This window comes from Psammomys obesus, unplaced genomic scaffold (assembly GCF_907164565.1).
Source record: "Psammomys obesus unplaced genomic scaffold, mPsaObe1.curated_primary_1811, whole genome shotgun sequence".
In the NCBI taxonomy this organism is placed as follows: Eukaryota; Metazoa; Chordata; class Mammalia; order Rodentia; family Muridae; genus Psammomys; species Psammomys obesus.
Genome location: NW_026586589.1, coordinates 9,022,085 through 9,092,293, shown reverse-complemented (window position 1 = coordinate 9,092,293; position 70,209 = coordinate 9,022,085). Strand labels below are relative to the sequence as shown.

Here is a 70,209-nt window from a genome sequence, read left to right as displayed (position 1 = left end):
ACAGTGGGCTGGGTCTCCATCTGTCACAGATATGTGCCAAGTCAAGATAAATGCAAAAAATAGAAGGGATTCCTGCCAGCCAGCTTTTGCCATTTTGTTTTGGGAGGATGATGGTTCCAAAGACCATTGCTGGATATCATTACCAAGAAAGGAGCCATGTGGCTGGCAGTAGATGCAAGGGTGTCAGGAGGATCAAGGGTTTCTGTCCAGTCTGTTGCACCCCCCACAAATTGGAGTTGACTTTGTTAAGAATAAAGAGGGTTTGACATTGTGTAGGCACCTGAGGAATGTTGAAGACTACTAGAATTTTTTAAATATTAAAAGCATATTTTATATAGACTTGAGATCAAACATATGTCAGAATGTCACACAGTTCATGAAAGAAAGGGTGGAAATGACAATATAGTTCACAAGTGTATGTGACACCTATCTCCTGCATTTGACCGCCCCGAATCAGACTGCTAAGGTAGATGCACATTTCATTAATGTCTCATCCAGAGCCTCTGGAGTTCTGTCTTCTATCTGACAGGAGTCTCTCCCATTAGGACTAGGGGCATGTGCAAGACCTGGAGTTACATCATAGCATCACACACATACACACAGGAATCATTTATATTGGATTATAATTTTTTGACAAATTAACATTGAACATTCTGGGTCCTAAGTCAGTAATAAATAGTTAGGACTAGCCATGTCCCCAAGGAGCAAGAGGACTCTAGGGAAGTGTGTTGGGTAGTGGTTCTAAAAGTGGTCCCCAGACCCCTGGGAATCCTCTGAGATTCCCTAAGAGTTCCAGCCACCTGCCAAGTCAGAGCTCCTAGTGATGGGGCCTCTCAGGCTTTTCTCTTTCTTTCTTTCTTTCTTTCTTTCTTTCTTTCTTTCTTTCTTTCTTTCTTTCTTTCTTTCTCGCTTTCTCTCTTTTTCTTTCTTTTTTTCCATTTCTTTCCTTCTTTTTTTTTTTTTTTTGATATGAGTCTCAGGCTAGCTGCAAACTCACCATGTAGCTGAAGATGATCTGTTTTTTTTTTTTTAACTTGTAAAGATTTATTTACTGTTTTATGTGTGTGAGTGTTTCGCCTGTGTGTATGTATGTGCACTGTGTATCTGCCTGGTACCCTGGAGGTCAGAAAAAGGCAGGCATTGGATCCTCTGCAATTGGAGTTGTGGGTGGTTGTGGACTACCATGTGGGTGCTGGGACTTGAACCTCAGTCCTCTGCAAGAAAAACAAGTGCTCCCCATAATCCTAATGGCTGAGATACTGCTCCAGCCTCCATCGACTGAGATCTTGCGCTCCTGACCTTCCCACCTGGGACTGCAGGTGTGCACCAGTGCCCTTGGCTAATGACGTTTGAGAGTCAGGACATGACTCCTGTGTGACGTTAAAAGGGTAAAGAGTCATACCTTCACTGTATTTCCTGGTCTTGGGTAATTTTTATGGATACGTTCAGGCTCCATAAAGTCCAAGGGAGGGCTAATGGCCAAGAGAAGAGATCCCTGTAATCACAGTGAAGCCAGCAACTGAGCCTGTGATCCTGAGGAGGCTCAGACAGGAGGATCTCAATTCAAGGCCCAAATGAGCTATGGAGTGAGTTCAAAGCCAGCCTGGGCAAACTTAGCATCTGTATCAAGATAAAAACTAAAGAGAGCTAAGAGATAAAGCTCAATGAGAGGCTGCTTGCCCATCATTTGGGAGGCCCTGGCTTCATCTGTAGAACCGTTGACAGGTTGTCCACATGAGGCAGGTTGTCCTCAAGGCGGGTCACAAGGTTGGACCCCCACCTCTCTCACCTCCCAGTGTCTCCTCCCTAGGTGTACAAGTGCGTGGTCAAAAGCTGTGCCCAGATGTTCCCCAAGCTGGATACCTTTCTGGAGCACATCAGAAGCCACCAGGAGGAGCTGAGCTACCGCTGCCATCTCTGTAGCAAGGACTTCCCCTCGCTGTATGACCTGGGTGTGCACCAGTACTCCCACAGTCTCCTGCCGCAGCACAGCCCCAAGAAGGACAGCACCGTCTACAAGTATGTGCTCCTAACCCCAGTCACGCTGGACTAGTGGGCAGGGGGCCCTGGGCTCAGACTGCTCACAACATCTTAAAGGGAAACTGAAGCTGAAAGCTGGGGTCTGCCCTGGAGTGGCTGAGTGTTGGCACAAGCAGGACAAAAGCATACTGATTCTTCTTAGACAATTCTTCACTTGTCAGTCATTTATCCTAGAAACATCGCCTTGAAAGGGTGAGTAGGGGGCAGAAAGATGGCTCAGTGCGTAAAGGTGCTTGCTCCCAGGCTTCCTGGCTTGGGTGTGATCCCTGAGACCCAACACGACGGAGGGGAAGGACTCACTTCCACAAAGTTGCCCCCTCACCTCCGCTGGCAAGCACACACACAAAAGTAAGTAAATACAAATGAAAAGGAAAAAAAAAAATGTTTAGGCCTAGAGACATGGTTCAGTGGGTATGAGTATTTGCAGAGGACCTTGGTTCAGTTCTCAGCCCCCACATGGTGGTTCCAAACCTGCCTCTGACAGAAGAGGGATCTGGTGCCCTCTTCTGGCCTCTGTGGGTTCCTGCAGGCACAAGGTACATGTAAACTCACGCAGGCTCACACACATAAACAGGAAAGTCTTTAAAACTGGTGTTCTGGGTTCTCTCATCAGAAACGAGATTGCTACATAGTTCTTCAGCTCTTTGTCCCCAAAGCTGTCACTCTTGTCACCACTCTTCTTTTTTTTTTTTTTTTTTTTTTAATTTTCAGTTTCATTTTATTTTGACCACAGCTTGTAAAGTAAGCAATGCAGATCTTGTCGTCACCACTCTTCTATAGAGTGTCTCCCTGTGTTTTCTGGGCCTCCTGTATAGAGGGTGTGTTCTGCAGACAGAGTCATGCTTTTGCCTTTTGGGTTTTTTCCTGCCCATCTGCTGGCTGCTGTTTGGGAGCAGGTGTTTCACATCAGTCCTGAGTCTGTGGAGACAGGTGAGGACAGGTATCTGTCTGGACACCTTCCACTAAATGTTTTCATGTTGACATGGCTTTTGCATCTCAAAGCAAACTAAGACCTGTAGGGACCTGGCTGGTGGCCTCTCTTGCCTCAGAAACTTCTGGGGTGGTGTTTCTGGAATGAAGATAAGTAAACGCAGGTCCCTGAGCAGAAAATTTGTTCCTTGCTGAGGACAGGTGTGTGAGCAAATGCTTCTTGTGCCCTGTAACAAAATGTCGCCAGCCTGGCCTCAAACAGCTCAGGAGGCAGCTGTCTCAGGGCTGCCTGAGGGTAATGATAAAGCCAGGGCTCAGGTCCCAGCTGGCTTGAGCTGATGCATGACTTTGCAGAACGTGTTGAACTGCTGTGAGCTTCAGTTTCCTCACCTGTGATAAGTGTCCTGATAGGACTTAACCTGTCAGACTGGGTCTGTCCCCTTCCTCAAAATCTCCCACTCAGTATCTCCTGGAGACCTGGCTGATTTCACTGCACAGCCAAGGACGACCCTTGATTACCTCATCTCTACTTCTCTCAAGTACTCTTGTGTAGTTCAGGCTGGCCTTGAACTCACCATGTAGCTCAAGCTGGCATTGCATTTGAAGTGACCCTCTTGCCTAGCTTCCTGCTTGCTGGTATTATAGGCCAGTGCCACTCTGCCCAGCTTTTTCCTGGATTCTTTGTAAGGGTCAAGTAGAAGCATTTATCAAGCCTGTAGACGTGGGACCCAGTAGGTACTCAGTAAGAGACTGCCATAGTCCTTTTTGCTGTATTGTTCAACTGTATCCAGAAACCCAAAATGACAAGGGCTTAAAGGAAAGATTTGCCTCTCTCAGTAGGTCAGTGGAGCTTGTGTGGTGCCACATCCTGGATTTAGAGCCCACACTCGGGCATTTGGCTGCCGTGTGTCCTTAGAGTTGAATAGATTTGGCCTATGGAAGGTCCCCAGACCGCTGAAGTGACCCTCAGGCCTGCCTGAGATTTTTCCTCTTTCCTCTCTGTTTGTTTGAGTCAGGGTGTTGCTAAATAGCCCCGACTGGCCTGGAGATTGGTATGCAGCCCAGGCTAGCCTCAGTCCACAGCAGTCACCCTGCACGTTTGCCGGGTGCTGGGCTATAGGTATACACTCTCACATCTGGCCCTCCTGCCCTTTTCTTTTCCCTCTTGAAAATAAGATTTGTTGCCTGGTGTCACAGCACATGAAGTCCCCGCACTTGGGAGTTAGAAGAAGGTATTCAAGGCCATCCTCATCCACACAGAAGCTTGAAGCCAGTTTGGGCTCTCTGGGACCCTGTCTCAAAAAAAAATAACAAAGTTTTTTTTTTTTTTTTGAGACAGGGTTTCTTTGTGTAGGGTAGTCCTGGCAGTCCTGGACTCACTTCATAAACTCACAGAGATCCATCATCCCCTGCCTCCTGAGTGCTGGGATTAAAGGCGTGTGCCACCACATGCGGCTAAAAAAAAGAAAAGGTTTTTATTGATGTTATTTTCTCCCTAGTTACAAAAGGCATTCTTGTTAAATGCAGAAAAAGAGATTATTTTATTTTATTTTATTTTTAGAATGTAGTCAAGGATGACCTGAACCCCTGATCTTCCTGCCTCTACCCCTAGCCACTAGGATAATAGGTCCATGTTTGATCCATCCCCTGTGACTTCTTTTCTTTTTTTAAAGTTGCTGTTGTTTGCCCATGGAAGCTCATTAAGTCCCCTGAAACTAGAGATACAGAAAGTTGTGAGCTGCCATGTGCTGGGAATTGAACCCTGGTCTTCTGGAAGAGCATCCAGAAGCCATCTCTCCAGCCCTGATTTTCACTTTTAAAGATGTCATCAGGGCGGTGGGGGGGCGGCGGAATAAGGGACTTCAGGGGTCAGGATGAGGCAGGAAAGCCAGAGAAGCTCCTACACACATCTTGGCAGCTGAGCTAAGGGTGGAGAATGTCAGAGAAGAGTGGGCACATTTGAGAATGAATGAATGTGGGCTTTTGCCTCCCGACATTGTTGAGAAGCAGGAGGAAGGCTCCGTCCTTGCTAGGCTCACCTCTCTCTTCTTTCCCACTTAGGTGTGTCAAATGTGTCAACAAATACTCCACTCCTGAGGCCTTGGAGCACCATGTTCAGACAGCCACTCATAGCTTCCCCTGCCCGCACTGCCAGAAGGTAGGTATTCCAGCAGCTTCCTCAGAGGAGGCCTGAGAGGGACAGTGAGCTGCCTGAAGGTTTTGGAGGACCATTCAAGGAATGTGAGTTGTCTAGTGCGGCACCAGGCAGTAAAGAAGGCTTCAGAGAGGCTCTGATACCAGACTTGGGTCTTGAGGGACAAATAGAAGTCCTCTGTGTAAGAAGAACAACCTGGGTGGTCACTCAGAGGGTTGTGCTTTGGCTGGGCTCACGAGTGCCTGGAGAGCAGAGGGAGCCATCCGGAGGGCTAGGTCTGATGCTCGGCCTCCAACCCCATCGGGAGATATGATGTTTCCAGGGAGCTGGAAGCCAGGGTCCCTGAGCTCCGAGGTGGACGGTGTTGAGGGAAGGGTCCCGGAAACTGACCTGCCACGACCTTCCCCCAGGTCTTCCCTTGTGAACGCTACCTGCGGCGTCACTTACCCACCCACGGCAGCGGCGGCCGGTTCAGGTGCCAGATCTGTAAGAAGTTCTTCCGGAAGGAACACTACCTCAAGCTCCACGCCCACATCCACTCAGGTGGGCGCCCTGCCCGCCGTCCTCTCCTTTGCCTGCGCCTCTGTCCCTTTCTATTCGTCCTGGTTCTTCTCTCCTGCTCGCCCTACTCCAGCTCTCCACATGATCCCCATTCACCAGTCCTCACCTGTGAAGACATGGTTTCTACCGCCTCACCTGTGAAACGGGGTTCCCACCACCCCACCCGTAAAAGTTTTCTGACTGTTAAACTCTTTTAGAAGAAGGAGAGACATAGCCAAGGCTGACCTTGCATTCCTGATTCTCCCACCTCTAACTCAAGGGCTAAGATTATGGGTCTGTGCCACAGGATTTAGTTTTGTTTTGAGAGTGTGTGTGTGTGTGTGTGTGTGTGTGTGTGTGTGTGTGTGTGTGGTGTATGTGTGTGTGAGGCGGGTGCCACACGTGGCATACATGTGTGGTAAAATTGGGTGTGTTAGCACTTACCTTTGACCTTGTTTGAGATAGGGTCTCTGTGTTGTTCGCTGCTGTGTACACTAGGCTAGCTTTGGCCCTTATGTGCCCAGACTCTCCTGCCTCCACCTCTCTTCTCCCATTAGCAGCACAGGCGATTACACCTGAATGAGTCAGATGTGGCCCCTCCACAGCTGAGGTGAGCTCACAGCTGTACTTGAGTTCTGGAGATCTGGACTCTGGCCCTCACACCTGTGTAGCAAGCATTTACCCATGGAGCCAGGCCCCACATCTATAAAATAAATACTGGCTGGGTGTGGTGTACGCCTGTAATCCTGGCTACTCAGGAGGCTGAGATGGGAGGACCCAGAGTAAGATAAGCGTGGACAATAGACTGAGTCTCTCTTTCAACACGATACCAGACAAGAACAAATCCCTGCAAGCTAGGACCTGCAGGTCAGTTCCCGTCCCAGTAACTGTGGTTACTGTCTAGATTGGGTAACTGAGTGTGTCATGTGCACACAGTACCTGCTGAGACCAGAAGAGGGCGTTGCAGGCAGTTGTGAGTTCCCCAACCTGTGGTATGTGCTGTGGTGCTTTCCTGGAAACACCAATCCTTGAGTTCCACGGTGACACATCTGTAATCCTAGCACTTGGGAAGGCTGAGCCATGAGGATCGAGTACTCCAACCCAGCCTGGCCTACACAGTGAAAAGAACCACAAAAGCCCTCCAAATCTCTGGGCCAAGTCAGGAAGACTTAAGAAAAAGCCTGGGGGAGGAGCTGGTCCCCAAATCATGGCTCCTCCTCACGGGCGCCCTGTGGTGTTTCCATGTCCCTACAGGTGAGAAGCCCTACAAATGCTCAGTGTGCGAGTCTGCATTCAACCGCAAGGACAAGCTGAAGAGGCATATGCTGATCCACGAGCCCTTCAAGAAGTACAAATGCCCCTTCTCGTACGTAGGGGCTGCCTGATTTATGGGGCGAGGGGTTAGATTACCTTGGAGGGGGCCGATTTGGAGGGCTGGACTGAGGGCGCCTCTCCATGTGTCCTATTCGGGTGCTGCCTGCCTCACTGCGCACCTTGCTTCCTGTCTGGCCCTGTGACTGGCAAAGGCGGGTGCAGGGGCCAGTGAGAGGATTCATGCTGCTGAGCTCCCGTACCTGACGATGGCTTTGCGTTCCAGGATGCACACGGGCTGCAGTAAGGAGTTCAACCGGCAGGACAAGCTGAAAGCGCACATCCTCTCCCACGCCGGTAAGAGGCTTGGGGGGCCTGCCAGGGATTGGCTGAGATAAGTTCCCTGAAATAGAGCCATCAGGAGGAGAAGCAGACACCTGCATGAAACATACTGTTCTCCCCCAGTCTGCTGCAGCCAGTGGGCTTCTGCTCATCTGCTCATGGGAGCTGGAAGCCAGGCTGTGTTGGGGACCCCGGAGCAGCAGAGGTGACTTAGATATAACCCCAGTCCCAGGGGAAGTAGATGTGAGACGAGGCAGCTGAAGTGGACCATGCGCACTGACATAGAGGGGTGTCTCAGTGCCATCCAAATGTGGCCAAGTGGTTGCCTGGAAAGGCAGGACCGAAGTCTCCTAACCACCTACCCAGAGGAAACAGGAATGTTTATCGGCATTTCATCCTCTGCCCATGCCCACTCCATGTCCTCTGTCCATGCCATCCCATATATTCTGCCCATGCCCGCCTGATATCTATGGTAAGCCAGCGTGGCATTTTCCGCATAGTGTAACAACCAAAAATATCTTCAAAAGTTCCCTTGGAGATAAAGTTGCTCTGGTTAAAAGTTTGAAAATGGGAGAGTAAACTGGGAATGCAGCTCAGTTGGTAGAGCATTTGCCTAGCATCCGTAAAGCCCGTGACCCCAACAACACATAAACTAACCATGGTAGCAAACAACCGTAGTTCTAGCACTTGGGAGGTAGAAGCAAGAGGATCAGGAGTTCGAATTCAAAGCCAACCTGAAGCTGGGCATGCACGCCTTTAATCCCAGCACTGGGGAGGCAGAGGCAGGTGGATCTCTGTGAGCTTGAAGCCAGCCTGGTCTACAGAGTGAGTTCCAGAACAGCCAGAGCTACATAGAGAAACCCTGTCTCAAAAAACAAAGAGCACTGGAGAGATGGCTCAGCAATGAAGAGCAGTGTCTGCTCCTCCAAAGGTCCTGAGTTCAATTCCCAGCAACCACATGGTGGCTCACATCTATAATGTGATGTGATGTCCTCTTCTGGCGAACAGGTGTACATGCAGATAGAGTACTCATATACATAAAATAAATAAATCTTTAAAAACAAACAAACAGTAAAACTCTGAGCTACATAAAACCTCCTCTTTTTAAAATGAGAAATGGGGGAGGAGAGTAGATCAAGATACATTGACATCTTGACTTTGAGCCTTGATGCTACCAGCTTCCTGCTGGGGTGGGGGGCTGTCTCAAAATAGCTGTCCCTTTTTGAACCCCCAACCCCAGGAGGCTGAAGGCATTTACAGAAGGAGCATGGCATAGCAGGGTGAGTATTGGGATCTGGGAAGGACTTTCCAGTCTGCCCTCAAGCTTAGGCCCAAGGAGAGAGGAGCCAGGACAAGTTTTCCTGGGAGAGAGAACAGCAAGTACAGGCACCTTGGATAAGGAAAGACCAAAGGGGGGGGGGGGGGGGGGGGGCCGGGGCGAGGGGGGGGGGGGCCGGGGTGCGAGGGGGGGGGGGGGGGGGGGGCTGAGCACAGGGCACAGCGTGGAAGGCCTGGTCACCCAGGTGAGAGGGGTGTGACCTACAGAGGAACAGTAGGGGCAGGGGCAGGAAGCCACAGTGTGGTGGAGTGAGTGGCAGGAAAGAAGTGAGAGATGACAATGGAGCCAGCTGAGGCCCAACCACACAGAGGCTTTAAGACCAGAGCCTGCAGTTATTCCCCGGGGCGGGGGACATGCGCGGGGTGAGGGGCTGTGCTCCTCTGTAATGGCTCCTCACTTCCCAGGCCTGAAGCTCCACAAGTGTGGGCTGTGCAGCAAGTCCTTCAGCCGCCGCGCCCACCTGGCTGAGCACCAACGCGCACACACGGGCAACTACAAGTTCCGCTGTGCAGGCTGTGCCAAGGGCTTCTCAAGACACAAATACCTCAAGGATCACCGCTGCCGCTTGGGCCCCACGAAGGACAAGGACCTGCAAGCCCGGCGGCCTCCTCGGAGGAGGGCAGCCCCACGTGGTGGTGGCGGCAGCATTGTCAGCGTGCACAAGGAGGAGAGCCCCATGCCCGACCCATTGGGACTGGAGGAGCTGAAGGCCGCAGGGCCCGCGCCCGAGGCTGCCCCTGGCAAGCCTCCTTTTGAGCAGGATGCTGTGCTATCCATCGTGGTGGGTGGAGACCCGGAGCTGGTGGTGCCTGGGCACACGGAGGGTCTGGGCTCCAACCTGGCGCTGGCCGAGCTGCAGGCTGGAACGGAGGGAGCGTGCGCCATGCTTGCCGTTCCTGTCTACATCCAGGCCTCAGAGTGAGCAGGCTGGGCCTTCCAGAGGGGCCCCTGGCACAAGCCCTTTTGGAAGTAACTGTGTCATCCTCGTCCCACGGCCGTCCTCCTATGCCCCGCGATCATCTGGGGAGCCCCGTAGCACTCACAGGGTCTGAGGCAGGCGCCACAGCTCCAGGGCACGGCAGCAGGAAGAGAGATGGCCAGAGCATGAGGTGATGGAGGCTGGTACTTGGGCCTCCTCCAAGAGAAGGCAGAGTGGTCCCCCCACCTAAGGTGGCCTCAGGTCAGGCTGTTCTTCAGGATGCTAGCTGGATGTGGCTGGAGTCCTTGTGTCTTGAACCAGAACACTTCCTGGTGGCGTGACTGTGTGTGAGAGGCACATAGCTTGGGGCTTAGACTGGAGCTACCAGGCAACCTGGCTTCAGGCTCACCAGTGTGACCTGGAGCACTTCACTTCCGTGCTCCATGTCCCTCCCTTGTACCACAGGACTTCCTGTAGCGCTACCTCCTAGAGTGTCCGAGGACATAGTATGTTGAGATGTGCAAAGGGCTGGGCACAGGACCCATGGCCAGGAAAGTGCTCAGTAAACCTCAATAAATGTGTTTACCAACAATCTGCGTCCAAACCGCACAGGCCTGAGCCTGGAGCCTTAGCGGTTCCTTTTGTGGGCCTGAGGTGGCAGCACTCATCTAAAGCCCTCACGCTGGGTGAGGGGAGGTGCCCTGTAGCCCTCATGCTGACCAAGAGGAATCCCAGAGGAGCAGGCTTTCCCAGACCGGTGGTACCCCTGGCAGTCCACAGCACCCAGGAAGGATTTCAAGTTTCAGGTCAGCCTGGGTCACAGGCTGCCAATTCTCTCTGCACAGGTGCAGGCCTGGTGTTCCCCAGATGCTAATACATAGCATAGTCTATGCAAATACCCAGGGAAGAGGTTTATGCTTATGTGTGGAACTTCAGAATCCTGAGCCTTCCCTCCCCTCAGGCTGTGGATGCCTTAGACAGAAGCCTCTCCCAATGTCCCTTCCTCCAGTGGTCCCCTTCCTTCCCAGCTGGTCCAAGCAGGAGGCAAGCCAGGCCCATGGAGAGGCAGGTAGGAGAAAAGGGTCCTTAGCTCATGTTTTTCCATTTCTCTTCACAGCCATCCTCTGGGCCACGTTTCTGTTACAGAAGGGGAAACTGAGGCTCAGAGAAGGACCAGGGCAGGGCACAGTAGAGTTGACTGACCGATGGCTGAGTTTCCTAGACATCTGGCATGATCCTCAGACCTCTGTGTTGAGACGCAAGGCTGGAGTTGGGACCACAGCTGACATCCCACGTGCTCAAGGGGGACGGGTGAGGGTGGAGGGGTGGCAGGAGGGAGAAAGCCAATGGGGAGGATGAGGGCTCCAAGTGTCCCTGTCTACAAAAAGAGCCAGAGGATTGGTGGTGACAGGAATTCTTGAAGGAGATGACATTTGAGCCAGGGCTTTGTTTTCGTTTACTTGGCCGGCTGGCATAGCTCTGGCTAGCCAGGAGCTCACTTTAGAGCCCAGCCTGGCTTCAAACTCCTGAAAGTCATCTTGTTTCAGCCTCCCAGGTGTAGGCCACCACACCTGGTGCCACGGAGTGCTTTGGCAATTCAGGAGGCAAGTGTGAAGTCTGGGGCTGGTGTGTGACTAAAATTGGGAGGAGTATGTTGTGGTGAGAATTTTGTAATTTTGGTTTAAAAAACACAGAAATATCATGGGAATATGTTTTGGTCTTAATCCCAGGGATGGGAATATGGGGCTGCTTCACAGCAGGTGATTATGATTTGCTAGCAGGGGTGTGACTTTGCAGATAGTTTCTGCAAGTGTATGACGTTTGGAATTCTGAGATCTCAGAGGGTATATAAAGGCTAGAGCCCACTAGGTGGGTTATTGTTTGGTTGTTGGTTCCTGTTAAGCAGTCGTGTGTGCAAAGAAACAGGGAGAAATTAAATCTCCTGATGATAAAGATAAAACTTGCCTCAAAGGAACTCAACGACCCTAATCAGCAGGAAGTAGGCTAACGGTAACATCACCCCTTTCCTCTCCTTCTTTCTCTATCTAGTGTTAGGCGGTTGAAAGGGGGTGGGAGAAAAGGGGTGGAGAGGGGTGGAAGACAGAAGAAACTATAAAGTAGTAAGAATCTGGTTACAGTCCATGGAAGGTGACAGTTGCTGGTTCGTCAAGCCTTCAGGAGACAGACGCCGCTAAGCTGCTCAGGTCACATTGTCTCAGTCTATCAGGTGAGCACATCTGCCTTCCTGAGCGTAGAGTTGAGGAAGCACAGGCAGAGAGAGGCAGAGCTCTTCGCCCAACCTCACACAGCCAGGAAGTTCCAGAAATGGGAGTCAAGCCAGCATGGCCTGCCTCCACAGGCTCCTGGCCTCTCTGCTCTGTTGAAGTGTGAGTTGGCGGGGAATGAGAGAGAGCCTTGGCTGTTAAGGAATTGGCTTTTTCTTCTCTACATATCGAGGAGTCATGGGAGGCAGAAAACCTGTTAACACATGTACCCAGGCAGCACCAGGGCTTTGTTCCTGCCAGATGTGCCCTCGAGCATGCACATACTTGCTGGGCATCATGGAAAGTCACGTACTTGCCACAAGTTTGGTATTCTAAGCAGTCAAGTTAGGAACTGCTTTTAATCCAGTTCTGCAGCTGAGATAGGGCAATGAGGGCATTGGGTTATCAGGCCAAAGCCATGTAGCAGGACAGTGGCAGCAGCAGGTCACAGAATGAGGCAGCGTTGGAGTAGGACTTAGGGGAGGAAGTTGGACAGTGTTAGAGACGGACAGGCACACATATTCCTAGGTTAGCAGATGGAAAACTGAGCCCCAGAGAAAGGAAAGCCTTTCATCAAGGGTCACAGAGAATTGGTGGCAGAGGAGCCAAAGCACCTTGAAGAGCTACATTGCTGGACAATGGAGTCTTAAGAGAATGAGCATCCAGGTCCCGCCCTGATCTGGAAAGAGCACAGACTGGCATCAGGCAGGGCTGTGTTTGCATCCTGGCTCTGCCCTTTCTGGGCTATGGAGGATGCTTCTGAATCTCAGCCTCCCCAGTTACTGGAAAGAACAGTATTCTACCTGATGAGGTTGATGTGGTGATTCAGGAGAATGCATTAGGTAAACTGGAGAGCGCAAATTGGCAACCACTGGGTTGAATCCAGTTAATAGACAGGTATTCACCAGGTCAGAAAAAGGGAAAAAAGGCCATCGTTCTGAAACAATGATACTTAGACTGGAGGTATAGATAGCTCAGCGGTACAGCATTTGTCTCACAGGCATAGGGTTCCAGGTTCAATCCTCACCACTGCCAAAGAGAGGTAAATGAGTAAATACTTCACCCCAGGGGTTGGTGCTCAACTCTAAAAACTCTGGAGGCTGAGGCAGGAGGATCAGAGTTTGAGGTCAGCCTTGGCTACTGAGTAAGTTTAACTCCAGCTGCAAAGCAAGACCGTGATTCAAACAGGCTGTACATGAATGCTTTTTGTTTGTTTGTTTTTGTTTTTTCAGACATGGTTTCTTTGTGTAGCCCTTACTGTCCTGGAACTGGCTCTGTAGACCAGGCTCTCCTGAAACTCGGAGATCTGCCTGCTTCTGCCCGAGTGCTGGAATTAAAAGACTGTGCCACCAACACACAGCAATAGTGAATGCTTTAATACCAGCATGCAGGAGGCAGAGGAGGGTGTATCTCTAAATTCAAGGACAGTCAGGGCTAGATATCAAGGCCCTGTTTTTAAAAGTATTATTAATAGCCTGATGTGGTAGCGCACACTTTTAATTTTAGGACTTTAGAGGCAGAGGCAAGTGAGTTTGAAGCCAGTTTTGTCTACATAGTGGTCTCCAGCAGTATTTTGTGAGACCCTATCTCAAAGAAAAAGAAAAGAGGAGGATGAGGAAGGAAGGAGAAAGAAAGAAAAAAAGAAAGAAAAAAAGAAAAGAAAGAAAGAAAAAGAAAGAAAATAAGAAAGAAAGGGAAAATTAAAGGCTGAGAGTGTGGCTGGAGAGATGGCTCAGAGGTTAAGAGCACTGGCTGCTCTTCAGAAGTCCTGAGTTCAATTCCCAGCCACTTAGCTCACAACCATCCATAATGAGGTCTGGTGCCCTCTTCTGGCCTGCAAGCAGAGCACTGTTTACATAAAAAATAAATACATCTTAAAACACAACAACAAAACCCAAACAACAACAAAAAAGAAAAGGCTGAGAGTGCTTTCACAGCATATGTGAAGCTTGGGGTTCAAGTCCCAGTACCTCATTAAACCACGTGGTAGCACATACGTGTAATCCCAACGAATGGGAAGTGAAAGCAGGACCCTGACTTCTGTTCAGGGTCCTTACTGGGTATATAGCCAGTTGGAGGCCAGCCTGGGATATGTGAGACCCCATCTCATAATAATAAAGCAATAAATAAGTCAAAATAGGAAATTAGAGTGAACTACGAATAAAACACAAAAAATTATGGTAAAAAATGTACTGCAATTGGAAAACATATGATAGATTCCCAGGGATGAGGCAAGGGTTCATTTTAGCATGACTCCCACTCGGCATTCGAGGTCTGGCTCGAGCAATGAAACAAGAGAAAGAAATGCCATAAAGGGCTGGTGAGCTGGCTTGGGGGATAAAGGCGCCTCCCAGAGGGAGGAAGAAACGCTACCAGTCTTATTAGAAAGGGTGATATAATGGTACTGAAATAATTAGATGGCTAGATATGCAAAATTTCTGTTCTTCAGTAACGATTAAAAATGCACTTTTTGGCTGTAGAGATGGCTCCATGGTGAACAGCACTGGCTGCTCTTGGAGAGGACCCAGGTTCAATTCCCAGCACCCACATGGCAGCTCACAACTGTCTCTAAGTCAACACCTTCACACAGGTGTACGTTCAATAAACATGAAATAAGGACAAAAATTTTAAATGCAGTTTTCAGTTTGGACATTTCACTTAAAAATCTGGCTTTCTAGTGTACTGAGAATCGGGTTACCTGACACAGTGGCAGCGGCAGGTGGAGCTGGGCAAGCCAGTCTCTTGAGTTATATACATGACAAATGACCCTTGACCCTGCAGTTCCCTCCTGTGTCCCTGGCACTCCAACTGCACGTCAGCTGTGGTTTATTATAGAGAAGTATTTCTTACTGTAGAGAAGCATTTCGAAGTTTCTATGTCTCAAAAGTGACTGAACAAAAACCAAACCAAGGGAACCAGAAAGAGCCATGGGATTTTTTTTTTCCCCCTGAGACGGAGTCTCAGGTAGGCTTGTCTGGCTTCAAGCTCACCAGCTAAGCTAGCTAAGAATGACTTTGACCTTTTGCTTCTCCTGCCTCCACCTTTGAGTGCTAGGATCACAGTGGGAGCCACTGCGCCCAGCTCCATGAGGCTTCTGATGTGCTGTGCTCAGTTTAGCATTTGTTGAGGGACCCACAGCTTCCCCTGTTCCGTTCCGCCTGCCCTTTTCCAGCTGCCCAACAGCCTCAGCCTCTAAACTGACCTCAGTTACTAACTTCCTTAAAACACAAATCTAGATTAATCTCGGCACCTGTGAGTCTGAGGTCACACGCCCGTCTACATAATAGCTTCTAGGACAGCCAGGGCTACAGAGAAAGACCTGTCTTAACATATTTATTTATATTATTACCGTGCATATGTATATTGTGTCTATGTGTGTGTGCATGTCATGGTGCATGTGTAGAGGTTGGAGGACTACTTTGGGAGTCAGTTATCTCCTCCCACTGGGATCCAGGGATCAAATTTAGGATATCAGACTTAGCAGTAAGCATTTATTTAACATATATATGTGCTCTATCTGTAGGTCACTTGCAGGCCAGAAGAGGGCATCAGGTTCCAGTATAGATGCTTGTGTCCACCATGTGGTTCCTGGGAATTGAACTCAGAACCTCTAGAGGAGCAGCCAGTGCTCTTAACCACTGAGCTATCTCTCCAGCCCATCCACTGAGCAATTTTGATTACTCCCTTTTTTTTTTTTTAATGTTTTATTTCATTTCTTTTTCTCCCTCTCCTTTTACTTTTCCCGTCCCCCTCCTGCCTGGAACTCAGAGTTGCTCCAGTCCCCTGACCTGTCAGCAATCCTGCTGATTGGCTTCCCCAGGAGGAGGATCATAGATAGGAGCCAACACCTGTAGCCTCCACTTCTTTAGCAGCAAACTTAGAGGGTGGGCTGGAGCACGTACTTGGTGCCACGTTTTATGCTTTGTACCTTATTCACATGGCACTGAATGGTTTTTCCTCCAAGATGTTTTATTTTGGGGGCTGGAGGGCTAGCTTGGTGGTTAAGAGCACTTGCTGATTGTCTCAGGCTTGCTATTACTGCAACGAAACACCACGACCAAAAAGCAATTTGGGGAGGAAAGGGTTTATTCTTCCATTTCCACATAGTTGTTCATCATCAAAGGAAGTCAGGACAGAAACTCAAGCAGGGCAGGAACCTGGAGGCAGGAGCTGATGTGGAGGCCATGGAGGGGTGTTGCTCACTGGCTCGCTTCACATAACTAGCTCAGCCTGTTCTCTTATAGAACCCAGGACCAGCAGTCCAGGCATGGCGCCACCCACAGTGGGCTGGGCCCTCCCCCATTCATTACTAATTGAGAAAATGCCTTACAGCTGGATCTCTCTCGTGGAGGCATTTCCTCAACTGAGGCTCCTTCCTCTCCTACAACTCTAGCTTCTGTCAAGTTGACACCCAAAAGCAGCCAGTACGCTGTTCTAGCAGAGAACTTCAGTTTGCTTCTCAGCATCTACCTGCCACAACTATTTCCAATCACAGTTCTAGGGGATCCAAGAACTCTTCTGATGTCTGTGAGCACCAGGCACACACGTGGTATACACACACGTGCAGACAAACATTCATACAGATAAAATCCTGTTAGGTATAAAAGTTGTTGTTTTGATACTCTCTCTCTCTCTCCAGAGTCCTGGCTGTCCTGGATCTCACTATGTAGACCAGGCTAGCCTCAAACTCAGAGATCTGCCTGCCTCTGCCTCTGAGATTAAAGGCATGTGCTGCCATTCCCTGTTAAAATTCTTATGTTTTTATTTATGTGTCTCTGTGTATGCCATGCCTGTGCTGGTGTTCTTGGGGGCCAGAAGAGGGACTCAGAGCCCCTGGAAGTGAAGTTACAGGTGGTTGTGAGCCACCTGACATGGGAGCCGGGATCTGAACTCACATCATCTAGAAGAGCAGAACTCACTCTCAACTGCTGAGCCATCTCTCCATCCCCACACCCAGGTGCTTTATGTGAGTGCTAGGATCTGAACTCGGGTCCTCGTGCTTGCACAGTAAGCATTATAACCACCTGAACCATCTCGCCCCCTTTTGTTTGAGAAAGGGTCACCTGGTTGTAGCCTAGGCTGGCCTTGAACTTGCTTTGTAGGCTCAGATAACTTTGAACCTGATCTTACTGCCTCCACCTTCCAAGTGCTGTGTCACCACTGTTAGCATACAGGAGGTGTTCCCATTAGCCTGCCTTTCGGGGCACCCTGCTGCTGCCATGAGGTGTGCTGCCAGTAAAAAGGATCTCCCCGCTATGAGCTCTCTTACTCTGGGTTAGCTCGGTCTATTTTAGTCTTTCTGTCTCTTTCTCTCTCTGCCCTCATGGCTCACTCAGGCTCTAACTTCTCTCCCCCTCCTGTCTCCCAAATAAACCTCCTTGTACCAGACCTGTTGTGTGGTGTGTATTTCCTCATGTATAACAATCACACCAGGTGTCTCTTTACGATTTGTTGTCCTTGTCAGAAACAAAAGCTCCTTGAAGGCTAAAGGGCTAAGGGACTAGAAGCCTCAGTTGGGCTGGGAAACTCTGGACAGGAAAGTTGACTTGGCTATGGGCTGTACTTGTGCCTGCCCCCGAAGCTTCGAAACAACACACCACCCTTCGTAGTTACCGAATTGAGACCGCAGAGGAGCCCACCTGCAGAGAGACTCTTCCATTTCCAAAGTCTCCCTTTCCACCTAATAAAACCCCAGACCCCCAGTACTGCAGGCCCCCACAGCTGTCTGGCATTTGTTCTGACTAAAGAATGATTCTGTAGAGTGGTTTGTCTCCGATCTCCTTCATTTTCATGTTGCCACCACCAACCTCAATCTAACAAAGGTAAAGACTTTTGCCTGTAGACATCTTCAGTGCCTGGAACTGCCCAGGAATTCTTCAGTCAATATCATAGTGCAATAAACAACACACCTCAGAAGACAACCCAAGTTGCCTGTCCTCTCACCACAGTGCGGTGAAGAGTGACCCCAGGTAGATTCTGCTATGCGGGCTTACGCAGGCTGAGGAAGGACACTTCAGTCGTCTGAAGGTGGAGCAGATACTATCTGGGAAAATGACTGAAGCAATGCTTGCAGGTCTCAGTTGACAGAGCAGGACTCTGTGGCCTAGGAGAACAGGTTGGGCTAGTTTCGCCTCTTCCGTGGGAAGGAGTGGAGGCCTCTGGTGCTGTTGCTTCCAACCCCCACAACTTCAAGCCTGCTGTCCATGTTCTCAGGGTGAGGAGCGTGGAGGTTGGCAGGGTCTGCACTCAGGGTTAAGGGTATGACATTCTCTGGGTATGTTTGGGGTACACTTAAGGGCCCAAGCCCCGAGACAGGCAACCAAAGTCCTTGTCCTTTGTACTGTCACAGGGAGGGGAAAGGGCCTCTTTGAAGGTCTCCCTGGGGCAAAGCTCCCAGATCAGATCATAGCTACCTCTGACCTCTCAGCTTTGAAGATATGTCATAAACATAATGATCTTTATGATCCTTTGTAGAGATTTAAAAAAATGAACACAAGAAATACATCAATTATGTGGCTTGTGGAAAAGAAAAAAAGGGGCGTGTGGAGTGAGGTGCCCACAGTAGGGCAGGGAGGATCATCCACACCATCAAAGGACACTTGAAAGGACTTTGGTGATCTGTGTGTGTGTGTGAGAGAGAGAGAGAACTCTCTTTGTTTTTTGGTTTTTCGAGATAGGGTCTCTCTGTTTTAGCTTTGGCTGCCCTGGAACTCACCTTGTAGACCAGGCTGGCCTCAAACGCACAGAGATCCATCTGACCAAGTGCTGGGATTAAAGGCATGCTCCAACACCACCCAGCTGAGAGCCTGAGTCTCTAGTACAGCCTAGAAACATACCATATATATCGTATATATACATATATGTTGTTTATGTATGTTTATCTGTGTGCCTGCGGAGAACAAAAGAGGGCCTCACATCCCTGGGAACTAGATTACAGATGGTTATGAACCTCTGGCATGGGTGTTAGGAACTGAGCTCTGTTCCTTTTCAAGAACAGCACTTTTTAGGATTTATTGCTCTATTGGGGATTCGATCCAGGACCTTGTTCATGGTAGGCAATCATTCTTCCACTGATCTACACCCCAACCTCAAAAGAGGTTTGGTTTTGAGATGGGGTCTCATGTAGCCCAGCCAGGCCTGGAACTCGTTATATAAACAAGACTCAAGCCTGGGTTTGAACTCCTAATCTTTCTGCCTCGACCTCTTGAGTGCTGGTATTAGAGATATAAATCACTATGCTTAGTTTTTGTTTTGTTTTTCTGTTTAAGCCTCATTTGGTTACCACGTACAGAATGGAAGGGGTAAGGATGAAGAGGGGACAGCCCATGGGAAGGGGTATCAGGTTCTTGTTGCTACCATATCAAATGACAGTGAACATAGTAACTTAGAGCAAAATAAATTTTTGTATAGTTTTGGAGGTCAGAAGTCTGATAATGCTTCTTGCTAAAGTCAAGGGCGTGTTTATACCAGCGAATGTGTGTGTGTGGGGGGAACCTAACCATTGTTTTTTCTATATTAAAAAGAAAAATACAGGGGGCTGGAGAGATGGCTCAGCAGTTAAGAGCACTGGCTGCTCTCCCAGAGGTCCTGAGTTCAATTCCCAGCAACCACAAAGTGGTTCACAACCATCTATAATGTGAACTGCTGCCCTCTTTTGACATCATGCAGGTGTACATGCAGATAGAGCACTCAAAATAAATAAATCTTTTAAAATTTTCTTTAAAAAATACATTTTATTTATGTGCGCGTGTATGAACTCAAGCAACAAGTACCTTTACCTACTGAGCTATCTCACCATCCCTTTTTCGGGATCCTTTTTTTTTTTTTTTTTTTTTCTTTCAAGGCAGGGTAGACCAGGCTGGCCTTCAACTCACAGGGGTGCTTCTGCCTTTGTCTCCCAAGTGCTGCAATTAAAGCTGCGCATCACCACGTCTGGCTTTTTATAGGTTCTTAAAGTCTGCATTTCTTCACCTTCAAAGCCAGGAGAAGCATCTCGCATTCCAGTCCTCTTTTTCGTCATTATACTGTGTTAACCGGATGATCCAGACTGCTCTCTTCCTCTCCAAGCCCTCTGAGGGATGTCCTGGAGATAGGTATCTTTGAAGAGCTACTGTGGGACATGCTAATAGTCCAAGCAAGGGAAGATGGTCACCTGCAGTGGAGGGGCAGCTGTGAAGAGAGTGACAAATGGCGGCCTTCTGGACTGCTTTGAGGGTTGAGCCCACAGAATGTTCTAAGGCTTAGAAAAGGACCTTCCCTTCCATATACCTTGGTGGTGACAGGGTACAGGCCATCTGCTGGAACCTGTGTGCCCCATCCAATGTGTTGTCACTGACTTACAGAGACTCAGCGGAACTCGCCCCTGTCTCAGAAGAGGTCCGCTCCTGCACGCATCTCCCTCTCGGCTCCCTCAGCTTCTGCTGCGTTGAGTTTGTCTTATCCCAAAGCTGAGTCTGCCCAACTCTCCAGGGAGGTCATTTCCACCACCACCTTTTGAGATGATGTCTTACTATGCAGCCCCATGAGACCTAGAACTCTCTCTGTAGACCAGGCTGGCCTCCAACTCACAGAGCTCCACCTGCCTCTGCCTCCCGAGTGCTGGGATTAAAGATGTAAATCAGCACGCCTGGCATACATACATTGTTTTAGATGTGAAAGAAAAAGATTTGCAGGGTCTGGGGATTTGGCTCAGTGTTGGGGGGGAGGGGAATTCTTTTCTAGCATAGGCAGGGCCCTGGGTTCAATCCCTAGCACTGAAAATAATGAAGAAAAAAAGATATTCAACTAGTCATGGTGGTTCACCATGTAATTCCAGCACTTGAGAGGCAAAGGCAGAAAGATTGCCATGAGTTTTTGTGCCTGGCTTCTTTCTTCAGGATAATGTACTCATTGTTTTCACATGGCTTTAAATAAAAAAAAAAAATATTTTATTGTATGAGTGTTTTGCATGCATGTATGTATTTGTACTACATGTGTGTCTAGTGTTTGGGGAGGTCAGAAGAAGGTACTGAATCTCCTAGAACTGGCATTATAGTTGTAAACTAGCACTTGGGTGTTGGGAATTGAGCTTGAGAGAGCAGTCAGTGCACTGGCCCTGTTTTTCACAAAGCTTTTTACGGAGGTGATAGCCATTGATAAAAATTTTCAGAAGGACCTGCACTTTCCCCCAAAGGTCAGAACAATGAAGCCCAGGCTCTCCAGTATTTAACCAATGTACTCTGTGAGTCTTGCCATGGCGGTTCAATCCTCAGGCAAGAGGGCAGCTACTCATGTGTCACTAGGGTGTACTCTGTATCCTAGGCAGGCATCATGACTGATCTCAGCTTTCCTCCTCCTCCTCCTCCTCCTCCTCCTCCTCCTCCTCCTCCTCCTCCTTCTCTTCCTCTTCCTTCTTCTTCTTGAGACGGAGAAAGGATTTTGCTATGATGGCCAGCCTAGCCTGGAAATTATGGTCTCTCGTATCAGCCTTCTGAAGGCCATTATAGACAGACACTGCACCTGGCCTTCAGCATGCAGTTCAAACGTCTTCCCCAGAGACTGATGCCAATTGCATGAGAAGTGTACTCAAGTTAAACTTGAGTATTCTGCTGTAATCCCCCTCAAACTGACTTTCTAAACTCACAGAGTGAGTGTCTTTCTTGGGGTTTCCATTGCTGTGATGAAACACCATGACCAAAAGCAACTTTGGGGGGAAAGAGTTTATTTGGCTTATAATCCCAAATCATTGCTCACCATCGAAGGGACTCAGCAGAACAGGAAACAATGCAGAGGCCACGGAGGGGTGCTGCTTACTGGAGTGCTCCTCATGGCTTGCTCAGCCTGCTTTCTTATAAAACCCAGGACTGCCAGCACAATATCCACAAAGGGCTGGGCCCCTCTACATCATTCACTAATTAAGAAAATGCTCTACAGGCTTTGCCTACAGTGGGATCTTATGGAGACATTTTGTCAGTTGTGGTTGGTCCCCTTCTCTCCAATGACCCCAGTAGCATCAAGATGACACAAACGTGTTAGGCCATAGTTGGGATGTAAGGACTCTGCTGTCAGCCAGTTTAGTTCAGCAGCGGTGTGAGATTGGTGGGGAGGCCTGAAGCATCTGTCCGTTCATACGTTTTGAGGACTGTAGCTCAAAACTGGCAAATGCTTTGCTCAGAGTGCCGGAGAGCAGCAGGACTCAGGTAAGTGGTGAAGGGGCTGACTGCTTAGATCTGAATGGGCTGTGCCATGATGATGCTTGACAGATGGGTTATGTTTTCTTTTTTTCAACTTTGACAAAACTTTACAAATTTTCTATTAGAAAACAGATCCAAATGTGACTTACATTTCACAACTCCTGGTGCTATAAAACACAGCCCCCCGCCCCCAGCCAAAGTTCAAGGTTCAGGTATGCCCACTTAGCTTTGAAGTTATGTAGCAAAGAATGCCCTTGGACTCTGGAGCTCTTGCCTCTGCTTCAAAGTGGTGAGGGTACAGGGATGTGTGCCCCACCCTGGAACTTCTGCTAACCTTGACGGTGCTAGGGCCTCCTGGTTCCATAATAATTGACTATCAGAATGCCTGGAACATGCAGAATAAGAGATTCCAGAGGCAGAAAGGTCATGTTTGAGGCCAGTCAGGGCTACATAAGGAGACCCTGCCTCACAACAGAACCAAAATTGTCACAGGTCACCCTAAAAGTGTTTGTGAATGGTTATTTTCTTTTTCCTCTAGCAGCTAAAGTCTAGGCCAAGCTGATCCGGAACTCACTCTTGATCCCAGGTTGGACCTGATCTCACAGCAGCCCTCTCAGCTCAGCCTTCCAAGAGCTGGGATTACAGGCATGAACTGGCATGCCCTATTTAAAATACACATTTTTGTTTGGCCGCCTGAAGCCTGCTGTGCACCAACCCTTTGTATTTCCTACCTCACTCACAAACACTTGTAGGAGGAGGACCTGTGACAGCCGTGGAAAGTAAGAGGAAGTAACTGTCCGAGTGAGTACTCAAGGTTGACATTGAAGCTTTGCTGTTGAATTCCACTGCCACAGTGGTTAGACTCTTTTAGGTTTTAGAAAGCCTTTTAGGCGAATAAGGAGTAGAAAAACCGCTCACGCAAGTAGCGAGAACCAACTTTGCCGGTAAATTAACCTAGTTAGGCAGTTAGTTTTCCGAGCTTGATTCGCTTACCTATCAAACTGGAAGAGCACAGACCCCAGTACTTCAGAAGCAGAGACAGGATCAAGAGTTGAAGGCCAAGCCTAGGCTACGTGAAAGCCTAGCTCCAAAACAGAAACACAAAATAGGAACAGAGTTATCGGTCATAAACTACTTATGAGAATGAAATGTGATCATGTATGTAAAGCCCTATGTTATTATCATATAATAATATGATAATTTGGGTGCTGAAAATTAGACCCATCACGGAGCAACACAAGGAATCCCTCTCTTTGTAATAGTTATTTCTCTTCCTGTTCTTTTGCGTCTACGGAACACATTCCAAAGAGACTACGTTTTCCAGCATGCCATATCGCCCTTTGACCTCGGCTAGACCAAAAAGGTGCGCCACCGTACGCCACGAGCCGGAAAACTCAGACTCCCAGCATGCATCGCGCGGTCCTCCCATAGACTCGAGGGGCTGCGGGCGCGTGGTGCTCTGGGAGCTGTAGTCAGCGGCGCGTTGCCCTGACGCCGGCCGGGCCCGGGCGTGGGGGCCTGTGGGAGGTGGCGCGGCCGGGCCCAGCTGCGGGGCGGAGGTGGAGGCGAGGCCTGCGGCTGCGGGGAGCGGCGGGGCCGGGAGCAGGCGCCGAAGCCGAGCCGAGCCGAGCCGGAGCGCGCGCCGGAGGCCGGCGCGGCCAGCAGCAACCATGTCGGTGTTTGGGAAGCTGTTCGGGGCTGGAGGGGGTAAGGCGGGCAAGGGCGGCCCGACCCCCCAGGAGGCCATCCAGCGGCTTCGGGACACAGAGGAGATGCTAAGCAAGAAACAGGAGTTCCTGGAGAAGAAGATCGAACAGGAGCTGACGGCTGCCAAGAAGCACGGCACCAAAAACAAGCGCGGTGAGGCGGCCCGGGCCCCATCAGACTCTCAGCTGCCTCTCCTAGGGTTTCCCAGGCCCGGACTCCACTTTGTCTAACTCGTTTCGGGGTCTCTTTCGACCCTGGAACACTCTGGCCAGACTTCTTTCGGTCCTTATCCGAGCCTGGGACCCCTTTCCATCTGACTCTCTTTTGTGTCTCCTTGAGCCTGCTCACTCCAATCTTAAGACTCCCTTCAAACTCTCCCTACCCTGGCAGACCTCTTCTGACCTAGATCTCACAGTACTTTTCACTCCGTGCTCAATCGGTCCCACTCCATTCCACTGTATTCTTTTCCCTTGGCCTCACCCACCTTCCCAGCCACTGCCTCACCTTGATTCATTTCTTTGCCTCACCCTATCATTTATGTGTTTTTTTGGTTCATCTCTGCCCTCTCCTGAGCCCTTGCTAGACTCTGAGCTGCCTTCTGCCTCTGACTCAGGAGTCTTCTTAAGAAGCCTCCTTTATGGAGAGAGAAGAGGATTGGGGAGTGAGGAGACCCACTCTGTTCACTTGTTGAGTGAACTTGAACAAGTTTGAGACCTCAGTTTTTCATATCCACGAGCTAGGATCTGGCCTCTGTGAGACCTTGGGTGTCGATAGCCCTGTGATTCTCCTTTGGTTGCCTCATTGTCAGCCTTCTTTGAGCTTCCGTGTTGTAAGCCTTCCCACCCGCCCGTGACTCACCACTTCCCTGTCCCTCCTGAACCAGAATTGAGGAGTACTCTGTGCCTCCATTGGTCAAGTTCGGATCTGTTGTTGATTGGTACTTGAAGGCATCCTTACTTCCTGTTTTGAGGCTGTCTAGGAAGTGCCTTGTAGTTTTCTTAAGTGAGATGAATGTGAAAGTGATTTAATGACTGTAAGGAATGTCAGAATGCTCTGTTTTTTTTTGTTTTTTGTTTGTTTGTTTGTTTGTTTGTTTGTTTTTGTCACAGAAATTTGAGCAAGAGTCATAGCCCGACTGTTCTTCCCTTGAGAGTAGGTCAAAGGCGAGAGGGGTTTAGGAGTCATACAAACAATTATTTAACCTAGAAGGTTACCAGGGAAATTTGTTTTAAGATTGTGTACTAGTGAATATAACCTGCTGAAAAGATTTATAATATCTAGCACATAGTAGGGACTTAACTAACATTGTAAACATTTGCTTGATATTGCCTCACAATAAGATAGCCTGTCTTGAAGATGTGCCTCTGTTAATAGCAAACATTCTGGAAATTCTGAGTACCCAGTATATCCAGTCATATTCATAGAGGGGAGCCAAGCAGCCCCACTTTAAAGAGAAGATATTAGCTATTCAGGTCCCTGTAAGCCCAGTACCTGGGAGGCAGAGGAGCGGCAAGGTCATCCTTGTTTACAGAGCAATTTGAAGGAGAGACATTGTCTCAAAAAAGAGAGATGTTGGGGGCAAGCAAGACCCTAAATGAAGAAACCATTTTGGAATTGTCAGTGGTGAACACTAAGTAAGAAAAAGTTGGTTCATAGTGAGCAGGAGGGGGTGCTATTTTGGTAGGGTGGTCAGTGTTAACCTCTTTGAAAAGTTAAACTGAGGCCTTTGGAAGGAAGCAGCCTGGGGGTCTTTTTCTTGGCTAGGAGAATAGCATAGGGATGGCTGGAAAGTTGTCAAGATTTAAGGAATTGACAGGTCTCTCTATGTGGAATGCAGTGACTGAGGGGAGAATAGAGTAAAAGAAGAGGTGGGCCTTGGATTACTGGCAGAGTTTGGATTCCAAATGGATGGAAAGCTTTTGAAGGGTGTTATTCTGAAGCAAGTGCTAATCATTGCTAAGAGTTTTAAGCATCTGGCTGTTGTCTGGAGAGTGGGAGGGGCATGCAGGGAAGTTGCAGACGCCCATATGTCGACTGGACACCAGTTGTAAGCTGTGGAGATGGAGAATGGGGCTGTGTCCACTAATCAGCTCTTTTCTCGAATAACTCTCCTTAATCAGAATCCTCTTTTCATTGGTAATTAGAGTCATGGTTCTGCAGATCTGCATGTTGGAAAGCTTGCCTCTTCACAGTGGAATGGCGGAGATGCCACCGTACAGCCTCTCCATCCCACAGGGCTCCAGGCAGAGTGTCTGCCCTGCAGTAAGATAGGCGGAACTCGGGTCTCTGCATCGAGGGCTAGCTTAGCTTCTGCAGCTGTAGAGGTGACTGAACTGGCTTTCCAGACTCTTGTAGAGAGACAGCTGACACACTTGAGAGACTCAGTTGTAACAACTTTGTTCCAAGTGGTCTGGCTTTTTGAGTTTGCCTGTGAGGAGAAGCTGCTACAAGCTTCCCTTCTTTTTATTGTCCTTAGGTCTAGTAGTTGTGCTGTTCTTGTTCTAGGGCCTAACTGGCTTCTTCTGATGGTGTGTGAGGTTTCACCACCACCGTGTGCGCACCATTCGTTTCCTGACCCACTGCTCTGCTGGGACTCTGAGCTTCAGACATGAGAAAACACTCACTGCCTGTCTTTCTGGGAGAAGTCAGGATTGGAAATGTGGGGGTGGGAAGGGCCAGGAGTAATTTTAGGAGTCAGTGGTGAAGTGTGTTTAGATGGTTGAGGTTACAGTGGGGAGGTTCTTGTCTGGAGGGAAGGAAGAGAGGGAGGCTTTGCAGAGGAAGAAGAATGAGGTGGGTCGGGGAGGGTTTAGTGTGTTTAGAGTCTGGCACAGGACAGGCTATAAGTTACCTTGGGGAGTGGCTACTAGCCTTGCCCTGGATATATTGAAGAGTTATTGGTGCTTCTTCATAGTAGAAGATCTTATCTGTTGGGGTTTATAAAGGAACATTCCAGCAGCAGCGTAAACAAAGGTGTGTAAACTGCTCAGGGAGGGGCTGAGGCAGGAATCCAGATAGGTCTAAGGATAGACTCTTACAGACCAGGGTTTGAGCCATAGCTTTCCTAGTGACTAGCTGTGTGCCTGGGCAGGTTACTCTGTGCCTCTGTTTCTCTGTAAATCAGAGTCCTACATTAGCGCTGCAGGATAAGGTGTGGTGTGCATGCGAAGTTCTTAGCACAAAGCTCACCATATGGTGAAAGATCAGTAACTGCCTGACATTATCATTACACAGGTACTAGCAGTTATTCAGGTAGGAATAAAGGGCCTAGCACAGACATGGAAAATGGGCAAAGAAGACCTCTAAAGGAGAATCAGAAGAGACTTGGTGATTTCTTGGAATTATTGGAGTGAGCAGGAGGGAGCCAGGAGGGAGACATTTGAAACCAGCCTTCAGTTGAGGTAGCTGGTGTGTGGTGGTGCACCCGTCAGGTCTGGAAACAGCGGCATGTCATGCTACTATCGTCCTTAGACGGCCTGTGAGTACTGCAGTATCCACGGACTGGCTCCACAAACGTGGGATTTTACAGACATGTTCACTGCTATAGCCCCAGCAGCGTCTGGCTTACGGTTGTGCTCATAGGTACTTAGTTACAGATGAGTATTATGTGACCAAAACCAGTCCTGGGGCTGGAGAGATGGCTCATTTGGGAAAGTGCCTGCCACACAAGCATGAGGGTCTGAGTTCAGGTTCCCAGCACCCATGTAAAGAAAGCTTAGCGGGATGCCCAGCTGTAACCCCAGTGCTGGGGTAAGGCAGAGTCAGTCAGGTTCCTTAGCTCAGCGGCCAGTCAGCTTTTCAGAACTTCGAGCTCCGGGTTCATGAGAGAGCCTATCTCCAAAAATAAGGAAAGTGATAAGACGCTATTCAGCCTTGACCTCTAGCCTTCGTATACTTGTGCACATACTTCCTCAGACAACCACACACAGGTACACAGAACAAGCATCTGTTAGGTGGGTTCTTTTCTTCCCAGCGTAGAGGGAGGGAAACAAGGCTTATAATGTGATGTCTCTCAAGAGACTTGGTCATCAGGTGACCAGAGCCATCATATGTTCTGTTTACTTCCGTGATTGCCAGGGCTGCCATGATGGTTGGCATTGTTCCACCACTCAGTACATACCCCATTTATGCAAGATGTGGAGCTGAGAAGGGGAAAATGGAGTCAGCACCATATTCTGCCCATCAGACTTGGTGTCCAGATTCAGAAGCTATGTGGTACAAAGACAGTACCCTGCCCTTTAAAAGGAAATGTTCCTTTACCTCTCCTTTAAGTCGTATATTCATTCTCATGTTCTCTGGTCGTAGTGCCCCTTCTAAGTGTTTCAGTACTAAGAATATAGACATGACCAGGACCTGGACCTTGGCATCCAGGAGACTTAAGTTTGTCCTTACCTGTGAGATGATATTTCTTCTTGGCTGAGGTAAGGCTTACCAAATACATAGATGTATGACAGACAAGACACATGGCACTTGTCTGATAAGGTTAGTGCCGACTGTATTTGTATTGTTTCGTTGTTAATGGGGTTGTTAATGGGAACCAGCCTCAGGGTCTAGGCCTCCTGATAAGAACCACCCAAACTCTTTTGAGCACCTTTATAGAAAGTACTCTGTTAGTTTTCCCAAGAAAGATGATCACATGTGTAAGGTTGTCTTCTCTTGTTCCGTCCCCCTTTTATTTATTTACTGTTTTTGTGTATGTGTGTGCCTCTGTGTGTTTATGTACACCACATGAGTGCATGTGTTCTGGGAGGCTGTGGGAGGGCACTGGAGATGGAGTTACAGGTGGTTGTGAAGGCCATGTGGGTGTTGGAAACCATACTCAGGTCCCTGTCCCCTGAGCAGCAGGCACCCTCAGAGTTATCTCTCCAGCCTCTTCATTTAAAATTTAAATTGTTGCCAGGTGCGGTGGAGCAAGCCTTAATCTGGAAGTCAGAGACAGGTGGATCTTTGGGAGTTCGAGGCCAGCCTGGTCTACAGAGCAAGTCCAGGACAGCCAGAGCTACACAAAGAAGCCAAAAAACATTATTTAATTGTTATTGTTAATTTTATTATTATTACACTCATGGCACAGCCTAGAGTAAGATGTCAGATGACAACCTTCTGGAGTTGGTTCTCTCCTACTTTTCTGTGGGTTCTGGGGCCTGAACTCATGTCATCCAACTTGTGTAACTAGCACCTTACCTGACCATCTTGCCAGCTCCTTGTTTTATTTTATTTACTTATTTTGAAGATTTATTTATTTACGAGTTGGTTCTCTCCTACTTTTCTGTGGGTTCTGGGGCTTGAACTCAGGTCATCCAACTTGTATAACTAGCACCTTACCTGACCATCTTGCCAGCTCTTTGTTTTATTTACTTATTTTAAAGATTTATTTATTTACTATTTATATAGTGTTCTGCCTGCATGTATGTCTGCATACCAGAAGAGGGTACCAGATATTATTACAGGTGGTTGTGAGCTATCATGTGGTTGCTGGGAATTGAACTTGGGACCTCTGGAAGAGCAGCTAGAGCTCTTAACCACTGAGCCATCTCTCCAGCCCCCTTGTTTTATTTTTCAAAGGATGAATATGAGCAGTGAGGGGGCTGAACTTCTTCTGTGTAGCCTAAGCTATCCTTGAACTTGTGACGTCTTGCCTCAGGCCCTGAGTGCAGGGATTCTGAGTTACAGGTGTACACCACCACATATTTATTTTGTGTGTGTGTGTGTGTGTGTGTGTGTGTGTGTGTACGTATGTATGTACGTGCATACACAGAGATCAAAAGACGGTTTGATAGTGTTTGGTTGTCCCCTTCTACCATGTGAGTGGGCCTGGGAGGTGGGAGATGAACTCAGGCAAGTGCCCTTTACCTGTTGAACTTTCTTACTGGCCCAGTTTCTTTTCATGGCATGGTAGCTAATTAAGGAAGCATCTACCTTAGGCAGTTCAGATTTTCTTTTTTCTTATCTTAATAAAGGGAAAAGAGCTTATGGGAAAGGCCTTATTTTAGTTGCATACAGTTGTGTAAGATCCAGCAATGGAGACTGGTGGTCACACCCTGTGTTGGTAGATTTCTGCAGATTCATGGAAGCAAATCATTCCTGTTAGAATGTCTGACCAGTGCAGAGCAGGAGCTGTGGAGAGTAGAACTTCTTTAAGTTCTGCTCATTGCTGAGACAAGGGTGGCATCCTTGTCAGCAGTGAGTCACTCTAGACCATTAGCATGTGGAAAGGCATCTTACTAAATTAAATGGGCAGTGAATGTGGCCTTTTGATCCTTGATGTCAAGATACAGGTTGAAAACCACAGTATCTTGAGAGTGTGTGTGCCAGCTGGACTCTCCATCCCAGAGGCCCTTGGGTGGAAAACTTGAGACTCACCCAGGGAACTGAGCAGTAGGAATTTACCTTGGTGACACTTTAGCTTCCTGTTTGAAGACATAATTTTATTTATTTCTTAAGACAGATGGAGTGTCAGAGAGGCCCTGTGTGTTGACTGTTCAAACATACTGATGTCTTTGATTCAAATGACAAAGATCTCTTTTTGGTAAGAAGATTCTGTGCATGGGCGTGTGCACATTTGTATAGGCCAGGGGTCAATGTTGAGAGTCCTTCCTCAGGAGGCATTTGCTTTGTTTATGAGACAGGGTCTTTCACTTGGACCTGGCCTTGGCTGGCTTGTAAGCCTAAGGGTACTTCCCCTTCCACCTCTCCAGTGATGGAATCACAAATACACTTCACCACTCGAAGCTTTGCATGTGGGGCGTGCTGTCTCAGGTCTTCATGTGTGATCTCCCCAGCCTGGGGAGGTTGGTGGACTCACAAGATACCCACCTACCTCTGTCTCCCAAGGGCTGGCGCTAAAGGTGTATGCCACCACGTAGTTTTTAAAAAGGGAAAGAGAGCTGAATATAATGGTCTTCACCTGTACTCTCAGCACTTGGAGGGAAAGGCAGAAGTTTCCAGCCACTTCAGTGAGACTGTGCCTTAAAAAACAGAACACACAGAGAGAACAGTAAAACACTTTAATGCTTGTTGTGTAGGTGTATGTGTGTGTGCTGTAAGCCTTCGATCCCAGCACTCAGGAGGCTAAAACAGCAGAATTTCCATGAGTTTGAAGCTAGTCTGGTCTACATAGCCAGTTCCAGCCCAGCCTACACTACATAGTGAAGCCCTGTTCTCAAAAACCAAAACCAACAGCTGCTTTAGGTTAGTCACTGAGGATGGGTGATCATATAGGTTAGTCACTGAGGAAGGCTGATTATATTTAAAGAGAAATGTGAACACAGCAAGATAAAGCAACAGTCTTAGCTGGGTATGGTACTGCCAGCCTAAGGTAGGGAGTGGGCTCAGTCAGCAGGCAGTTACAGTGCTTCTTGTGGGAGGGAGTCAGCGGAGTGGTTTAGGTGGACAGTTCCCTGTTCGCATGCAGCTTTCCCTCTTAACCGGCCGAGTCTCATTTCCCCTCGCACAGGGGATGCTGTGACTCCCTTCCCAGGGTTCTTCAGTAGAAAGAGGTCACCGGGTGTGCAGTTCCTAGCAGAGCTGGCACATGGGAGGGTTATGTTTCCTTCCTTGGTTTTCCACTCATAGTCCAGCCAAGTAAGTGTGTAAAGATAAAGGTTCTGCTTTCGCCCCCTGTGGGGATTCATAACTCACCAAGGACAGCACACTCAGATACAAGTAACCACGATGAAAGGCAAACCATAGTAAGTATACCATTGAAATGTAAGAGGATAGCAGGAAGAGATGAGTCTTCTTTGAGCTTGGCTGGTTCATTTCACCCATCCACCCACCCATCCATCCATCCAGGACCCAGATTCCCTTTGCAGTATTCCTGCCAAGCGGTTAACCTCCTGTTACACTCCCCTCCCCCCCCCCCCCCCCCCCCGACAGGATTTGTATTAGGAGCTCTGGCCTGTAGTATGGATAGGATAACTGTCCTATCTAGTCTGTCTTGGCTAACTGCCCGTGAGATTACGTTTCTTACCTGGGCTGAGAACTGTCCGAGCAAGGACAGCGACTGTTGGATCAGGTTGGACGGTACTCCTGTAGCCTGAGCTGAAGTCAAAGAGCTTGGAGTCTGACACTCTACAGTGTGGACTGGAAAACAGGTGCAGGTTTGGCATCCTGGACCACAGAGGACAGGTCTCATCTCTCTTTACTGTGGCTGGTGGAGAACATTGGACTTTATGTTTCAAGTTTGCACTTCTCCGAGGACAGGTGTTTCTCCGCCTTCCTTGTTACCCTCTGTGGATGTGCACCCATGCATGGTGGGTGCCACTGAACACTGAGAATATTCCAGCAGAGGTCTGAGCTGCATAACCCAGAGCGTGCAGGGTCACACCATTTGTTTAGGAATTTAGTACAAACTCTTGGGCCAGATAAATTTCCCTGTCATCAAGAAAGGAGATCTTTCTCCTCTCAATAAACAGTTGTATTTGGGTGTGAGTGTGAGTGTGTGTGTGTAAGTAAGTAAGTAAGTACATGTACATATGCTCTGGGCCTTGTGTGCTGAGCATATGTTGAGCTAAATCCCTAGCTCCCTCCCAGCCCTTTAAGGGGACTTAGCTGAAGGATTGAATGATTGAAATGAGCGTGAACCCTGTCTGGCTTGATTCTTCCAAAGCTGGTATTTTCAGCTCTACTTCCCCTTCCTTATTGGGCAAAGGAAAGCTCTACATCTCTTTGGTTGTGATGTTTAGATCAAAAGATTAATGATTCAGGTTAGTGGCAAAGGTGCTGGGTTTGGGATCAGAAGACCTGAGTTCACAGTCTGCCTCTGCCTCTGCCTCTTGGTAGTCTGGGATCCTGCACACATTTTCTTGTCTTCTTCAACTGCAAAATTCAGTATTTCTGTATGTATCCTTACCTATTTATATATGTTCTTGGTGTTCAATGTGGTCTGTGGGAACATCTGGGAGATAGTTAGAAATGCAGGCACGTAGGCTACATCTGCAGTTTGTGTGTGTGCGCGCGCGCAACTGCCATGGGATTACAGATGTTTACCAGCACATCGGGCTCTTTTTATATGAGTCCTGGGAATTGGAACTGAAGTTACTGGACTTGCATGACACGTGATTTTTATTCACGAACTATCTTGCTTACTTTTTTTTTTTTTGAGACAGGGTCTTATTTTGTAGTGGAGGCTGACCTCAAATTGGTGATTCTTCTGTTTTAGCCTTCCAAGTCCAAGTGCTGGGATCACTGACTTGAGCCACTGTATCTGGAAAGTTAGAGGGATTTCAAAACCAATTTGGATATCATCTATCTTGGGGGTCTCTGATGTTACCTTATTTGAGGCTGCTTTCTTGTAACTCAGCTGGCCTTGAGCTCCTCACAGATGCTGAGATTACAAGGCATGTACCACCATGGCCTAGTGACATTCCAAATCTTTTCAGTGTGAACGCTTCATAGGTGGACATTTGTGTTTAATTTCAAGGGCTCTGTTTATTTTAAATACTGACACCTGAACCTGATACCTTATGTGTGTTAGCCAAACGCCCCACCAGTGAACTACACCCTCCTGTTTAGTTGTGTTTGAACTCCTGGCCTAGTGCCTCCGGGTGCTGAGATGATATGCACCTGGCCTATGGGTGATGAGGATCAAACTCAGGGCTCTGTGCACTACAATCCTTTTTTCCCTTCAGTGCTAGCATTAAACTCAGTGACTCACTTGCTAGGTAGTCCTCTGAGCCCAGTTTTATCAGCTTGTTGAGATAGGGTTTCACTAAATTGTCTAGGCTGACCTTAAAGTTGTGATCCTCCTGCCTCAGGCTCCCAAAGACCTGGGATCTACATCACCAGATTCTAACTCAGGTATTTATTAAAAAAAGAAGAAAAAGGAGGAAAAAAAAAAAAAAAAAGGCAGCCTGGAACTGGCTCCATTCCTATACCTGATGAATAAGCTGTAGTCGAGAGGTTGCCAGATACTGTCCTAGTCGGGACACAGCACTCTTCTAGAAGCATCTTCAGAAGGACTTGGGATGCAGCAGCAGGAGCCTGAAGGGAGGGAGGAACCTTCTAGTTTATGTTATATTGAACAGTTATTATGGAGACTGATGGAATGTTAGGCAGAAATGAACATTTAAGTTAACATTAATAGAATTAATAGAACATGAAGTGAACATGAATAGAGTTTTATTGTATGTATAAAGGCTTATTCATATTTTATATGGGTGGATGTTTTGCCTGCATGTATATCTGTGTGCATGTGTACAGTGGAGGCGAGAAGAGGGTGTTGATCCTCTAGAACTGGAGTATCAGATGGTTGTGAGCTGTTATATGGGTACTGGGAACTGAACCTAGGTCCTCTGCAACAAGTCCAGTCAATTACTGGGTCATCTCTCCAGCCCCATTAAAACTTTTTTAGAACAAAAAACATGGACATTATGCTTTGCTTTTAAAAAGCTGTGTCTGATTCAGAAGGGATTCAGGGATGGATGTTGTAAGAACAGATTGATGGTTGACTTTCGTTAGTAATGAAATAATTAACATTGGGAACTATTTTAAGGCATTGTTTGTCCTAATGATTAATTTGCTTCATTAATTCAGTTAGCTCAATTAATAACAATTGTTTTGCTTCCTGTAAAAGAAGATAGGAACTAAGAACCCTAGGAAGAGAGTCTTTACTATCTGCATAAGCAAGAACTGGATTCTTTGTAATCTTAATAAAATCCAGTCGTTGTAAACAGAAAAATCAGACTTATCTCTGTATGGTCCTGTTGCTCTTCCCTGTGTAGGACCAGAGAGCAAGGGCTCTTTAGACAAGTCTGCCTGGAAGATATTTGCTTGAGACTTCACCACTAAAGTGAGAAATTTGTTCATCTTGGGTGTCCAGAATTCATAGGACTTGGAGACGACTGACTGACAAGGCTGACATTAGGATAAAAAAATGCTCTGTGTGTATGTGTGTGCGTGTGCACAAGGGCCTACCTGCCTGTCTGCCTGCTGCTTGTTTGTGGGTGCCTCTAGAGGCCAGAAAGGGAGTCGGATACCCTGGTGCAGGAGTTACAGGCAGTTGTGATCTGCCTGATAGGAGTGCTGGGAACTGATCTTGCCTCCTCTGAGAGAGCAGAAAGTGCTCTTAGCCACAGAGCACCTCTCCAGTCCCAAGGCTGACATTTAAAAGCTAAATGGTTGCGAATTTATTTTCTTTCTTTTCTTCTTTTTGTTTTTTCTTTCTTTTAAGACCGTCTCTCTATATAACCCTGGCTGTCCTGGAACTTACTTTGTAAACAAAGCTGGCCTCTGCCTTCCAAGTACTAGGATTCTTAATTCTTAAGTTTTTCCCAGGTGGACCCATTGCCTTTACTTCTCTGGAGCATTTTCTCCATTGGAATTTGCATAAAGATACGCATTGTCACATTGCTTGACAAGTCTGGAGTTAGATGGTCTGGGAATGCTGCTCATAGTCTTCCGTGGTGGTGTCTTGGGGGGGGGGGGGTGTTGATGTCAGTCTGCCTGCTGTTTAGCTTGTTGCTCCTAGGGAAAGCACCATACAATTTATAGATTTGATTGCTGTTTTGGCCTTTTCCACCATCCCCTGCACTGCATAGTGTCTCCCATTTTAGAGATGAGAAAGCTGAAGCTTGGATTTTATGAACTACTGGTGCTGACTCAGGCCTGCCTTGGACATTCTGCGGTGGACTGTATCACTCTGGTATCTTTGATGTTCTCATAAGACTAGAGCTTCATCCCCTTGAATACTCATAAATTATCAGTATAACTGGGAATGAATTTTTTATTCTATTCCCTTCACGGTGTGAGCACCTCCAAGCAACGACAGGGTTTTGTGGCATCCGAAGCACTGTCATAGACATATGGGAAATAAAGCAGAAATTTGCCTAGCATGTGAGCCCAGGGCTTGCACATGCTAGGCAAATGATGTATTATTGCTGGTTGTGATTTTTATTTTATCTGTCTATCTGACTGCCTACCTATATCTATTTATTGAGACAGGATCTCACTGCTGTGACTTATAACTGCCATGGAGGCTAGGCTAGCCTTAGAACTCACAGAGATCTGCTTGCCTCTGCCTTCTGAGTGCTGGGATTAAAGGTGCATACATTATGCTTAGGCTAGGTTGTGATTTTTAGCCTGATTATGCAGAAGACATTGTCTCAGGCAGTGCTCTTAATCACTGAGCCATCTCTCTAGCCCCAGCCAGAACCCTTTTTTAAAGTTGTTTGTTCGTTTCTAAATAAAAAAGTAAAGTTAACAGCCAAGTGATAGTAGTTGTACTTTTAGTACCGATAGATACTAAGTAAATGCAGATATAAAATTTCCCAGCCACTAACTACTAAGCACCCCTTGGGCTGTATCTAACATGACAGTGGGGAGTGGTCAGGCAGAAGAGCTTTGTATTGGTTTGGTTTGGTTCAGTCACCAGTTAGTGTGTAGGCAGTGCTTGCAAGCACACCCAGAGCACTGGAGTGCTAACTGAACCAACCCTGTGGGCTCATGGATTTATAGCAGGAGACAGAGCACAGCAGGCCTGAAACCATGAACTGTCTTCATACTTGAAATGGAAATCCTTATACTCTGGAAGTGCAGAGTCAACAGGCTACCCAAGAGTCCTCAGTGCAGCTCTCTCAGCTGCTACACACTAGGCTGTTTGTGATGAAAGAGGAGGCGTTTGGCTGGAAACAGACTTCAAGTTTCTAGCATTAGTTGGTACATGGTGCATGAGTCTAAAGGGAGTTTGTAATAATGGGCCTTGAACTTGAGAATCTGTTTTTAGACCTGTTCATTTCAAAACAGCTTTTCTGACCAGAATATTATTCTTAGTTCAGAGGTAAGAAGCAGGGAGCCACAGGCCACACAAATCATCCCAGAAAAAGAGCCAGCCATTTCCAAAACTAGGAGCTGGGGCTCCTGGATGGCGTCCCAGGGTGAGCTGTTTGTTTCTGCTGGGTGATGATGGCAAGGAAAAGAGGCTGGTAGTTTAAAGTTCCACCCAATTCCACAAACATTTTTGAACACACTGTGAAACTGTCTGCATGAGGCCATCTGGGACACAGTTGTTACTCTCTAGAAGCGTCCAGCTATCTCTCAAATAAGGCATACTGCCATTGGCACTCAGTATGGCAAGAGAAAGATTTCAAACTGGCAGAGTCAGACACTGCAGGGAGTATGTGTTTGTGGAGTGTTTTTGAGCTGGGTCATGGTAGATGACTGGGATGTAGAAGAAATGAAAAAGTAGGACCATTCCAGGTAGAGATTGTGGAAGCCAGAGTGCAGAGATTAGCAGCATATGCCATATGCTATGTAGAAGATGCCTGCATGGGTGACGAGAGTTAGGGCCTGGAAAGACAGGCTACCTTCTGCCCCATAAAGCCCTAGGTGCTAAGTCAAATAACTTGAATTGTGTTGTGTTGAGGTACATACTGAAGGACTTTGTATACCCAGACAGGGTGTGGGGACCAGCAGTTCTATCTCTGTGGCACTCTGAATGAAGGGCTTTTTATTCATCATTGTCTGTGAGGGTAGGGTTGGTCGTGGAGCTGCTTGCCTTCTTGTGAGGGAAGTCCCAGCCATCACCACTCTTTCTCTTGTTACTTTGTGGGTTTTCCTTGTGCCCAGCATATCCTGGGCAGCTGAACAGAGGCAGAATGGCATTCCCCCTCCCCCCATTCTGAAGCTATTTCAGGCGATATGCCAAAGTAAGCAGTCCAATCCTTGCTGCTTAAACTGCTTTGACCCACCCTCATTTAACCAGCAGTCTCATGGCTTCCTGGTAGTTACTGTGTGGCTCACTTTCAGCTGCCTGGCTAATTCATCCAGTTAGCCGTGATCTCCACAATTATTTAATCCAAGGCTGCAGAAATCAGAGTTTTTGTTTGTTGGTTGTGTGTGTGTTTTTTTTTTTTTTTTGTTTGTTTGTTTTGTTTTTTTTCAGGATAGAGACTCTCTGTGTAGATCTGGCTGTCCTGGAACTCTAGATCAGGCTGTCCTTGAACTTACAGAGATCCACTTATGTGTGCAGAGATTAAAGGCACTGCTCAGTGAAATCACTTAGTTTTTAAGAACACTTGCTGTTCTTCAACATAATCCAAACCCAGTTCCAAATACCCACTTTAGCAGCTCACAACTTCAGCTCCAGGGGACTGTAATATCTCTGGCCCCTGCACCCATGTGCAGGTACACACAAATAAATAAATAAGCAGGATGTGCTCATGCATGCCTTTCAGCACTTGGGAAACAGAGGAGCTGGGAGTTTGCGTCTACATAGCAAGTTCCAGAGCAGCCAGGGTACATGGTGAAAGCCTGTCTCAATGAAGAATGAATAAATGAATGATTGAATGAACCTGGCATGGTGGCTGATGCCTTTAATTTCAGCAGAGTGGCAGAGGCAGGTGTATCTCTGAGTTTGGATTGAGGCTAGCCTGGCCTATAGAGTGAGTTCCAGGACAGCCAGGGCTATATGGAGGAACCTTGTCTCAAAGAAACAAACAAACAGTTATATATCTTATTTTGCTATGTGTTTTTGCCTACGCGTATGTATGTAGCTGTGTGCACAGTGTGTCCTCCTGGTGCTCATGGAAGCTAACAGAGGGTGTTGGATCCCTGGAATTGGTGTTACAGGTGACTGTGGGTGCTAGGAACTGAATCTGGATCCTCTACAGGAACAGCAAGTGCTCTTAACCATTAAGCCATCTTTTTGTAGGTGCTGTTGTTTTTGTTTGAGACAGGGTTTCTCTGTGTAGCACTAGCTGGAACTCTCATTGTAGACCAGACTGACCTCAGACTTAAAGAGATCTGCCTGTCTCTGCCTCCCTGGCTGGCAATTAAGCCATTTTTTCAACCCTTTAAAAATTATTAATTTTTCTTGTATGTTTATTTTTGACCCAAAACAGAGATAGTTGCTTCTCTTGGATGACAATGACCTCTGTTTTTTGAAACCATACATTTCCAATTCAGTCCAGACTTTTATCTCATTCCCAAAAAGTCTGGATTCCAGCCTCCTAGGTTTCTTGCTCCTGAGTACTCCCTGCATTGCCCACAAGGGTCAGACTTTTGGAGCCTCAAGGCACTGTCACTCAGGTTCTGGTTCTAACACTGTGTATCTGTGGGCAAGTGCCTTCTCACCTTTGGGCCTTTATTTTCTCACCAATAAAAGAAGAGAGGTTAAACGAGTTCGGAGACTCCTTCGCGCTCTGCCACTCTCAGAGCCAGCAGGACCACGTCACTGTAACCTCCAGAGAGCCAGGTATTGCTCCAAGTAGTTTGCCTTTGTAAAGAAATAGAGTAACTCGGCCTTCATTTTTGGCTCGGTCAGTGCAGCCCTGCTCATTAGAAAGTGCAGGCAACACAGGCCGTTTTGTGGAGCAGGTGCCGAGGCCTCTTCAGTTTCATTCCCTAGTTCAGAGGCTGCGGCTGGATAATGGCTTTCGGCTGCTCCCCTGAGCCTGGAGCCAGGCAACAGCCCAGATTTCAGGAGGGCATTTTTCCTGGCTCCCAGGCTTTCTTTGGATCTGTAACAGGCTAGTCATTTGGTGAATCAAACACAGATTTCTTTTTGGTCTGAGCAGCCTCAGGTTTTACTGAACAGAAATCCACCAGTGACCAGCTAAGCACTAGGGATACACCCTTGACAGGAATTTACTTCCTAGATGACCCACCTACTGGGTCATCAGGTGTAGAGGGTTTGTCTCCTGGGTAAGGATAATGGAGAAAGGGACCAGGTCTTAAGAGTTGGCCTACCTTGAGTTTTGTTAGAAATGCACTCAGACGTAGGGTGGCGATTGAGGCACCATCTCTACTGGGGATGCTTGGGAGTGCCAGGAAGAGCCCCCAAGCTCTTCTCCAGAGGCCTCAGTGTTCAAGTAAGTCCTGGCCCACATGAGCAGCTAAGCCTCTTCGTATGGAAAACACTTACCCTCTACTAACTTAGGCCCTTAGAACTTCAAGTCTCAAGGCATGCTGGTTCTAGTGGGTCTCTCCTTTTTACTAACTTGCACAGTACATTCCTGTCTTCTAAGGTGCTTTGGAAGCCCGAGAACACCAAGCTCATTTTGTCATACAGGAGGATATTCCCGGCCCAGAGAGCCTCGGTGACTTGTTAGCAGTGACACAGCTCACTGCCGACAAAATAGGAATGGAACGCATGCTGCCTGTCGCCTTGTTCCAGGGAGTTCTCCTGCTTCCCTGCTTTCTGACAGACAGACGTAGCACTGTGGCACAGCGTTCCCAACCCCGCCGGGAGGGTTTTCAAAATAAAGTTGCCCTGTAGAAAGCCAGCTGACAGAAGACACGGAACGAACAGTTGCTATTTGGAGGCTTGTTTTCTTTGGAGTTCTAAGTGCCTGTAGGTGGCTTGGCGGGCTGGCACCACCTGGGTGGAACATCACAAACCCAGGGGCTGCAGCTACATTTCTACTCTGTGACAAGGCTGAGACAGCACTGGCTTTTCCTCTGTCCCAACTCCCTCCCATGCAAAGGATCAGACTAATTTCCCCTTTAACCCACTTAGGATTTGGGAGGATTTAGAGACCCAAGGAAAAGTTGGCTTAGCAGTATATAGTGTTTTTTTTTCTTTTAATTAAAAAAAAATTATTTTATGTACATTGATGTTTTGTCTGCATGAGGGTCCCAAATCCCCTGGAACTGGAGTTACAAACAGTTGTGACCTATTGTGTGGGTGCTGAGAATTGAATCCAGGTCCTCTAGCAGGGCAGCCTGTGCTCTTACCCATTGACCCATCTCTCCAGCCTCCCCCACCCCCAGTGTGTATGTATGTGTTTTGTAATTGAAATGTAACTTACAGTAAAGCAGATGAGTCTGAAGAGTGTTGCTCAGTGAATTTTATCAACATATTCCTGTGTAAACTCCCTTCCCCCTTTCAGCTAACATCTCCACCGTTGGCAGTCTTGAGCTCATAGCCAGCCACTCAGGACTTGGGAGGAGACAGTGTTTATCGCAACAGGTGCTTCCCAGGATCCTGCAGTGCTAGATACTGTAGGGAGCTCGGAAGTGGTCAGCGGCTGGCTGTGGTCTTAATGTGTAGCCCATGAGGTGACTATAGTCCAAGGGAGAAGTCCAGAGGGGCTGAGAGTCTCTATAGGAGGGTTACCTCTTGCTGGGAGAGGAGTAGGTACAGGACTTTATGTAGACATGGGTGTCACCCCCCAAGTCCTTTCGTATTTGTGGATACGTTCACACTTCAGCCTCTTCCAGCTGGCTCTTTCTTACCCTTCAGTAAACAGTATTAGTTTTGTTTCACGTGTATAGGTATTCTGACTGCATGTACGTTTGTGCACCAAATGCTTGCAGTGCCCATGGGGGCCAAGAGGGCTTCGCGTTCACTGCGGTCAGCGCTCATAACGCTGAGCCATTTCTTCAGCCTCTGGCTGCTTCTTTATACTCTAGGGCTCTCCGCTTTCCCTTCCCCCTGGGAAGCAGGCAGGGATAACAACAAGCAGCCCCTCTTCTTTTGGTCCCAGGCCTCCAGAAGCCGACTTCTCTTCTCGCTTCAGACTGTAAGACCACACATCTGAGATAATTTTGGCTTGAATGTCACTGGTTTCTTTAGTTGGATGATTTAAAACATGGGGTTTTCTTTTTTTCTTAAGTGAAAATAAACCCAAGAGCAACTTTTCTGATCCAATTTCTTGAAGTACAGTGAAGGTTTTAACTGCTGACAGGTGTATGGCTCTGTGGCCAATGGGAGTAAAGAAAGCCGTGTCCAAACTAGGCTCCCAGTGACCCACTTTTTCAAAGGTTTCTGAGGTGGAGTCCGTGTGGAGAGGCGACATCCTGGAGCATCTGTGTCCGAATGCCAAATTTGGAGGCCTTATCGTGGCCCATGTGTAGGTGGTAGATAGGGAAGAAGGGCGATGGCTCAGGCTGGCTGAATGTTGCTCAGGTTCTAATGAGTCCCCGACTCTTAGAAATAAAAAGACCAGGGCTTACCTCAGGTTATCCCCTATCCCACTGTACAGAGAACAGACTTGTGGCCAGAGCCAGCTGTTGAGTGATGGAAGAGGGTAGTGGACATCCTGGCAGGTATACCTCCTCTACACCCAGAATTTGGAGCCAGGAGTAGGCAAGGGCTAAGGAGATAGGGAAGGCAAGGAAGACACCGAGGCCCTCACTTATCTGAGGGGTGGCCCAGGAGCAGTGGGCATACCAAACCATGTGAGAGTAAAGGTATGAATGGCTAGAGGATTTTCACGGCTCATCTTCTGTTAGTTAGCTCCGAGCCTTAACAAACTACTGTGTGCCAGATAGCTTAGCAGAAAGTGACATTCTGGAGATTGAAAGTCCAAGATCACAGTGTTGGGTGATGGCTTTCTTCTTGTCTTGCCCCCTCTCTGTCCTCATGGCCTTTCCTGATGATTGCCACACCTGGGGTGTGTGTGTGTGTGTGTGTGTGTGGTGTTCATGTTTGCATATGTGGGTCTGTGGATGTAAAGGTCCACTGTTGACATTGGGTATCTTCATGATCACCTTCCACCTTATTTTGAGGTAGGGTGTCTTTGCTGAAACTGGAAATCACCATTTTGGCCAATCCTGGCTGGTCAGCTTACTCCAGGGAGTTCCTTTTTCTGCCTCCCTCTGGGATTACAAGTGTGTTGTCACCATTCTCTGCGTTTTAAAATTGTTTCTGGGGATCTAAATCACATCTTCATGCTTTTGGCAAGTACTTTACTAACTGAGCTATCACCCTAGTACCTCTCTTCCTGTTTAAGTATCTTTATTCTTCTCCTTTTAACAATTATATTTATGAAAAAAAAAAACAAAAAAACAATTATATTTATGTATGTATATACATTGCCATATGCTACATTGGATGTGTGGAGGTCAGAGGACAGCCGTGGGAGTCAGTTCTGTCTCCTGTTGTATGTTTTGGGAATTGAACCTAGATTATTAATCTTTATTCACTGAACATCTCATGTTCTACCCCTTGTTTTTTGCAAACAATGCTCAATTTATGTGGTCCAGGAGCTAAACCCAGTACTTCATGTGTGCTAAACCAGCACTCTAACAGCTTGACTATACCTCAGGTTCTTGTTTGTATTTTGAGACAAGCCTTGCCTAGCTAAGGCTGGCCTAGAACCTATGGTGATCCTCCTGTGTTTGTCTTCTCCGAGGTAATGTAGGAGCAATGCAGTGTGCTCAGTCAGGAAGCCTACTTTCTGACACTTCGTCCTCTGCATCCCTTTCTGTACTGCTGGAGTATGATCTAGCACTGTTGTGACATATTCAGGGGAGCATAGATTATTTTCCCCCAGTATTTCAATATCTGACAATTCTGTGCATTTTGGAGTTTGTCCTCCAGTTTTGTTATTCGCACATACATGACATGTCTTACCTGCTGTGTTTCTAGGACAGTCAGGTGGTGGGCTCATGACCACTGCGGTTGGTTTTAGTGCCAGAGATTGATCCCAGGACTTTGCGCATGCCAATCAAGTACTTTCCAGCCCCAGGTTGGAAATGTAGCTAATGATGAACACAAGCTTTTGGTCTTCTTGCCTCCACTTCCCAAGGGCCGGGATTATAAGCATGTGCCTCCATGCTTGAGTTTTGCCGAGGATGGAAACCCAGAGCTTTGCAAAATGTTAGGCAGATACTCTGTCAACCCAGCTGCAGCTCCCGCCTCCGTCTCTGTTTTAATTGTGGTAAAATCTTTTTGTTGTTGTTTGTTTGTTTGTTTTTGAGACAGGATTTCTCTGTGTAACCTTGGCTGTCCTGGAACTTACTCAGTAGACAGGCTGGTCTCAAAGGCGTTCTCTACCACTGCTCTGCTACTCCTGTGTTTACTCTTAAGTAAAACTCTTATGTTTGGTTCCTTCGTGCCATCAGGATGAGCTGTTTCACTAAACAGGATGTGATAGTGGAAGGGTTCTGGAGCCAGAGTTACTGAGCTGGAATTCAAGCTCACTACTTGTTACGTGCAGTTGTTTTGGTTTTCCGTTGAGAGGGGGCTCATTACTCCAGGCAGACTTGGAGCTTCCTGAGGACGGCCTTGAATCAGGAGAGTCTCCGACCTCTACGTCCTGGTCCTGCCTACTGGGATTCTAAACAGACCCACTGTTCCTCTTGTTAAGGTGTTGGCCAGAGTTACTCAGCAGCAAAGGGGCTTGTCGACTCACGTGACTGTGGGAAAGGGCAGGGCTGGACTCTCTCTCTCTCTGCCAGTCACTTCCGTTCTTGTGACTTCCCTGTAAGATTAGTCATTGTCTAATTGGCCCGTTTGGTTTACAGTTTTGTACCTGGAAAGTCATCCTAGCTCTTTTTCTCCGGACGCAGTAGAAAGCTCAAGGAGGATTCTGATTGGGTGCTGGGGTCACGTGTTTATGACTAGCCAATCACTATAAACCAGAGCACGTCAAATCACTGGCTAACTGGCCTGCCCCACCCTGTGATAGGGAAACTGAGTGTTTGCAAAGGGGTTCTCAGGGGTTCTCTCCTAGCTCAGGGAGGGCTTACAGGGAAGACAGGAGATCTGGGTTCTGCCCCTCGGCTCCCTCCATCACTGGCTGCCTATTAGGATCTGCTGAGCCCTCTGCCCAGGGCTTGGACTTCCTACTCAGGAATCTTTGAGCACTTGCTGTGTACCCGGGACCCTGAGGGAGTGGGACACTGCCTGCCCTTCAGGATACACATTGGAGTTAAGGTGCACGCAGAGTGAAAGGGAAGCATGTATCGGCTCCACAACTGAGGTTCTGTGCCCTATTTTTGTGTGGACCAAGCACAGGCTGTCCTCTCCCAGAAGAAAGTCTTTTTCCCCCCCTGCTTCACCTGCCGCCATTTGGACAGAGGACTGTGTGTCTGTCTACCTGTGACTGCCTCAGAAAGGACGGGCTGCTTTGGTGTGTTGCTTCAATCTTCTAACAGGCTGACACTCCTCTTGCCCTTCCACATAGCCGGCCCCAGCCCCCATCTCTCTGTTGTCTCTGTTGCCAGGGCACTCTCATGCTTGCTGAGGCAGAAGGGGGCTTTTGTTGGCATGGGTTCAGCTGGAAGAGAAACAGTACACCCCAGCCTGGGAACGGAAACCAAGCGCAGGCAGTTTCCCTCTGTCCCAGCCCAGGCTGGTCACCCAGGCTAAGGGCACACAGCCCAGGCTTGTGAGGGGAAGAGCGTCGTGCTTGCTTGCTTGCTTGCTTCCTTTTTCTTTTTTTGGTTTTGGTTTTTTTGAGACAGGTTTCTCTCTGAAGCCTTGGCTGGCCCAAAACTTGATCTGTAGACTAGGCTGGCCTTGGATTTGGAGATCCACTTTCTGCCTCTTGAGTGCTGGGATTAAAGGCGTGCACCACCAGGCCCGGCCACCGCACTCTTAAAAAACTTTTTTTTAGGATATTATTTTATATCCTCTTACCAATAACTTGTTCTCTGTGAGGAATCTGCATAATAATTATCTTTATTTTTCTTCTGGCTGCTTTAAAGAATTTCTGTTTTGAGCACTTTTATTTTGTTGTACTCTGGGATTAGAGTGTGTGTGTGTTGCGAGCGCATGTTTGTGTTCAGGGCTCTTTTTGCTTAGATCATTATTTTTTGAAACTTCACCGAGTACCAGGTTTATTTCTTTTTGGATAGTTTTTCTGTTGTATATTCACATTCACATTTACCAGGCTCTCCTCTGCAGTATGAATCCTCAGGTAGTCCTCTTAAAATCTCCTATAATTTGATTAATACTCTCCTGTAATGTAATTAAAAGCCCTATAATTTAAATTTCTAGTAGCTCAGTTTGGTTAAAAAGTACCTTTTGTCACTGAAATATTGTGAACATAGCATAGTTAAACCTGTTTTTGTTTTTTGTGGAGACAGGGTCTTGCTGTGTAGCCCTGGCCACTGGCCGGGTATTTATGGTATAGCCCAGTCTTAGTAAACTTGAAGCAAATCTCCTATCTCAGCCTCTCAAAGGCCAGGATTATAGATGTTCCTGGTTTGTAATAGATAACTATCTTCATATCCTGGCTGGGGCTGTGGATTAGCTCAGTTGTCAGAATTAGATAAACTGCATATAGTGGTTCTGCCTGCAGTCCACTTGTAATCCGAGTGCAAAGGAGGCAGGTACAGGAAGAGCAGAAGTTCAGGGTCATCCTTGGCTCCATGGTGAGTTTGAGGCTAGCCTGGGCTAAGACCCAAAGGCTGGAGAGATAGCTCGCAACCAAGAACACTTTGGCATAAGACCCAGGTTCAATTCTCAGCACCCATATGGCCGTTCACACTTGTCTGTAACTCTGATTCTAGGGGATCTGATGCTCTCTCCTGAGCTTTGCATGCACATGGTGTGTACACACACACGCGCTCTCTCTCTCTCTCTCTCTCTCTCTCATAAATACATAAAAATAAAGCAAACCAATTAAAAGTTTAAAAATAGCCAATCTCAAAGCAGAAGTCCCTTCTAATTCTGACATTTGCACTCATGCTATGTTACTCCACCTTTTTGAGTTTTTTCTTTACATTATAGTCTTTACGCCTCCTTATTGTACATGATCAGAAACTTCTGGTTGAATTTCAAATGTAAACTTTTCCTTGTTGGGTACTATATTTCTGTATTCCTGTAGATTTTTCCCCTTGGGAACTGTTTGTCCTTTTAAGATCTGTCAGATCTGGCTGGTCACGTGGTACAGATGAGTAATGCCAGGCCTCAGGAGTCTGAAGTGAAGGGTTTAAGTTGGAGGAAGACTAAGGGGTCGGTGATGGGGCTTAGTGGACAGCACTGATCCAGCACATACATGCCCCTAAACACAAAAACAGCAACACAAATCTCCTTCCTGTCCAGACAGAGCCCTGATGTGGCAGAGCCCTGGGAAGCATTAGCCACTTTAGGAGGTGACTGTTACTTTGGCCTCTGAAGTCCTCCTTTGGTGGGTCCTTTCTTGTGTCCGGCCATTCCTGATCACAGTATAGAACAGTCTCCTTTTACTATTGGTCTCTGCTGCCTCCCTCCAGGTCACAGGACGGCCAGCCTCACTGTCCCTAAGTAATAAACTTCTGAGCCCTGTGTTTTCAGAGTTGAAGGAATCCCAGTGGGAATTGACATGAAGAAAAGTGTGTGGGCAAGTGACAGTTTGGGAAGAAAGCTCTTCACAGGAGCTCTGGCCCTTCCAGAGCGAAGGTCATTTAGACCCTGAGTCTGGAAACCATTATGGGGTGAGAGCACTGAGGGTGCTAACAGGTAGATAAGATACAGCCTTGGTGGGCATCCGCTGCCTCCATGCTTTCACATGTTCAGAGAAGTGGGTTCTGCCTGTGAGATGCCTAGGAGATGAAGACCTGGCACTGGGGGAGGGCGCCTTCCTTTTCTTGGCACTTGCAAAGCTGCCCCTTGATGGCCTGGTTCAAGGTCACTAACCTGTGTGAAGGATGTTAACATGGTGGGTTTTTATCATATGTTGGTATTTTAAATTCTACTGGGAATTTATTTTTTGTCTAGTCAGAGAATTCTACCTGCTTTCTTGGATTGCCAGCTGGTAGTTTCTGGGCAGACTGAGCCTCCCCTGGTGCCTTGGTGCCAGACCACTAACTTTCAGAGTCTCAGGCACAGAAGGCAAAGTGATGCCTCAAGCAGAAGCAGGCCAGCTGCCTGCTGCTTTCCACAGCAAAAGAGTGGTCTTTGTAGACATGCAGCCTGCTTTTGATCCTCTGCCTGCTACTTTTTTTTCTTTTATATTACACTGATTTATGTGTGTGAGTGAGTGTGTGTGTGTGTGTGTGTGTGTGTGTGTGTGTGTGTGTGTACTAACATGCCACAGTAGAGGTCAAGGCAGCTTTTAGGAATTGGTCCTTCTTTTACTGTGGTGGTCTCAGTGAACTCCAGTCATCAAGCTTGGTAGCAAAATGACCCGTTGAGTCGTCTCACCAGTCCCTCTTCTTCCCATTTTTGAGACAAAGTGTCATGTGTTCCAGGAGGTAGCCAAGGATGACTTTAAATTCCGATCTTCCCAACTCTACCTCAGTGCTGGGGGTCTAGGCTTGCACCACCACACCTGGTTTCTGTGCTTCTGGGGATAGAACCCCAGCATGGTGTACACTAGGCTCTGAGCTGTATCCCTGACTGTGTGTGGCTTGGACGGGTGATGAACTCCTGCCCCAATATCCTAATCTGTTAGGTAAGACAATAATAATACCTACCTGTAGGGTTGATGGCGGGGTGGTAGATGACCTCTAATCCCCCCCCCCCCCCAAAAAAAAAGGGCCAGTAAACATGTGAAGTGCCAATTACGACTCCTGTCATGCTGGAAAGTAAGCTGGGCCAGGCAAGGGAAGAGGCAGGGGAAAGAAGGGAGCAGAATGAGTGAGCAGCCCATCCATCCGGAATTCTTGTGGAGATCTAGCTTCCTCCTGCTCTCACTTTGCATCCGACAAAACACATTCAGAGAGGTCTGATAAATGGCCATGAGCTCCAAAGATCCACCTGCCTTCACCGCCCCACACTGGGCACAGGTGTACCCACCTGGCCTTTTCCATGCTTGCTGGGGTCAAAGCCCAGGTCCTCGTGCTTATGCGGAAAGCACTTGTTTTCCCCCAAGATGTGGGGTTTCTTTGTTTTTTGTTTTTCAAGACAGGTTTCTCTGTGTAGCCCTGGCTGTCCTAGAACTCACATTGTAGACCAGGCTGCCCCTGAACTCACAGAGACCTGCCTGCCTCTGCTTCCCGAGTGCTGGGATTAAAGGTGTGTACCATTGCTGTTCAGGCCCGAGCTGTATTTTGCTAATGTTGACATATATATGTCTGTGTGTGCACACATACAGACTTTTCTGAGCACTTATCGCATGTCAGACTCCGTGCGCAGCGTGTCAACATACATACCTCATTCTGACCAGCACAGTAACCTCGTAAGATTGGTGCGGTCACCGTGAAGTTTAGTGAGGTTAAGAAATTGGCTAGGGCGATAATGGTGGAGCTGGACTGAGGCTGACCACCTCCCTAAACCACCGATAACATGCTGTACCCAGCAGATCCTAAGTGTGCTGGACCATGCCGGTGTCTCAGCCAGTTTTACACAAGACACACTGTGTGCTTTTTCAGTGCCTCTGGGTGGTTCAGCATTCTGTGAAGTTAATTGTGGGGCTTGTTTCTTTCTTTGTCTGCGTTAAACAGATAACAGGCTTTTTTCTCTAGAATCTTCCTTTACAGAGAGCACTGTACTGCCTGTGTGTGCTCCCTGTGTGTCTGCTGATGGAGTCAGCAGGGCTTTGGACTCCCATTTCCTGGTCATACACAAGTACTTATTTTACCATCTCTAAATGGAGTGCATTAGCTCCTGGCCACGGAGAGCAAATTAGGGGAGCAGGGAGATACATCACAAGAATGAGGCTGCTTGGAAAAATGTCTGTGCTTCTGGCCTGAACCCCCCAGCTGTGTGGGAATAAAGGCAGTGATGTTGAGGTATCATTCCAAAGCTATTGCAGAACGAGGCTGGCTGGCCTACATGTGAGCCTGAAACAAAGCGTCCTGGCCGGGCTTTAAAAGTGCATTTTGGCTTCTGAAAACTTAAAAAAATGTTATTATATTTATTTGAGAGCTCTCTCTCTCTCTCTCTCTCTCTCTCTCTGTGTGTGTGTGTGTGTGTGTGTGTGTGTGTGTGTGTGTGTGTGAACTTGTAGGAAATGTTATCTCTCCTTTCACTGTGTGGATCCTGGTCACCTAACTCAGATCATCAGGCTTGCTGGCAAGTACCCTTACCTACTGATCCAGCTCACTCTCACTGGACGTGGTGTCTGAGGAGTTTTGCGTTTACTTTACAGCCCAAGTTGGTTCCACTATTATCACACAGGGTAGGAAAATGAGAACTGCACCCTGACTTGGCCATCTGGTGCATTAGGCAAAACCAACAGCATCTGCTCAGAGAAAATATCCTTGACCTGTGTCAGCTGACGACTCTTTGCTCTTTTTTTTTTTTTTTTTTTTTTTTCTGTTTTGTTTTCTTAAGACAGGGCGTATTCTGTTGCCCAGGCTGCCCTGGGATTGCAGATGTAAGCCACCATGCCTGGTCACTCTTTCTTCTAACTAAGCATTTAGGAGAGCAAACCGGATCATTTGTTAGTCCTTCCATGGGTCAGCACAAACTTTTTTGGGGGAGGGGACCCTTGAGACCGGGTTTTTCTTTGTAGCCTTGGCTGTCTTGCACTTGTTTTGTAGACCAGGCTGGCCTAGAACTCATGGAGATCCACTTGCCTCTGCCTCCCCAAGCGCTGGGAATGAAGGCATGTGCCACCATGGCTCAGCACAAATCTTACACAAGATTTGCAAAGGGCAGAGCTTAGGTTGAGAGGAGCTCAGGTTCCAGCACTCACAATGGACGGCTCCCACCACCTTAACTGGCGCTCCAGGGGATCTAGCACCCTCTTCCAGCTGATAACTGCTCCTGCACAAGGACTGGCTTCTTTGACTTTGGGTCTTTTCTTGCTCTTCTGCGTAGGACAGATGAGCCCCTGTCCTGCTTTCCCCAAATGATCAGTGTCTTGGTACCTAGTTGTGGTTTCCTAGCTCAGGAAATCTCCAAAAATCTTCATTCACAGCAGAATGAGGCAAGAACCCTTGAGAGATGGCCAGAGCCCCTCATCTGCCTTTGGCTCACCGCCTGCTGAAGTCCTCCGGTGCACATTCGAGCCACTTAGGGTTCTTCATAGTCTAACACTGGAGGCCCAGGCCTGCGGTTTTGGGGGCAATATCTTCTGTAGTTTGCTGGTGTTTCCTGTGTGGTTTATTCTGATTGGGAAGGAAGTGCACACACCCCTCACCCCACCCCACCCTTACTTCTGCTGGGTGCCTTCAGTTGTAGATCATGGCTTTTGGAAGGACTGCAAACACTGCCATCCACTTAGGAGAGAGCTGGTTCCTCCTTTTCCATAGGGAGTGTGTAGGCAGCTTTATTCACATCTGGTAAGAATCTGTGGCTGTTTCCACCTGTCCTAAATGTGGGCCAGATCACAGCAGGCAGGCCTCTCTTCTTGCAGCAGAATCTCGTTGACCTTGCCTAGAAGAAAGGAAATCTTGTGGCGCTGTGCTGAACGGACACTCCTCGGCTGTCACTGCCAGATGCTTTGTAGAAGGGGTTTCTGGTCCTGTGTGAATGTCTCCACCAGCCGCTCTGCTTCTTAGGGTGTCTCTTGCATACTGTCTTTTAAATAGCTGTTAGGAGGGTCTAATGAAGCAACTGTCTGGAGACCAATGTTTATTTCAACATGCTTGCAGTTGCTTTTGCTTCAGTTTTCAGAGCCAATAAAGCTGGTTATTAGACTCTGTAATTGCTGCTGTAATTACTCTCTTGGAACTAGCAAAGGCATAATTAAATATGGAGATTTCACAGACTTTTTTTTCCTCATCTAAAAGCAACCTCTTAAACTTCTGTTAGGGTTAAATTTGGGCTATTAAAGCCAGTGTGTTTACAAAGACACCAAGTCTGTGACAGAAGATGGATTTCTTTGGATGTCTCCTCTTTGAAGATTAGCCTCCAAGTTGTTTCTTTAATCCAACCATCCAGAATTTGGGAAGGTTGGCAACTCATGAGCCAGTTTGCATTTATTTATGTAAACACCCGGTTTTGGTTCTCTGAACTTTGGCTACTTAGGAAAGCAAGTCTGGTTGGAAATCTGGTTAGAGTTGGGTATGTTGGCTCATACATTGATCCTAGCACTGGGGAGGCTGAGGCAGGGCACTTGCTGTGAGTTCAGGGCCAGCCTGGACTCTACAGTGAATTCTGAGCCAACCTGAACCATAGTATAAGAACTTGTCTCGAACTCCCCACCCCAAATAGATATCCAGGTGAGATGAGGGCATTTGGGATGAGGGCAGTTCTGCTTGGACAGTGTTCCGAAAGAAATGTGTCATTTGGCCCATGGAGCTCCAGGTTCCCCTAGGTTACTGTCCACACAGCTCCATACATTCCTAAGGTGCAGGAGTAAATTGTTGTGCTGTTGTGTTCACACATGGATGGCTAAAGGGACTCTTCCAGGATAACTTCTCGATGTGTGGTTGTTGAAAGTGGCAGTTCCAGCCAGGTGCTATGGTTCCCAGGATTACACTTCTGGAGGAAATCCATCTCTTGCCTCTGCAGGACCCTGAGGGTAGAGGCTGTAGTGTGGGCAGAGAGAGCTTTGGAAAGTTTTTAAGGAGATTGGGTTTATTCTCCTTGGACACTTCTTGCTGGGAGACTGCTCCAGGACAAGAGCCTGCTATTTTTATTAGTGGGAGGCCGAACAGAATGCACACATTGGCTTTGGACGCCACACCGTATCAATCCCTCTCTGGGAATTACTGCCTGAAGATCCTGGGTTGAGCAGCAGAACTGCTCTGAACCTCAGTTTCCTCATCTGCTGAAACTTTGCAAGGTCACTGTTCTGAGGCACTTATACAACCTGCATGTGAGAATGTTCAGCAAGGTGCTGGGCAGCCTTTTACTCTTTCCTGCCTGGATCTAAGTATAAACAGACTCAGTGGCTTTTCAAGCTTTAATGCGGGGCAGTGCATTGCTCTTCCAGTTTCTTTCAGGTTCTCTCATTCTGGCATTTCTCACCTTCCTAATGCTGCCACCCTTTGATGCAGTTCCTCGTTGTGGACCCCACCCATAAAATTATTTCATTGTCACTTCATAATTACAATTGTGCTACTGTTGTGACTCCTAATGCAAGTATCTGACATACAGATATCGGATATACTACCCCCAAAGGGGTTGAGACCCACAAGTTGAGAACCACAGTTTATTCTGCTGGCTGGCGGTGTTGGCTCTTTTGCAGTGCTAGCGGTTGAGCCCAGGGCCTCATGCATGTTCTGCCTTTGGATTATGTCCTCAGTTTTAACCAATTTAAACGTTCTCTTTCAAAGACTTAATTATACCAGGAATGATTGCATCCACCTTCAATCCCAGCACTCAAGAAGTAGAGACAGGTGGATCTTTGAATTGAAGTTCAGCCTGGAGTTCCAGGACAGCCAGGACTACACAGAGAAAACCTGTCTTGAAAAACCAAAAGACTTAATTATATTAAGGCCAAACTATTGTTCTTGGCAAGTGGTTCTTAGGGTAGACACCTAGACTAACAGTCAGGTGTCTCAGCCGTCAGACATTGTGATGAAGTGCTGTTACCTACAAAGTGGAGAAATGCACAATTGAGTTACAAAAAAGTAATCTTACAGTGTTTTAAGTACCTTTACAGTTCTCTGTTGGGTGGTCTTAGCTCTCCTGTGAAGTATGTGTCCTGTGGGCTGTAGGGTACATACCTGGAAGTGGAAGGGATGTGTTAGCCTGTGTGACATACACTTCTGCAGAGCAGGTGATTGTGACTGCAGCCTGTGGTGATGGCACTGGGGCACGCCTCCTGAATGAGGGAGCATGCACCATAGAGCGCAGGCATGTGCAGCTTTCCTGACTCAGTGCAGCCCAGTCCAGCTGTTCCTCCTGCCCAAGCCTGCTGGCTGCCTTTCTGAGAGTGTAAGGGGAAGGAGCCTGGGTGTGAGAGGCCAGGTGTAGTTTGGTCCTAGCTTTGCCACAGATTCGCCTAATCGAATTGCTAGTCTTGACTGGACCTCAGACAAAATGATCTGTTTCTGCCCAGCTGAGAGAGCAGATGTCATTGATCTGACCAAATGGTCACACTCCAGATTTACCCTTGGCAGGGCCCCATCTTCAGTTGTGTTGATGTGCCTTCTGTTACAGACAGTGCTGCACTACCCGGCTCTAGGCGTGGGGCTTTCTGGACAGGGAGCCAGGAAGCTCTTTATGCTGGGCGCTGTTGCCATCTTACTCTCAGCAAAAAATGACAGGATCGTGGCTTGGTGTGACAGTATTGTAACCCAAACTGATCTAGTTTTTGCTACAGTCATTTGTTACTTTTGTCATTTAGTTAGTGTGAACTGGTACTGTATTGGTGCTTTATAATAATTAGCGCCGATGGGGTACTTGGGTGTGATATGTGCCTTACTAATGTGCTGGGCCACTCTACCTGTTGGCGCATTTACTTCTCACAGTGAACCTAGCAGGGAATCTAATCTGCTCGCCCATGTCTTTGAGCTGCAGTTTGACTCCAGAATGTGTTCTTACTCTGAGAGCCTATCCATACTTTGATTTTTGCAGCAGATGTGGTTGCCAGAGAATTTAAACTTGTGTTTGCATGATTCTGTTCTTCCCTTCTGCATCGTGAGGTTGTGAACTCTATTTTCTTAGAGAATTTAATGTGCTCCTGAGTAGAAGCTGTTGTTAGCCTCTTACAGAGGAGGCAGCAGCCGGGGTGCCTGCAGTACGCTTGGGAGAGCAGTGCAGCATCTTCCCTGACCTCATGCCATGCCAGGCACTCTCAAGTCTGCTTTCTTCCCTCCAGCGGCCCTGCAGGCCCTGAAGCGCAAGAAGAGGTATGAGAAGCAGCTGGCACAGATTGATGGTACCCTGTCAACCATCGAGTTCCAGCGGGAGGCCCTGGAGAATGCCAACACCAACACAGAGGTGCTCAAGAACATGGGATATGCTGCCAAGGCCATGAAGGCTGCCCACGACAACATGTACGTGCCACTGCTGGGGAGGGCCGTCTGGAGGGAGGATGGTGCTCAGCACGAGGCCTGGCCGAGCTTGGCTCCCTCTTTGGAGCTTGAGTAGATTGTGTCTGCCCCCGTATTCCACACACAGTTCAGGGGCAGAAAGAGAAGCTGTTTTGTTGTTTCGCCTGGTTCTAGGTTATTGTTTCAAGTTGGGAACTTAGAACATGCCTCTGTTCATCAGACTGGAGAAGCCTGTGTCCCAGAGAGGGGAGCCACTGAGTTACTATGTGGACGGGACTGGTCCCTGGCCTGTGCGCTTCTTGTCAGGGCTTTGACTCTGCTCTTACTGTTCACTTTGAAAGCCAGTGAACAGAGCCTCTCCTTACCCTTGGGCTATGGCTGCCAGTGCACCCAGCATTCCTTCCTTGCCTGTGGGCTGTTGCCTCTAGTGTCAGTGGCTTGAGAACTAGATGCCCAGTCTGGTTCCAGTTGTGAAGGGCAGGAGTCTTTCCATGAAAACCCACTGCACTTACTTTACTTCTTTGATACTTGATCCTGCACAGGGTGGTGCTTGGAGCACTTGCTGCCTTGGCTGCTCAGCCTGTGCTCCAGCACAGGGGTCTGCAGAGTGTTACAGAGTGGTCGTGCCCTTCAAATACATACTGGAGCCTGGAGCTGGTCTGCTCCAGAGCAGAGCTGAGTGTCTGCTAACAGTCTCCATAAGTCACATGACAGTAGTTATTAGTCAGCTGGGAAACTTGGTGCTCTTTGCTCAAAAACCAGGAGGTGCAGGAGCATTGCCCTCACAGAAGTGAGGTGCGGCCTGTGCTGCTCAGGCCAAGGCCTCATCCCTTGACTTGTGTTTCCTCAGACATTTAGCACAAAGGATAGTAAGTAGTGTGTATGTTTTGAAGTATACAGACCATCCTGAATAACTGTATATGGTACACGGTATGTAAAGACATGTATGTAAAGCCACACACACTTGCCTTGCCTTTGGAAGTTGCCACAGGTGTTTGAGTGGGGAAGGGCCTTTCATGTGACTCACCTATGCTTTTTTTCCCTCCTGTCCAGAGTTGCTTTGGTGCAGGAGTTAAAATCCTGTAGTCTCACCTGATGTGTTTACAAATGGTCATGGCAGGGTGGTGGTGATGGTGGTGGTGGGGTAGTCCTTGACTCTGCCTGGCTTCAAAGTCTGAGTTCCTTGGGTGTGGACTGAGGAAGGACACTTTCATCTGCTTGATGCTGAGGTTCTTAATTCACATCTATTTTGAATGTGTGCCCACACCTGTGTGGGTATGGGGTCAGTTCTTTCCCTCCACCTTTATTTGGGCGAGAGCTCTGGTCGCCAGGCTGGCACAGCGAGCACAGAACTGGCTGAGCTGTCTTGCTATCAGGACTCCCAGTTTTAAAGGGAGGGGAAGGCAGCAATAAAAGAGCTTCTGCTGTGTGCTGAGAAGCAGTGTATACAGTGTGGTTCTGCTCCCGGTTCAGAAGGTCCTCGCTAATGTGATAACCTGTTCGTTTCATTTCAAGGGACATTGATAAAGTGGACGAGCTAATGCAGGACATTGCTGACCAGCAAGAACTTGCAGAGGAGATTTCCACAGCTATCTCCAAGCCTGTAGGCTTTGGAGAAGAGTTTGACGAGGTGAGTGGCTCCATGAAGATTGCCTGAGTCTCTCAGGTGAGACTTCAGGTTTGGCTAGCAACAGGGCGTGGTGTGCACCTCCTTGGATTCTGGGTAGATTTATTTATTCACACATTCACTCACCTGTCTATCTATTTGGTTGGGTTTCTGTTTTGTTTTATTTTGAGGTAAGGTTTCTGTGTGTACTCCTGGCTGTTCTGGAACTCACTCTGTAGTCCAGGCTGGCCTTGAACTCACAGGTATCCAACTGCCTCTGCCTTCTGAATGCTGGGACTAAAGGTGTGTGCCACTACTATTTGGCTGGATTTTTAAAAAGAAAAAACTTTTTTTAAATGTATTTTATGCTTGGCATAGTGACACATGCATTTAATCTCACCATTCGTGAGACAGAAGCCAGCTTGGTCTACAAAGAGAGTTTTAGGACATCCAGAGTGACAGTGAGGTCCTGACTCAAAAAAAAAAGAGAGAGAGAAGGAAAAAGAGAGAGAGAGAAGAAAGAAAGAAAACAGGTAATTCATTTTATGTTTATGGATATTTTCTCATGTGTATCTGTGCACCACTTGCATGCCCAGTTCCCTGGAGGCCAGAGGAGGGTGTGAGCAGCCACTTGGTGGTCATCAGCCATCTGTACCCCAGTCCACGGGGATCTAAGCGTTCTGTTGGGGGCACTGCAGACACGTGGTGCACAGACACAAATGCAGGCAGAGCACCTATACATTAAAAACTAAATCTCAAAAACACAAAAAAGGAATGGTGCCAGGCTGACAGTCCAGGCTTGATATTTAGCAGTTCAGGAGCCTGGACAGGAGAACAGCAAGCCTGGACTACAGAGGACATGTAAGGCTGGCCTGGGCAGCTTAGCCAGAACCTGTCTCAAAATTTTAAAAAGGTGAAAAAGAGCCTGGCACAGAGCTCTGTGGTGGAGCACTTGCCTAGCATTTGTGTGGGTCGGGTCTAGTTCCCAGTATTTCTCCTACAAAGGGATTAAAGAAAAGATACAGTCCCTCCTCTCACGAAGCTCATGATAGGGCCCCAGACGCATGCATATGCTGGGGCTCTTCTCAGAAGGTTCACGGGAGGTGTAGCCACCAGGAGAGACTGACCACACTTCCTTTTGCAGGATGAGCTCATGGCTGAATTGGAGGAACTTGAACAAGAGGAGCTAGACAAGAATTTGCTGGAGATCAGTGGGCCCGAAACAGTCCCTCTACCAAATGTCCCGTCTGTAGCCCTACCTTCCAAGCCCAGTGAGTATGCCCACAGTCAGGACACATCCTGGCGCCATGAGAAGGGGTTGGTCTGGTCGCACGGTCAATTGGCTTCTGTATGGGTTCTGAGCCGAAGCGCATGTGCTGTGGTGGCCACAGGCAGCGTCATCTGCCCTTCCCTAGTTTCCTCTAGAACAGGGTTTCCTAAGCTCAGCAGAGCTGGCATGGACAGGTCACACTCCAGGGAACAGTGGGGCCTGTCGTGTAGCGTAGCCTCTGACTTGCCACCGGATGCCAGTAGCAGCCACTGCCACACAGCGGTCAAGTACAATGTCTCCAAGCATTGCTGCATGCCCCATCTGAGGTTGGGGCTGGGAATTAAGAGGTTCTGCTCTAGAATGATTTTTCTTATCCCCAAATAAGGGAAAGTTCTGGGCACAGTGCAGAGGTGTGAGAACTTAAGCCCTGCCCCATCTTGCACCTTGTGCTGTGTGCTGTCTAGGAAGAACACAGCTCTGGAGACCTGCTTCTGTAACACCCTCATTTCCTTGGCTGCATTTTCTTCCTCTTCCCCAGTGTTCCTCAGTCACACAAGTGCTCCACACAGAGCTCTTAGAAAGTCAGAACCAATCAGGAATGGAGACAAGGGCCTCCCAGCAGGGCAGAAACAGGGTGTGTCCCTCTCCTGCCTTGGGAAAGAGGAAAGGCCTCTCTGACTCTTGAGCGGCTGTCAGGGGTAGTCAGCAGCTCCAAGTGGAAGTGGCTTGGCAAGGATCGCATGTCTTGGGAGGGAAGCTCTTGCCTTCCCCTAACCCTGGGTGCTTTAGGACTGAGTCCCCCTCAGTGTGAAGCAGTCCCTCCAGACGTGGCTGCCCCTGCTGGGGGCTGAAGGAAGTTGCTGTGGAGGGTTTCCCGATTTCCTGAATTTGGGTGACAGCTGATAGGTCCGAGGAGCAGCGTGCTGCAGACCTCAGCTGGCTGCAGGACAGGGCTGTGTGTATCCACCGTAGAGCCTGGCCCCAGCTCGCAGCCAGCCTTCAGAAATCACCTTTTCTGTCTCCACAGCCAAGAAGAAGGAAGAGGAGGACGACGACATGAAGGAACTGGAGAACTGGGCCGGATCCATTTAACTGGTGCAGCGTAGGCTGGGCCCACACGGACTCTGGTGGCGCGTGCGCAGGGCAGGCATGTGCGTGCGCAGGGCTGGCAGGACGCGCGGTGCAGGCAGCCTCCATCGCTCCACTCTCACCCAAAGCAGTAGGCCGCATCACTGCTCACTCTTGCGTAGCATGGTCTGTGCCCAGGGGCGGGCAGGGGGAGGGGTGGGCGGGTGGGAGGTGCCTGCTGTTTATAATGTTGAATTTCTGTAAAATAAACTGTATTTGCAAATCCAACATTGAGCTTCTGGACTACGCTAACTGCACTGCTGAATCCTCCGTGGAAAGGGTCAGCCGTTTGAAGTTGAGATGATCCGGAAATGTAGCCCGTGTCCTTTAAGTCAGCTGACTTGTCGCACATCTTTCTGTAAGACGTGTATGGTACTGGCAGAAAAGTCGTTTTTTAAAAGCCATAGATAGGCTTTTCCTTGTCCTTAGCTGTAATAACACATCTGGTTTTGGTTTCCTCAAGAGCTGTGTTTCTGTCTGTCACCTGTGTACTGGCCCCGTGTTTACCACCCTGGCCCTTGACACTCCTGCTCCCCTGGTCCTTTGGAGTTGTGACACGGATCTGAAATGGATGTGTTCTCTTGCGAGCAAATAAGATGGTTAGAATTAAATTCCAGCTCTCCAGTTTTCTAACATAGCTCTAAGGCCCTCATTGCTGTTTGTGATAACTGCTAGAGAACCCATTGGAAACGTGCATACATTTATATTCAGATGAAATTATGGTTTGCACTGTCTATTAAATATCTCGATTTAATTTTCATACTCGCTGTTGTGTTCAGTCAATCTCTCACTTCCCTCGAGAGCCAACCCTTTCCAGCCTAGCATCCATCTAGAGGGTCATGTGGGTAAGCGTGAAGGGCTCGTGAAAAGCAGATTCCTCGTTCCTAGAAACCACGAGATTCTGCAGGCTGTAGAGCAGTGGCCTCACTTAGCCTGGGAACGGCTAGGTCCACTTTCAGAGAGTTGGTTCCCCAGAATCTTCCCTCCTCGCCCACCAGCACCCAGCACCCAGCCTATGGTATCCTCTGCCTAGTGGAAACCATGGTGCTACCATGAGACACGGCCCAGCCGGGTGGGGCAGTCCCATATCAGGGACGTGGACTGGGTAGCGGCTGAGGCTTGAGAGCACAGATGCTCTTTTTGGGTCTGCCAAGTCCTGTGTGTCTTTGGCCCAGCCCTCCCACTCTGCGTCATCATCATCATCACCATTATACCCTCCTGAGGAACTGATGGATGTTTTAGACCCTCTCTTCAGCCAAGTAGATCTCCGCACAGTCTCCCTCCTGTATGTCAGGTCTCAGGATTGAGAAGTCACCCCCATTTCCCTAGCTTCTCATCCTCCTAAGATTAAAGCCAATCTGAGTTCACAGTGGGATATTGTCATGCGCAGTTTACCCAAACAAGCTCCCTCTGCTCCTGTCTTAGTCACTGTTCTGTTTGCCGTGAAAGGTCCCGAGCTTGATTCTCAGCAACCACATGGTGGCTCACAACCATCTCCTGGTGCCCTCTTCTAGCATGGGAGTATACACACAGGCAGAACACTGCACACATAATCAATAAAATCTTCAACCAAAACATTGGATTGGGAGCTTGCTTACAGTTGCAGGGTGAGTCATGACCATCATGGTGGCAGGCAGGACGCTGGAGCAGTAGCTGAGAGCTTACATCTTATCCATAAGTCAGACAGAGAGAGACTGGGCCTGCCATGGCCTTTTGAAACCTGAGCCTGCCCCCAGTGGCACACCTCCTCCAACAAGGCTGTATCTCCTAATCTTTCCTCAGACAATTCTACCAACTGGGGACCACACATTCAAAGGTGGGGAACCATTCTCACCCAGACCCCACGGCTCCCTCGGTCAATTGCTTGTGAGAAGCAGCTCAGGCTCTCCTTACCGCTCATAGCTGCCACACTTAGAACTGGGACCTGATGACTGGGTTGACATTTCCTGGCCTGGGGGAGATTAGGTTTGGCTAATGTCTCAAATTCTGTATACCTCATTAGGAATTTAGTGGTAGCACTTGGCAGGCTTTCTCTGCCAACAGTACTGTGACTCCCAGGTACCCTTTGGTGTGGGGAAGCCAGAGTGGCTCTTCTTGATCTTACCTTGGACTTCTCTCCTGAGGTCTGCGTGAGTGGAGTTTGCAGATTCTCCTCAGCCCTGTGAGGGCACAGACACGAGTCTGTGTCTGGGTCCCTCCAAGGAATAGGTGTTTATTTCTTCAAGACATAGGCCTTGTGCCTGGGTCTCTGCGGCCACAGTGCTCACCAGGGTCCAAACCCATTTTTGTCCTCAGGAAGTTCTCAGACCTGGAGAGATATTACCATGACAGGTACTTTGGGTACAAGCAATGGAAGACAGCCGGCACACAGAAATGACACTAAATTTACTCAAGTGTTTCTTGAGCACCTGCCCTAGAGGTGTTTGCAGGCTGAACTCCGGACAGGAACCCCAGTGGTGGGGTTCTGGATCCGAATCGGTGGCTTGGGAGAGTTTTCAAGAACAAAGCTCTCCCCAGCGTGGCGGTGCATAGCTAATTCCAGTAGCAAGGGCTGGAATCAGAAGGACCAGGAGTTCAAGGCTAGCCTGTTGTATGTAATAGTGAGACTCTCAAAATACAGCTAAAAACAGCCGGGCATGGCACTCAGCTTTAATCCTAGCGCTCATGAGGAGGTTCTCTGAGTTCAAGGCCAGCCTGATCTAAATAGGTAGTTCCATGAAAGCAAGGGAGACCCTGTCTAAAAGTAAAACAAAAAATGCTTTGCCTCCGGCACATGGGCTTAGATTGCTACCTCTGCTCCATGAGATGCCCTGGGTCACCCTCCACTCCCAGAGCAAACAATGGGAGGATCAACATCTGGCCTTGCTTTAACCTCTGCCCATGTTAACAGATCATGGAAGATTACACACAGACTTCTTCTATGTCTCATGGGCCATGACTGTTGGTACATAGCTGGTTCCCTACTGCAAGGGAGCCTGGAGATGGGATGTATACAAAAGAGTCTTCTAAGATTCCCCTCTAAGGCTGGAGATGGGCTTTCCTATCCCGGAGTATCTGACTGTCTGTCCACTTCAGAGCCTCGACAAGCTGGAGCACACATCCTTTACCTCAGCCCTGGGATTCAGAGGCAAGGCCAGTCTGCCTGGTCTGTGTAGACAAAACTGGGCTTCTGGGAGCACAAGGAAGGGGCTGGTTGCTGAGCAGCAGGGTCTACCACACAGACACCAAAAATCAGCCACGTGGCTAATCCTGTGGTTTAAAAATGTCCTAAAGATTATTTTATGCGCATGAGTGTTTTTGCCTAGTGCTAAAGAAAGGTAAAAGAGGTCTCAGAGTCCCTGGAATGAGTTATAGACAGTTGTGGGTTGTAAGTGTATGCCAAGAATCAAACCTTGATCCTCTTGGAAGAGGGGCCAGTGCTCTTAACCCCTAAGCTAGCTTCTTAGCCCCTAAAAGCAAGTGAAATCTAGATAACTTGCAAAGTCCTCGCCTACCCCACATTCTCTTCCTTAAAAGTGCTGGGAGTGCTGTGCATTTAATCTCGTGAGGCAGAGGTGGAGGGATCTCTGAGTTTGAGGCCAGGCTACCCTTGTCTGTAGGGTTTCAGGCCAGCCAGGGCTACACAGTGAGACCTTGTCCAAAACAAAAAGCCCAGAACAGGGTGGGGATCTGAGGATCCAGTTCAACAAAGATCTTGGTAACTACCGGGGACTCCACTTGAAGCCAGCAGGTTTAAGTCCCCAGAAAAGCAAGTGTGGCCGCTCTGACCTGGCCCCACTCTCATCTCCCAGCTGTTACCCAGAATTCCCAGAACGTGAGTTCTGGCAGCCCCTGGGCCTTCCACTCCTGGACACAGCTCTCTTCTCTCCACCGCCCTCTTCAGAGCGTGTGTGCGTGTGCATATGTATGATCGTGTGTTGCAGCGCCTTGCCTGCTCCAAGCCCAACCCTACAAGCATGATTTTGAGTGTCTCTGCCACCTCTCATGAAATTGTGGTGGGTCATTGTCATCAGCCAGAGTGGAGGAGTGGGGAGGACTGGGGTGTGGGAGGCTGAAGACAGGAAGCCCACCTTGAAGCACGAGCCAAGGTTAGGGGCTGCCCTGCTTCTGAGTGATGACAGCCAAGAGACCTGCAGCTAATACTTACAACATAAATTATGGATGAGGAAACTGAGGTACTGGGGTGTTTCAAGACTCAGAAGTATAAGATATGGTCCCGGCGCTCTTCTGCCTACCTAGCCCACATTTTGGCACGCCTTCTGTACCCACCTGACAAAAACGGCTTTCTTCCTCCCTGCAAACTACATCCTAGCCTTGCTGGTTCCCTTTCCAGCAGAAGTGTGCTCTCTGGCTCAGAGACCCACAGGGCTGAATGCTTTGCTTTTCAGTAGGAACAGCAGCTCCACAGGAGCCCAAGTTTCATTCAGCCCACAGAGACCATCGTGTGTGTGTGTGTGTGTGTGTGTGTGTGTGTGTGTGTGTGTGTGTGTTAGAACTGTTGTTGCCTGTTTTACATCAGGATGAGCCCAGGCACCGAAAGAGTTAAGGAGATTTGCCTGAGGTCCTAGAGCATCCGAGTACCAACCTCTCTCCTTACACCATTCCCTGTCACCATGGTGAGGCGGAGGCAGGTTCACGGGCATGTACCTGTCTCAGAAGGTGCCAGCGTCTAAAGACAGGGCTGCCTCTCTCATTGCTGTCGCTGCGGAGAGCCAAAAAGCTTATAAGCAACGGAAGCCAGACATCTAGAATAGTGGTTCTTAGCCTGTCACCCCCTTGGGGGGGGGTCAATCAACCCTTTCTCAGGGTGACACATCAGACAACCTGCATATCAGACATTACATTATAATTCATAACAGTAGCAAGGTTGCAGTTATGAGGTAGCAATGAAGTCATTTTATGCTTGGGGGTCACCGCAACACGAGAAAGGAAGGCGAGACCCACTGCTCCAGAGGGCCATGAGATGGAGCAGTGGGCTCCAGTGTCCTTCTACACCGATAAAATGGCTGATAAAATGGGGACCCCTGAGGACAGCTTGAGACCTTTTTTCTCCCTCAACACTGATGTTGCTTGCTTCCTTCCCTCCCTCGTCAGCATGGAAGGGCCTCTGGGGACATGTGGCTCCTTCACAGGAAGAGTGGACAAAGCTAGCAAAGTGTACAACGAAGCTGATCTGCTTCTCTATGGCTGCACAAAAAGCCACCCAAAAGGTGTGTGCATGTGTATGTGTGTTTGTGTGTGCATCTGTGCGAACATAGTGCATACTTGCCATGGTTCATGACTCATGTATGGCGGCCAGGGCCACCTTGAGTGTTGGTCCTTGCCTTCCATGTTGTTTGAGAGAGAGAGTCTTGTTGTTTGCACACACCAGGCTGGCTGACCTGTGAGCTTCTCTTGTCTCAACCTCCTCCCATCCCCCTGAAGTAGCACTGGGTGCGGTGCCGTGCCTAACTTTTTACCTGGGTTCTGGGGATTCCGATCTTAGGGTTTCACGCTTGTGTGGCAAGCACTTATGGCCGAGCCTGAAACTTAAATTGTGAAAAGCAGCTGTTACTATACTCAGAGCCTGAGGGTCGGAGTTCAGAAGGGCCAGACAGATGCCTTCTGCCTGATGTATAGCATCCTCGACCTCCATTGGGAAGGTCTGCTGGCCAACAACAAGCTCAGCAGAGGTTACAGCCTTGTCTTCCAGTCTCGGGCAGTGAGTGGTAGCCGTGCCCATGGCTGGCTAGGAGTGGTAGCCCGTGCCCACGGCTAGCTGGGACTTTTTGCTGGCAGGGGCACAGAGCTCTGAGTGACTGTCCCTGCCAGCAGAGCACAGCACATTGCCTCTTGCCACCCAGCCTTGGAAGTCACACAGAAGCAGGAAGTGTCACAAGGCTGTTTCTTTCAGAAACGATCTTTGACATCTTACAAATTGTGTGTGTGTGTGTGTGTGTGTGTGTGTGTGTGTGTGTGTGTGTGTAACCCATGGTCTTGCCTGTGCTAGGTGAATACCACTGAGCTACACCCCCAACTTTTTACATAGTGTTCAGTATGTTCCAAGTTTGAATTAATTTATCTGGTTTTTGAACCTATATTAAAAGATTATTTTTGAATATATGCCATATTCTGTATTTATAAATTCTCTATACATCACTGTGCTAGATTGTATAGCAATATACATGTGACGGCTTGAAGCTTTTAAAGGCAGGCACACAAGAAATGTGCAGAGCAAAGACATGTGCTTTCTTCCTGTATTCCAAAGGAGTGAAAGGCTTTGCCTCTGAAACCTGCCTTGCTCCCTCCCCCCACCGTCATCACCACTAAAGACAACATTTCTTTTCTCCCTGGAAACTTCTGCAGCGGCCTCGCTGGTCTTTCTGCTGTCCACCTTGCCTATCATGCCCAAACGTGGTGGCTTTTACCTATAATTCCAGCACCTGCAGATGGAAGCCTGGGAATTGTGAGTTTCAGGACAGTACGGATAACACAATGAGATCTGCTCCTCCCTGTCCCTCCCTCTCCCTCTCTTTCTCTATCTCTCTCTGTGTAGCCCTGGCTGTCCAGGAACTTGCTCTGTAGACCAGGCTGTCCTCAAACTCACAAATATCCACCACCTGTCTCTGCCTCCTGAGTGGCGAGCGCCGCGGTAGCCTAGCCTTCTCTTTTAAGGGGAGGAGGGGAAGGGCTGTCTAAAACTACCTTGGCCATAGTCACAGCTTCCCGGCTTTAGGCAGAGTCAGCCTCTCTTCTGTGTCTCTTTGTCTCTTCTCCTCTCTTCCCCTGTCTCTGTCTGTCTCTGTCTCTCTTCCCTACTCTCTTTTCTACACACACACACACACACACACACACACACACACACACACACACACACACACACACGCCCCTTTCCCAGGGCCTTGTCCAAGGCTAACTCAAGTCAGACTCGGGGCAGATGTACACTGAGCACTTCCGAGGAAACGTTTCCAAACTACCTTACTAGATCCGCAGACCTTTTGGGAGGTGGACCAGGAAGGAAGCGCTCATCAGGCATGGGGGCAGCAGCGCTCCTGGCGGCCTGCAGGTGGCGCCATCTCCCAGGCAGTGAAGTGGCCCTGGGCTCCTCCCGCGCTGGCCGCAGTTGACTGGGGCGCCAGGAGGCGCTGGGAGGGGGAGTGACACGGAGTGGCCTCTCCTGGCACCCCTCGCTGGCGGCTAGGAAGACTTTCGGAGGCACAGGCAGGCCGTTTCAGCAGTAGTGGTGGGGATCACAGGACTTCTCCTCCCCCATTTTGCAGGGAAGAGCAGTCCTTCCTCAGGAAGGGCCTGCTGCGACTACCCGGGAAGTTTTGCCAGCTTGGGCTACAGGGCGTGGTGGCTCAGGAGGAGGCGGGAAGGTCAGGAGATCACTCTCATCCTCGGTTTGAGGCCAGCTTGGGCTACAGGAGATCCTGTCTCAGAAAACAAAGCAAATAAAACAAAGGAAAAGCAAATACCCACACAAAAGAAAGGGCCAGGGTGTAGCCCAGTTGGTAAAGCGCATGCTTAGACATGGGTTCAGCCTGGTACTGCATGAAGCTGGGCATCGGGGCACACATGGGGCCAGCACCTGGAAGGGGGAGGCAGGAAGATCAGAAGCTCACGGCTGTCTTCACGAACACAGCAAGTTCGAGTTCCAGGTCCGGGATACAGGAGACCTTGTCTCAACACAAAGCGCAAGAAAAACCAGGCCAGAATGAAGGCTCTCAAGACAGCGAGTCCTAATGAAAGGTGGAGGTCGCCGAGTGAGGGTCTGTGTACTTAACCCACCGTCACCTTGGCCAGCTGTGACCCCTGCTTCCCTCCCGATCGCTGCCTGAGCCCTGCGCACGGGTCTGCAGTGGGCAGTTAGGGGAGCATTTTCGTGAGAGTCTTTCCTTAAGAGCTAGGACAGAACTGGGGCAATGGCTCTGTCAGGAGAGGGTTTGCCATACACGCCTGAAGGCCTGAGTTCAATCTCCACATCCGGGTAAAAAGCGGCTGAGACAGAAGGATCTCTGGGATCACTCAGCCCTCTATTTCAGAGAGAGAGACCCTGTAACAAAAGCGCCATGGAAGGCTCCTGAGGAGTGACACTCAAAGTTGACCTCTAACCTCACACGCATGTACACGCAGGCACACACGCACGCGCACGCGCGCGCGCACCAGCCAGGACTAGACCTTTCAACCTTCCAGCCTGGCTCTTGGGCGCTCCTGCTCTGTATTCTGCTAACTCTCCACTCGTATGTCCTGGCCCTCTTGCTCGTCACTGTGGAAACTTCATATTTTCCTCTTTGATGCTTATCTCTCCTTCCGGACCACAAGTTCAGAGAGAGCAGCAGCCGTGATGTTCTTGTGTTTGGCATCTCTGTGAGACTTCGTACTGCGGAACTGAACTAATTAGAAAGGACGGCTGGGTCGGAACGGGCGGTTTCGGTAACAGGATCATTGAGACCAAGGGTATGTATCTTCGTGACATAAAACAGCGTCTCAGTTTCCTCAGCTCTGACTGTGGGTTCCATACCAGTGCCTCTGAGAACTGTGAAGTGTTGGGTGGCATTACAGTCACCAAGACATTTGACCCTAGCCGCGCCCTGGCTTATCTAACTATCTGGTTTCTGTCCCCGTGGGGCAGGTTTTCACTTGAGCTCTCACGCTGGTTGTAAATCCAGATGGCTTTCCTGGTCCCTCACCCTCCACCCGCGTGTGCGCAGATCACCTTGGCCACCCTGGGCTCCGAGGACAGTGACCAGACTGAGTCTCGTAGAGGATTTGGTGGCCTGTGGAGAGCCCAGGGCAGGGCTCATCCCATTTGTCACAATTGTCACACTGGAGTTGTTCTGTACAACTGGTCTCTGAACTCTGGTTAACAACAGCCAGAGTGCTAGGTACTAACCGGTTGCCCAGCGCGATGTGAAGGGCGTTCTCACACCATCCTTAGGACCATTATCGTGTTCGTCGTTGTTCAGACGAAAGGGAAAAATAAAACAGTCTCCATGAGGAGTGATCGGGTCAATGTGCCGTCCAGCCTTCCCACTCGAGTGGGAGAGCACGGTGGGGCCGGGTGCCGCAGAGCAGCTGAGGAGAAACAGAACCAGGACCTGAGCCGCTGGGGTCTCGGCAGGAGGACGGCTTTCTGGTCTCCTTTCCAGCCACGCCAGGGGAGGGCAGATGTCAGCACCCACCTCCCTGGGTGGGGGTGGGTATGTGAGGAGAAGGTGACTGTTTTCCTTGGGACTCTTTCCTGTGCTCCGTGGGGATTCCAGGGCAGACCCTGGTGGAGCCTGTGCTGGGCTGTTCTGAGCTGCATGCATCACCCACTCAGCTAGCTCCTCCTGAGGAAGTGACTAGGTGTGTTCAGCCGGCCCAGGTCCTCACCAGAGGCTTCCGGGTACGGTACAGAGGCAATTTCTGGCTGGCTAGAGGCCATCAGTAGAGGAGGGGCTGGGTCTGACCATCAGCTAATCACCACACACTGGCTTGACGCAGCCGTGATAGACACACCGTCTCACAGTTCAAGCTGGCTTTAAGCGGTAGGGATGTATCCCTCAGGCTTCAGGAGGCTGTATGCCGTCCACGGTATCGGTGGAGACAGCCTAGGTGGTGGGAGAGTCCTTCCTAGGGGCTCCGGGCAGCCCTTGATCCTCTCCATCTCTGGTGAATCCTCAGATCAGGGCCACCACTACCTTCTCTTGTCTTTACAAAGCTGCTCGCCACTGGCATCGGAGGTGACACTGAGTGACGTCACCTTAAAACCCTCACACCCATCTTGCAGAGAGCCTTTACCCGGGAACGGCACACTCCGGGTCTGGTGGGAACGTGCGTTCTGGCGTACCACCCTTCACCCACCCAGGGCTATTACAAAAGTGAGTTCAGAGGACCCATCCAGGACTGCTCTGCCACAGTGACACCCCTCCGCTGACGTGAGAGGACGGAGGCCAGGCTGGGCAGGGGTGAGGAAGGCTTGTGTCCTGTGCAGCAGCTCTGGGCCCGGCGGCCTTCTCTGCCAAAGCGCTATCCCAAAACATATTCTACTCATAAACGGGCCAATTAAGAAGGCAAATGTTTTCAAACAGCAGGATTTATTGGCACAGAGTGTGCCATCCCTCTAGCACAAGGAGAGTGTGTACGTGTGTGTAGCCATCTGGAGGGGCTGTTTATCATTTGTATTCAGTTACAAGTTGTAGGATGGTTCCTGGCAGGGTTTCATGAGATCTGAACCCAGTTTCAGGGATCCAGGGGTGGGGGCCGCAGACTGTGCGCACACGCCTGTGTCGGTCATGTGGACCTAATGTCTGGGTCCATGTGCACGTGTTAGGTATCTACTTAACGTTTGCACAGCCGTGTATTTCTTCTCTGAGTGCACCCGGGTATACCTCTGTGTGTGAAGGGCATGTGTGCACAGGATCATAAGTTGGCCTGCACGTCTGTTTTAGTGAATATATTTGCATGCACGTGCCTGTGTGCGCATGTTGACACACCCTGGTATGCACACTGCTGCGCCTGTGCACACGTGCACTTCTGTGTAAGAAAAGGCATAGATACACAGGGTCAGATGTGGGCTTGCATGTATGCCTAGCGGATGTGCGTGTTCATGTGTATCTGCGTACATGCTGACACTCCTCTGTGTGGCTTCACCAATGGCATGGAGTGTGCTTCTGTGTCACCCCTCGTACCCGGCACAAACACCCCCTTACCCAGTTTAACTTCCTGGAAGCAGTGACAACTCCCTTATGCTTCCTCCCTGCCCACCTCCCTGTCACTGTCCTTTCGCCTCTCTTCTCTGTGTGTGCTTCTCTTGTGTAATTGTGTGAATGGGAATGACCCTTACAGGGTCATGTATTTGAACGCTTGGGAAGGCTGAGGAGGTGTGGCCTTTCTGGAGGAGGTGTGTCACTGGGGACATCTTTGAAAAGCCTGTGGCATTCCCAATTAACTCTCTCTGCCTCATCATTGCAGAGCAAGATGTGAATCCTGTTCCACACTAATGTGAACCACTCCAGTGCCATGCCTGTCTGCTGACATGCTCCCCGCCGTGATAGCCACGGACTCTAACCCTCCAGAACCATGAGCCCAGAAATAAATGCTTTCTTTCGTACGTTGCCTTAGTCACGGTGTTTGAGCACAGCTATTCAGAAGTGAGCCATCTTGTCCTTGTGTAGACCCAGGGTCCCCAGCAGCAGGTCTCATGAAAAAGAGGGCCTGACCTGGCTTTGGATCCCATCTTGGTCTTGTTTTGCCTGTCTGTCCCATTTCTATTGAGACAGGCGACTGTGTCTCTCTGAGGCCACTCTTTATTTTCCAGAAGCTGACAGAAGTATAGCCATAGAAATCCTGGCTCAAGCCATGGCCCCTGACATGCAGCCTCTGCCTGCATGGATGATGAGGACCTGTGCAGAGCATGTGTTTGTCCAAGTGGCATCAGCCAGCGATAGTTGCTCTGGGGTTTTCCCACCCGTGTTTCCCAAGACAAGCTAGAGAGCTCAAAGGCTTTTTTCTTCATTCTTCTCTCATATAAACATCCTGACTGCTCCCTCCTTTCCCTCTCCTCCTCCAGCACCCCTACCTCCCCTCTTCCCCAGATGCACTGTTCCTCCATTTTACCTCAGAAAAGGAGCTCTAAGATTTTTGTACACGCCCAGTTGAGTTGTGTGTAGGGAGGAGCCTAGGACCACCCGCTTGCTGCCTCCCACACCCCCTGTCCTGGCACATCTTCAGCTCTGTGACTTTAGGAGTCATTGCCAGGCTGGTGTCCTACCTGCTGTGGTCCCCACCGTCAGCCCTGGAGACTGGACTTTGAGTGCTGTCGCCTCTCGCTCCATGAGGTCTAGCCAGCCACCCAGTCCTGTTGACTTTGTCCCCAAAGCCAAGGTCCATTAAACTCTTCGGGGCTGTCCTGTGTCACCGCCAACCTCATCCTCACCCATCCCTGTTGGCATTTAAGGCTGCAGCAGGGCCAAACCACTTTCGATTTACTTGTCTCTTTACATATGCAGTTCCCATTTCTGGCCTTCCAGGCTCTCCCATTTCCCATTGCTCCCTTCATCCTTCGGAGCCCCGTGGGAAGCAGCACCCCCTCCC

General features: G+C 48.7%; 2 protein-coding genes across 4 annotated transcripts in view; both read left to right on the top strand.

Moving 5' to 3' along the window:
• The window catches only part of Znf341 (zinc finger protein 341), a 29,154-nt gene extending 18,302 nt beyond the window's left edge, over positions 1-10,852 (top strand). For 2 of the 3 annotated variants that reach the window (XM_055602388.1, XM_055602387.1), the window contains exons 10-15: positions 1,811-2,019; positions 5,032-5,128; positions 5,536-5,668; positions 6,920-7,031; positions 7,263-7,333; positions 9,062-10,852. In XM_055602388.1, the coding sequence (XP_055458363.1) occupies positions 1,811-2,019; positions 5,032-5,128; positions 5,536-5,668; positions 6,920-7,031; positions 7,263-7,333; positions 9,062-9,579 (1,140 nt within the window). In that variant the 3' untranslated portion in view covers positions 9,580-10,852. The remainder of the gene's footprint in view (positions 1-1,810; positions 2,020-5,031; positions 5,129-5,535; positions 5,669-6,919; positions 7,032-7,262; positions 7,334-9,061) is intronic. The other variant, XM_055602389.1, reaches the window with a different exon arrangement.
• A 12,723-nt stretch (positions 10,853-23,575) lies between these two features.
• Chmp4b (charged multivesicular body protein 4B) lies at positions 23,576-58,909 on the top strand. Its single transcript, XM_055602396.1, has 5 exons — positions 23,576-23,872; positions 53,971-54,148; positions 55,661-55,775; positions 56,896-57,022; positions 58,049-58,909. Exons 1-5 carry the CDS (start codon positions 23,683-23,685, stop codon positions 58,111-58,113), a joined length of 675 nt encoding a protein of 224 aa, XP_055458371.1. The 5' UTR covers positions 23,576-23,682; the 3' UTR covers positions 58,114-58,909.
• Positions 58,910-70,209: the final 11,300 nt, after the last annotated feature.

What these genes read in the sequence shown, in the direction of transcription:
- Chmp4b (XM_055602396.1), top strand. Translation starts at nt 23,683, where the DNA reads ATGTCGGTGTTTGGGAAGCTGTTCGGGGCTGGAGGGGGTAAGGCGGGC. An exon ending in TTGGAGAAGAGTTTGACGAG is followed by an intron (nt 55,776 to 56,895) that starts GTGAGTGGCTCC and finishes TTCCTTTTGCAG; the next exon opens with GATGAGCTCATGGCTGAATT. An exon ending in AGCCCTACCTTCCAAGCCCA is followed by an intron (nt 57,023 to 58,048) that starts GTGAGTATGCCC and finishes CTGTCTCCACAG; the next exon opens with CCAAGAAGAAGGAAGAGGAG.